The sequence below is a fragment of the Microtus pennsylvanicus genome, chromosome 3, assembly GCF_037038515.1.
Source record: "Microtus pennsylvanicus isolate mMicPen1 chromosome 3, mMicPen1.hap1, whole genome shotgun sequence".
Lineage (NCBI taxonomy): Eukaryota > Metazoa > Chordata > Mammalia > Rodentia > Cricetidae > Microtus > Microtus pennsylvanicus.
This window is the reverse complement of record NC_134581.1, coordinates 100,208,426-100,280,514: the sequence shown is the minus strand read 5'-3', so window position 1 is coordinate 100,280,514 and position 72,089 is coordinate 100,208,426. Positions and strand designations below refer to the sequence as shown.

Here is a 72,089-nt window from a genome sequence, read left to right as displayed (position 1 = left end):
TGTGAACAACCAACCCTCCACTTGTTCACTTCTTGGCCACCCAGACACCCGAAATAAGCACAATGAAACTGTATTCATTAAATCATTGTTTGGCCAATTACTTACGTGCATTTCTAGTTCTTACATCTAGAATGAATCTATCTCCATTATTCTATATTTTACTACAAGGCTCATGGCCTACTGGCAAGCTTTCAGCATCTGTCTCTGGCAGCATCTCCATCGCTTCTCTCTGACACTACCTCCTTTTTCCCAGCATTCAACCTACCTTTCCCCACCTAACTATTCTGTATCTTGCTATAGGCCTAGCCAGTTTCTTTATTCATTAACCAGTAAAAGCAACACATAGACAGAAGGACATCCCATACCATTTCCTTTTCTGACAAGAAGAAAAGTTTACTAATATATTTATGAGCATTACAAGCTTTTTTTCATGTATTTAGATATAAGTGACTGAATCTATTAGAAAACCCATCCACAGTGAATGAGGTTTCCCTTTGCTCATCATATACTTCAGTATTTGTTTTCAGTTTTGTTGATATTTGATCTTTACCATTCTCACTTGGATAAGATGAAATTTCAATGTTGCTTTGATTTATATTTTCCTAACTGCTAGAGATGATAAAATTTTCTGACAATATTTTTTCTTCTGATGAATTATTCTTCAGGTCTGAGGTAATTTGTTTTCTATGTTTTTTGATTACTTTAAATATCCTGGATATTAATACTTTCTCAAATATCCTGGATATTAATACTTTCTCAAATATATAGCTGGCAATGATTCTTTCATATATTTGGGGTTTTTTCTTCTCCCAATTTGTTGTTTGTTTATCTGTGCAGATTTTAAATTTTAAATTTTGGGAAATCCCACTTGTCAGTCTTAATTTTGGGTACAATGAAATCTTATTAAGAAAACTCTTTCCCAAATCTATATCATGTAGGGTTCTGCCTATGATTTCTTTTTTGACATCATTATAGTTTACTATTATGCTACTTCCATTCCTTTTATTTTTCATGACTTTGCATGTCATCCTTGCATAGGGGCCAGTCTAATCTTCTTTGTATCATTCCAATTTTAGTATATGTGCTGCTGAAGCAAGCACAATTTTTAATAATGTCTTTATTCATTTATTTTACATTCTAGCTGACAATATTTACTTCCTTCTCTCCTTCAAATCATTCTCCTCCATCTCTCCTCTGCTCCCTCCTCCCAATACACTCCTCCTAATTTTCTGTTCAGGAAAGTATACAGAAATCCCATGAGTATTAGCAAAACATGGCATATCAAGTTGCAGTAAGACTAAGCACTACTCATTGTATTATAAATGGGCAAGGCAAATTATTATGAGGAGTAGGATCCTAAAAATTTGAAAAAGAGATGGAGACAGTCTTTGTTCCCTCTGTTAGGAGTCTAACAAGAGGACCAAGCATCACAACTGTGACATATAGGTAGAGTGCCTAAATCAGTCCCATGAATGCTTTCTCATTGATGTTTTGTCTCTGTAAGCCCTATGAGCTCAGGTTTTTTTGACTCTTTGAGTTTCCTTTGATATTCTTGATGCCTTTGGATCTTACAATGTATTCTCTCCCTTTTCCTCTGGATTCCCAGACTTCTCCCTAATGTTTGACTGTGGGTGTGAATCTGTTTCCATCGGTTGTTGGATGATGCCTCTCTGATGATAATTACGCTAGTCACCAATCTGGTCACAGAAGCTGGCCAGCTCAGACTATGTGTCCCCTATTACTAGGAGTCTTAGCTGGGGTTAGCTAAGTATTCCTCTAGCAAGCTCAGTTTTCAGTTTTCATGTTTAGGTCTTTGATCCATTTGAGTAGGTTTTTGTGTAAGGTAGTATATATGAGTACAATTTCTTCTCCATGGGGATATTTACTTTATACAGAAGATGCTTTTTTTATCTTCAGCTTCTGCTATTAGGCCCTTTTACAAATACCAAATGGTCAAACGGATGTATAACTATTGTGTGCATGTCTGATTTTGGTCAGTACTACATTGTTTATACTCTATGAATTTATGTGATATCTTCAAATATGGTATGATATTCCCCCAAAGCATTGTTATTTTTGCATAAGTTTATTTTAACTATGACAAGAAAATATCTTCGTATCAAACCTTACCATTCCTTTATAAATGTTTGCAAATAAGAATTTCCTAGGTGAAACCCATAAAATTAAAAAAAGACAATAAAATCTCATCAAAATATTAGAAAAGTTTCAACAAGACACAAAGCAACCACTTAAGGAAACTAAGAAACGAGAAATGCAAAGAGAATGTATGCCTGATTGATGCTCAAGGAAAACAAACACAATTACCCAATAAAAGTACACAGGCTAACTGAATGAATGTGGAAACAGGATTCATCCTTCTGTAGCATATGAGAAACACATATCAACATCAAAGATAGATATTACCTCAGAGTAAAGAATTGAACATGAATTTTAAAGCAAATGGACCTAAGAGGACCTAAGAAACAAGCTGGTTTAGCCATTATAATATCTAAAAAATCAACATCTAGTCAAAACAAAATGAGATTAGGAATAATGTTGGAGCCCACGAGACTATACAGCAAATATACAGCTGAGAGATTCATAAAGACAGACCCACAAGCGTACAGCTTATGGAGCAACCTGTTTTTCAGAGTTGCAACATCACTTGCCTTTTGAAAAAGTTGCTGTCATATCTGTAAAAACCTTGTGAAGCCATGATAGACATCCAATTCTTAACCTTGAGGGGGTTCTGAGGCTGATACTCAAGGCGCCCAATAGAATAACATTCCCTACTCACCAAGGGAAAAATCCACAAAATAATGTTTCAATCATTAACATCCATTTCCCAAAGTCAATTGCACCCATATTTGTAAGAGACACATTATTAAAGCTTAAAAGATATATTGACCCTCAAACATTAATAGTGGGAGACTCTAATACCCCACTCTCACCAGTAGAAAGGTCATCCAGACAGAAACTAAACAGGAAAATAATAGAACTAAGAGACGTTATGACTCAAATGGACCTAACAGATAACTTCAGAAAATTACAACCAAGCACAAAATAATATAGCTCCTTCAAAACACTTCTTGGAATTTTCTCTAAAATTGGCCACATACTCTGTCACAAAGCAAGCTTCAACAAATATTAAAAGAATGAAATAACTTCCTGCATTCTATCAGACAACCATGAACTAAAGCTGGATTTTAACAACATCATCAACAACAACAACCATAGAATGCCTACAAAGTCATGGAAAGTGAACAATTATCTTTTGAATGACTACTGGGTCAAAGCAGAAATGAAGAAATTAAGAATTCCTAAAATTCAGTAAAAATGAATATACAACATGCCCAAATTGACGGGACAAAATAAAAGTGGAACTATCTGTAATTTCATACAGCTAAGTGCCTGTAGAAAGAAAATGGAGAGAGCACTTGCATCCTAACAGCACAGCTGAAAGATCTTGACAAAAAGAAGTAAGCATACCCAAGAGTAGTAGATAGCAGTAAGTCATTAAACCAAGGGTTGAAATAAATAAAATACAAAGAGAACAATAGAAAGAATCAATGAAACTAAGAGTTGGTTCTTTGAGAAAATAAACAAGATAAATAAACCATATCCAAACTAAAAGACACAGAGAGAATGTCCAAATTAACAAAATCAGGAAAAAAAAAGGTGACATAACAACAGAGACAGAGGAAATCCAAAGAATATTTAGGCCATACTTTATTTATTTTTTTTTTTATTTATTTATTTATTTATTTATTTATTTATTTATTTATTAAAGATTTCTGCCTCCTCCCCGCCACCGCCTCCCATTTCCTTCCCCCTCCACCAATCAAGTCCCCCTCCCTCGTCAGCCCAAAGAGTAATCAGGGTTCCCTGACCTGTGGGAAGTCCAAGGACCTCCCACCTCTATCCAGGTCTAGTAAGGTGAGCATCCAAACTGCCTAGGCTCCCACAAAGCCAGTACGTGCAGTAGGATCAAAACCCAGTGCCATGGTTCTTGAGTTCTCAGTAGTCCTCATTGTCCGCTATGTTCAGCGAGTCCGGTTTTATCCCATGCTTTTTCAGACCCAATAGCTAGAACCTGAAAACAACCTAGATGCCTTCAATGGAAGAATGGATGAAGAAAGTATGGAATATATACATTAGACTACGACTCAGCAGCAAAAAACAATGACTTCTTGAATTTTGCATGCAAATGGACGGAAATAGAAAACACTATCCTGAGTGAGGTAAGCCAGACCCAAAAAGAGGAACATGGGATGTACTCACTCATAATTGGTTTCTAGCCATAAATAAAGGACATTAAGCCTATAATTCGTGATCCTTGAGAAACTAAATAAGAAGGTGAACCCAAAGAAAAACATATAGTCATCCTCCTGGATAATACCTTCATCAGGCGATGAAAGGAGACAGAGACTGAGACCCACATTGGAGTACCGGACTGAAATCCCAAGGTCCAAATCAGGAGCAGAAGGAGAGAGAGCATGAGCAAGGAACTCAGGACCTTGAGGGGTGCACCCACACACTGAGACAATGGGGATGTTCTATAGGTCATACTTTAAAAGCCTATACTCTACCAAATTTGAAAATCTAAAAGAAATGCACAATTTTCTCAACAAATACCACTTACGAAAAATAAATCAAGATTAGATAATGGATTGAAATAAACCTATTACCCCTAAGAAAATAGAAGCAGCCATTAAAAGTCTCCATACCAAACAAAACACCAAGGACATGAATGTTTGAGCACATACTTTGACCAGGGTTTCAAGGATGATCTAATGTCAATATTCCTCAAATTTTTCTACAAAATAGAAATAGAAGGAATATTTCCAAATCAATTTTATGAGGCCAAAGTCACCCTGAGAGCCAAACCAAACCAAACAAAGATAGAGAATTATAGACCAATTTCTGTAATGAACATTGCTGTAAAAATAATCATAAAATACTCACAAATTTCCAAGAACACAAAAAAATATTCATCTACCACGATCAAATAGGCTTCATTCCAGATTCAGGGATTGTTCAATATAAAATAATTTGTCAAAGTTATCAACTGTATAAAAAATACCTGGGAAGAAAAATAAAACAAAACAACAACTAAAAATTATGATCATCATATTAGAACCTGAAAAAACCCAGTGACAAAATATAACAGCCCTTCCTGGTAATTATCTTGGAGACAGCAAGGCCACAAGGGACATACCTAAACCTAATAAAGGTAATTTACAGCAAACCAAGAACGAACGTCAAATTAAATAGAAAGATACTAGAAGCAACTCCATTAAAATCAAGAGCATGACAATGCTGTCCACTTTATATAAATTCAGGTATTACTTGAAGTTCTAACTATAGCAATAAGATAATTGAAGAAAATCAAGGAATACAAATAAGAAAGGAAGAAGTCAATTTATCTTTATTTGCAGGTGATACGATAGTGTACATAATTGGGAACAAAAATTCTACCAGGGACCTCTTACAGTTGATAATCACCTTCACTGAAGTGGCTGGACACAAGATTATTATTTTTTTTAAAAAATAATTAACCCTCCTATATACAAAGAACAAACAGACCATGAAAGAATGCCCTTCATAACAGCCACAAAAAATAATATGAAATTAGGCATTTTTTGTAAATTTTGATGTATCTCTAATCAAGCAAATGAAAGACTTGTATGATAAAACTTTAAGACTTTGAAGAAAGAAATTGAAGAAGATATCAGAAGATGGAAAGATCTTCCATGCATATGGATCAATAGAATTAACAGTAAAAATGGTCATCTTACCAAAAATAATCTACAGATTCAATGAATTCCACACACATCAAAATTTCAACATAATTCTTTGCTAATCTTGAAAGAACAATACTCAGCTTTATATGGAAAAAAACTAGGATAGCTAAAACAATTGTGTATAATAAAAGAATAACTGATAGTATCAAGAGCTCCAATTTCAAGCTATACTATACTCCTATGGTAATGAAAATCTCATGGCATTGGCATAAAAGCCTACAAATTGATCAACCCAATAGAATCAAACAGCATGACATAATCCCAGACACCTACAGACACCTGATTATTCATAAAGAAATTAGAAATAGATGATTGGAAAAAAAGAAGGCATCTTCAACCAGTTTTGCTGGTCTAATTGGATGCCTGCATGAAGAAAAATGACAATACATCCATACTTACTACACTGTGCAATACTCAACTCCAAGTGGATAAAATAAAACTTTAAGAATTAAAACAGGAACACTTCCTGATCAACCTACAGGGCTACACTGCCCGGTACCTCCTCGCTATTCCTATCCCATCCAGCTTACATCCAGATCCCCCAACCCCCTGTTTCTCTCCCCCCTCCCTTCCTTGGTGGCAGAGCACCTCCCTGCTCGGCCTGCTTGGGCGCTGGGTCCTAACCCAAAGCGTAGGGCAAAGGGGAGCTCGGGGGCTTCTTTGTCCCCAGAGCCCACCTGCAGCAAACAGGGTGGGCCCTTTGTCTGCGAGCGAACCAAGCAGCACGGAGTTGCGATCAGGGCACCTAGTGAGACATCATTGTGGTGAGTGAGTGCTGCGGCACCAGAGAACAGCCCGCCTACACTTCCTGATCAACCTACAGGGCTACACTGCCCGGTACCTCCTCGCTATTCCTATCCCATCCAGCTTACATCCAGATCCCCCTACCCCCTGTCGCCCTCCATCCCTCCCTTCTTGGGGCAGAGCGCCTCCATGCTCAGCCTGCCTGGGCGCTGGGACTGAACCCGAAGGTGAGTGCAAAGGGGAAGGTGGTAGCTCCTTTGTCTCCATAACCTGCCTGCAGCAAGCAGGGTGGGCCCTTTGTTTGCGAGCTAACCAAGCAGCAAGGAGATCCGAACTGGACTCCAGGAGAAACATCACGGGGGAGTGACATCACTGGGAAGGTACATCAGTTGGCAAGAAGACCTGATCCTGTAAAAGAAGATCCATAGGAGAATATTGGGAGGAAGAGATGGGGAGACGCCAATGCAAGAATTCACCCAACAATCTGAAAAACAACACAAAACCACCAGAAGCCAGCAACCTCACAACAGGAGGACATGAACACCTTAATCAAGAAGAAGGAGAAAAAGCTGACTTCATGACAGGGATTGACACCCTTAAACAGCATATAAAAAACGCCCTTATAGAAATGGAGGAGAAGTATAACAGAAAGTTCGAGGAATTGAGTAAATCAGTGAATGATACCCTAAGAAAGCAAGGAAAAACAATCAAGCAGATAATGGAAACAGTTCATGATTTGAAAAATGAAATGGAGGCAAAGAAGAAAACACAAACAGAGGGCCGGCTGGACATGGAAAATCTAGGTAAACGAATAGAGACTACAGAAACAAGCATAACCAGCAGAATACAAGAGATAGAAGAAAGAATCTCAGAGTCTGAGGATAACATAGAGAAAATAAACGCACTGATCAAAGAAAACAGCAAGTCCAACAAACTCTCATCACAAAACATTCAGGAAATATGGGACACAATAAAAAGACCAAACCTAAGAATAATTGGAGTAGAAGAAGGAGAAGTGCAGCTCAACGGTCCAGAAAATATACTTAACAAAATTATAGAAGAAAACTTTCCCAACCTGAAGATGGATGTACCTATGAAGGTTCAAGAGGCATACAGAACCCCAAATAGGCTGGATCAAAAAAAATCATCCCCTCGCCATATAATAATCAAAACACAAAATATACAGAATAAAGAAAGAATATTAAGAGCCGCAAAGGAAAAAGGCCAACTTACTTATAAAGGTAAACCTATCAGACTTACACCTGACTTCTCTATGGAAACCATGAAAGCCAGAAGGTCCTGGATAGATGTACTTCAGAAACTAAGAGACCATGGATGCAAGCCCAGACTACTATATCCAGCCAAGCTTTTGTTCACCATAAATGGAGAAAACAAAATTTTCCACGATAAAAACAAATTTAAGCAATACGTAGCCACAAATCCAGCCTTACAGAAAATAATAGAAGGAAAATCACTAACCAAGGAGTCCAACAAAGACCTCAATAACTCAGACATCTAGAGACCATTCACCAGCGCAACTCAAAGAAGGGAAACACACAAACCCTACTACTAAAAAAGTGACCGGAGTTAACAACCACTGGTCATTAATATCACTTAATGTCAATGGGCTCAACTCACCTATAAAAAGGCACAGGCTAAGAGACTGGATACGAAAACAGGATCCAACATTCTGCTGTCTACAAGAAACACACCTCAGCCACAAAGACAGGCACCTACTCAGAGTAAAGGGCTGGGAAAAGGCTTATCAAGCAAATGGACCTAAGAAACAAGCAGGTGTGGCCATACTAATTTCTAACAAAGTTGACTTCAAACTTAAATCAATCAGAAGAGATGGAAAGGGACATTTTATACTCATAACAGGAAAAATTAATCAGGAAGAAGTCTCAATCCTGAATATCTATGCCCCTAATATAAAAGCACCCACGTATGTAAAAGAAACATTGCTAAAATTCAAGGCAGCCATCAAACCGCACACACTAATAGTAGGAGACTTCAACACTCCTCTCTCACCAATGGACAGGTCAATCAGACAGAAACCTAACAGAGAAATTAGAGAATTGATGGAGGTAATGAAGCAAATGGACTTAACAGACATCTATAGAATATTCCACCCAAAGAGGAAAGAATATACCTTTTTCTCTGCAGCTCATGGAACCTTCTCGAAAATTGACCACATACTAAGTAACAAAGCTAACTTACACAGCTACAAAAAAATATTACTAACCACCTGTGTCTTATCAGACCACCATGGATTAAAGTTAGAATTCAACAACAATGCTACCCCCAGAAAGCCTACAAACTCATGGAAACTGAACAGTCAACTACTGAACCATACCTGGATTAAGGAAGAAATAAAGAAAGAAATTAAAGTCTTCCTTGAATTCAATGAAAATAAGGAAACAACATACTCGAACTTATGGGACATTATGAAAGCAGTCCTAAGAGGAAAGTTCATAGCACTAAGTGCCCACTTAAAGAAAACAGAGAAAGCACATATTGGAGACTTAACAGCCCACCTGAAAGCTCTAGAAAAAAAAGAAGCAGACTCACCTAGGAGGAGTAGGAGACTGGAAATAATCAAACTGAGGGCTGAAATCAACAAAATAGAAACACAGAAAACAATCCAAAGAATCAATGAATCAAGAAGCTGGTTCCTGGAGAAAATCAACAAGATTGACAAACCCCTATCCAAACTAGTCAAATGGCAGAGAGAAAATTTGCAAATTAATAAGATCAGAAATGAAAAGGGGGACATAACCACAAACACAGAGGAAATTCAGAGAGTCATTAGATCTTACTACAAAAGCTTGTATGCCACTAAACTGGAAAATGTAAAAGAAATGGACGCTTTTTTAGATAAATACGATTTACCAAAATTAAATCAGGACCAGGTGAACAATCTAAACAGACCTGTCAGTCGCGAAGAACTAGAAGTTGTTATCAAAAACCTCCCTACCAAAAAAAGCCCTGGGCCAGATGGTTTCAATGCGGAATTCTACCAGAACTTCCAAGAAGACCTAATACCTATACTCCTCAATGTATTCCACAATATAGAAACAGAAGGGTCATTACCAAATTCCTTTTATGAAGCTACAGTTACTCTGATACCAAAACCACACAAAGACTCAACCAGGAAAGAGAATTACAGGCCGATCTCACTCATGAATATCGACGCAAAAATCCTCAACAAAATACTGGCAAACCGAATCCAAGAACACATCCGAAAAATTATCCACTATGATCAAGTAGGCTTCATTCCTGAGATGCAGGGCTGGTTCAACATACGAAAATCTATCAATGTAATCCATCATATAAATAAACTGAAAGAAAAAAACCATATGATCATTTCATTAGATGCTGAAAAAGCATTTGACAAAATTCAACATCCATTTATGTTAAAAGTCTTGGAGAGATTAGGGATACAAGGGTCATACCTAAATATAATAAAAGCTATATACAGCAAGCCGACAGCTAACATCAAATTAAACGGAGAGAAACTCAAAGCCATCCCGCTTAACTCAGGAACACGACAAGGCTGCCCACTTTCGCCATACCTCTTCAATATAGTGCTGGAAGTTCTAGCAATAGCAATAAGACAGCATAATGGGATCAAGGGGATTCGAATTGGAAAGGAAGAAGTTAAACTTTTGTTATTCGCAGATGATATGATAGTGTACATAAGCGACCCCCAAAATTCCACCATTAACTTTTACAGCTGATAAACAGTTTAGTAATGTGGCAGGATACAAGATCAACTCCAAAAAATCAGTCGCCCTCCTATACTCAAAGGATATGGAAGCAGAGAGGGAAATCAGAGAAGCTTCTCCATTCACGATAGCCACAAACAGCATAAAATATCTTGGGGTAAATCTAACCAAGGAAGTGAAAGATCTATTTGACAAGAACTTTAAGGCACTGAAGAAAGAAATTGAGGAGGATACCAAAAAATGGATGGACATCCCTTGCTCTTGGATTGGGAGGATCAACATAGTAAAAATGGCAATTCTACCAAAGGCAATTTATAGATTCAATGCAATCCCCATCAAGATCCCATCAAAATTCTTCACAGATCTGGAGAGGACAATAATCAACTTTATATGGAAAAACAAAAAACCCAGGATAGCCAAAACAATCCTATACAATAAAGGATCTTCTGGAGGCATTACCATCCCTGACTTCAAACTCTATTACAGAGCTACAGTAATGAAAACAGGGTGGTACTGGCATAAAAACAGAGAAGTCGACCAATGGAATCGTATAGAAGACCCGGACTTTATCCCACAAACCTATGAACACCTCATTTTCGATAAAGGAGCTAAAAGTATACATTGGAAGAAAGAAAGCATCTTCAACAAATGGTGCTGGCACAACTGGATGTCAACCTGTAGAAGAATGAAAATAGACCCATATCTATCACCGTGCACAAAACTCAAGTCCAAATGGATTAAAGACCTCAATATCAGCCCGAAAACACTGAATCTGATAGAAGAGAAAGTGGGCAATACCCTACAACAGATGGGCACAGGCGATCGCTTCTTAGGTATAACCCCAGATGCACAGACATTAAGGGCAACATTGAATAAATGTGACCTACTAAAACTGAGAAGCTTCTGTAAAGCAAAGGACACTGTCACTAAGACACAAAGGCAACCTACTGACTGGGAGAAGATCTTCACTAACCCCGCAACAGACAAAGGTCTGATCTCCAAAATATATAGAGAACTCAAGAAACTAGACTTTTAAATGCTAATTAACCCAATTAAAAAATGGGGCGCTGAACTGAACAGAGAATTCTCAACAGAAGAAGTTCAAATGGCCAAAAGACACTTAAGGTCATGCTCAACCTCCTTAGCGATCAGAGAAATGCAAATCAAAACAACTTTGAGATATCATCTTACACCTGTAAGATTGGCTAAAGTCAAAAACACCAAGGATAGCCTTTGCTGGAGAGGCTGTGGAGGAAGGGGTACCCTCATCCATTGCTGGTGGGAATGCAATCTTGTGCAACCACTATGGAAGTCAGTGTTTCGGTTTCTCAGGAAATTCGGGATCAACCTACCCCTGGACCCAGCAATACCACTCTTGGGAATTTACCCAAGAGATGTTCTATCACAGGTCAAAAGCATTTGTTCAACTATGTTCATAGCAGTATTATTTGTAATAGCCAGAACCTGGAAACAACCTAGATGCCCTTCAATGGAAGAATGGATGAAGAAAGTATGAAATATATACACACTAGAGTACTACGCTGCGGTAAAAAACAATGACTTCTCGAATTTTGCATGCAAATGGATGGAAATAGAAAACACTATCCTGAGTGAGGTATCCCAGACCCAAAAAGATGAACATGGGATGTACTCACTCATAATTGGTTTCTAGCCATAAATAGGGCTCACGGAGTCTACTATAGGCGAATCTAAAGAAGCTAAGTAAGAAGGTGAACCCAAGGAAAAACATATAGTTATCCTCTTGGATAAGGGAAGTAGACAAAATTGCCGGGGAGATAAGTGGGATCTTGGGGGTGGGGTGGGATGAGGGTTAGGGGAGATGGGGAGAGAAAAGGTAGAAGGGAAGGAGGGGGGACTTGGGGTAACAGGAGGATCAGGATAAAGGAAGGTTGGATAGGGGAGCACGGAACCACAATTCTTAGTTTAGGGACCCACTTTAGGGTGGGCAGGAGACTTGACTCTAGAGGGGCTCCCAGGTGCCCAAGCTGAGGTCCCCAGTTAGTTCCCTGGGCAGCTGAGGATAGGGAACCTGAAATGACCCTACCCTAGAGCAATACTGACGAATATATTGCATATCATCCTAGAACTCGCATCTGGCGATGGATGGAGATAGAGACAGAGACCCACACTGGAGCACTGGACTGAGCTCCCAAGGTCCCAATGAGGAGCAGTAAGAGTGAGAACATGAGCAAAGATGTCGGGACCACGAGGAGTGCACCCACCCACTGAGACAGTGGAGATGATCTACTGGGAGCTCACCAAGGCCAGCTGGACTGTTACCAGAAAAAGCATGGGATAAAACTAGACTCTCGGAACATGGCGAACAATGAGGGCTGATGAGACGCCAAGGACATTGGCATGCGGTTTTGATCCTACGCAATGTGCTGGCTTGGTGGGAGCCTAGCCAGTCTGGATGTTCACCTTCCTAGATATGGATGGAGGGGGGAGGACCTAGGACTTACCACAGGGCAGGGAACCCTGACAGCTCTTTGGACTGGAAAGGGAGGGGGAAAGGAGTGGGGGGAAGGGGAGAGGGGTGGGAGGAGGGGGAGAAGAGTGGGAGGAGGGGGAGAAGAGTGGGAGGAGGGGGAGGGAAATGGGAGGCTGGTGGGAGGAGGTGGAAATTTGTTTTTTTTTTCTTTTCTTTATCCTCCTTTTATCAATAAAAAAAAGAAAAAAAAAGAATTAAAACAGGAAATACAGAGGCAAATTTCACCATCAGAGTAAAATAATTAGAAGAGACAGAGGATCTGTTAAATATTGTAAGAATGTGTATCATAGTAAGTTCAGCATATATACCTATCAAAATCTCATGAAAATGACAACATAAATCTGAGCAAAACAAGGAAAATGATAAAATGTATGTTTAAATGAACAGAGGGGAGCCCATAGGTCCTGAACTCTACAATGCAGGGCAGAAGCCTTACAGCTCAGAGAGAAAGATATCCTAAAAGATTGGAGACAAGGAATATCACAAAACCATACCACACAGCAAATCTCACACAAGAGATTTATTGGGAGGAAAAAGCAGGAGAATGCCTACCTCTGCTCCAGTAAGTATCAGTAGAGAACTGTGCAGAAGGCATGGCTTATATAGAGTTTGTCAGGGTGAAGCTTTCTAGGATAGAGATTGGTGGGATTTCAGGTACAGAGATTGACCTTTTTACACTGGCTCACGCAATCAAGATATCTCTTTTCTTCCTCTCCCTCTCTCTCCTCCACCCATCTCAAACATCCTGTTTCTCGTGTTCTCCTCCTCCCACTCCTTCTCTTCTTCCTCTCCCATTCTGTCCTCAGTTTCCCCACACACACATACTCCCAATATCCTCAGGATATCTTGTCTCTTAGAGTTCTCCTTGCTACTCAGCTTTTCTGGGCTCATAAACTATAGGCTAGTTATATTTTACTTTATGTCTAATATCCACTTATGAGTGAGTGCATGCCATAATTTTCTTTCTGGATCTGGGTTACCTCAGTCAGGATGTTTTATTTTTCAAATTCTATGCATTTGCATGCAAATTTCAAGATGTTTCTTTTTTTTAACTACTGAGTAGTACTCCATTGTTTAAACAGACCACATTTTGTTTATCCATTCTTCAGCTGAGGGGAATCTAGGTTGTTTCTAGATTCTTGCTATGAGAAACAGTGCTGTTGTGAACACTTGTGGTATGAGTGTGGATCTTTTGGGAATTTTATGCCCAAGAGTGCTATTACTGGGACTTGAGGTAGATTGATTCCCAATTTTTTGAGAAACCACCATATTGATTTCCAAAGTAGCTGTATAAATTTACACCCCCACCAACCATAGATGAGTGTTCCCATTACTCTGCATCCGCTCCAGCATAAGTAGTCATTGGTGTTGTCAAAGTTATCCATTCTGACAGTTTTAACATGGTATCTCAAAGTGGTTTTTATTTACATTTCTCTGATGACTAAGGATATTGAGAAATTTCTGAAGTGTTTTTCAGTCATTTGCAATTTTCCTGCTGAGAATTCTCTATTTAGATCTGTATCCAATTTTTTATGGAATTGTTTGGTATTTTGATGTCAAGTTTTTTGATTTCTTTACATATTTTAGGAATTGGTCCTGTCCTGTGACTGATGTGGCTGATGTGGAGTTAGTGAAGACCTATCCTATTCTTTAGGCTTCTGTTTGTCTTGCTAACTGTGTTTTTCTAAGTTTCTTAGTTTCTGAGTTTCAGGATGTCCCATTTATTAATTGTTGCTCTCAGTGTCTGTGCTACTGTGATTATATTAAGAAAGTTGTCTTCTCCTGGATGGAGGTGGGGGTTTCTTGGACTTCCCACAGGGCAGGGAACCCTGATTGCTCTTCGGGCTGATGATGGGAGGGGACCTAATTGGGGGAGGGGGAGGGAAATGGGAGGCTGTGGGGGGGAAGAGACAGAAATCTTTAATAAATAAATAAATTTAAAAAAAAATCCCAACAACAAGCAGGCCCCGTTCGTGTTACAGGTTACCTTGCTCAGGATGATGCTTTCTAATTCCATCAAATTCCATGCAAAATTTAAAAAAAAAAGTTGCCTTCTGTGTCAATAGTAGAGCTTGAAGTCAGGGATGGTGATGCCTCTGGAGGTTCTTTGTTATACAAGATTGCTTTGACTTTCCTAGGTATTTTGTTTTTCCATATGAAGCTGATTGTTGTTCTTTCAAGGTCTGTGAAAAATTATGTTGAGATTTTGACAGGAATGGCATTGAATCTGTAGATTGCTTTTGGTAAGGCTGCCAATCTTATTACGTTGATCCTACCTATCCAAGAACATGGAAGATCTCTCCATTTTCTGATATCTTCCAAAGTAGTTACACAGGTTTGCATTCCCGCCAGCAATGGATGAGTGTTCCCCTTACTCCACATCCTCTCCAGCAAAGGCTATCATTGGTGTTTTTGATTTTAGACATTCTGACACGTGTAATATGGTATCTCAAAGTTGTTTTGATTTGCATTTCCCTGATCGCTAAGGAGGTTGAGCATGACCTTAAGTGTCTTTTGGCCATTTGAACTTCTGTTGAGAATTCAGTGCCCCATTTTTTAATTGGGTTAATTAGCATTTTAAAGTCTAGTTTCTTGAGTTCTTTATATATTTTGGAGATCAGACCTTTGTCTGTTGCGGGGTTAGTGAAGATCTTCTCCCAGTCAGTAGGTTGCCTTTTTGTCTTAATGACAGTGTCCTTTGCTTTACAAAAGTTTCTCAGTTTTAGGAGGTCCCATTTATTCAATGTTGCCCTGATTGTCTGTGATACTGGGGTTCTATGTAAGAAATGGTCTCCTGTGCCCATGTGCTGCAGACTACTTCCCATTTTCTCTTCTATCAGGTTCAGTGTGTTCAGATTAATATTGAGGTCTTTAATCCATTTGGACTTGAGTGTTGTGCATGGTGATAGATATGGATCTATTTTCATTCTACAGGTTGACAACCAGTTATGCCAGCACCATTTGTTGAAGATGCTTTCTTTCTTCAATTGTATAATTTTAGCTTCTTTGTCAAAAATCAGATGTTCATAGGTTTGTGGGTTAATATCCAAGTCTTCTATTCGATTCCATTGATCGACTTCTCTGTTTTTATGCCAATACCAAGCTGTTTTCAATACTGTAGCTCTGTAATAGAGTTTGAAATCAGGGATGGTAATGCCTCCAGAAGTTCCCTTATTGTATAGGATTGTTTTGGCTATCCTGGGTTTTATGTTTTTCCATATAAAGTTGATTATTGTTCTCTCAATGTCTGTGAAGAATTTTGTTGGAATTTTAATGCGGATTGCACTGAATCTATAGATTGCCTTTGGTAGAATTACCATTTTTTGTATGTTGATTCTACCCATCCAAGAGCATGGGAGATCCTTCCATTTTCTGGTATCCTCTTCAATTTCTTTCTTCAATGCCTTAAAGTTCTTGTCAAATAGATCTTTCATTTCCTTGGTTAGAGTTACCCCAAGATACTTTATGCTATTTGTGGCTTTTGTAAAAGTGAAGTTTCTCTGAATTTCCTCTCTGCTTCTCTATTCTTTGTGTATAGGAGGGCTACTGATTTTTTTTTAGTTGATCTTCAGTTTCTTTTTTTAAAAAAAGATTTAAAGTTCTTTCATACAGGTCTTTCACTTCTTTGGTTAGCATTACCCTAAGATATTTTATGTTATTTGTTGCTATTTAAAGGGTGATGTTTCTCTTATTTATATCTTAGTCCTTTTATCATTTGTATATAGAAGGGCTACTGATTCTTTTGAGTTGTTCTTGTACCCTGCCACATTAATAAAAGTGTTTATCAACTTTAGGGGTTACCTCATAGAACTTTGGGGTTACTTATGTATACTATCATAAGAGTCCAATCTTTTAGCATGTAAAATATATTCTTGGAATATGACACTACCTCAGGATTCCATGAATTTGAAAAGGAGAAATAAAAGTTGTCTGGGAAGATTTGGAGAGAGCAAATTAAAGAGGAAAATAATGTAATTATAAAACGTAAGAATAATAATTTATAAATAACCCATATTGAAAAAGTCTGGACAGAAAGTTTCTTCAATAAGATACAACCTTTCATAAGATAACCCTGACAAATTTATAAATCATATTGATTTTAAAATAATATACTAGCATATCTATTAAATCTGACCTACTAAAGGAATAACATAAAATATTAATATATTATTTAAGTGCAACTATCTGTAATACACTTCTGATCTAAAAGTGAATAAAAACCTTTTATGTAGTTTTAAAATGCTTGAACAACTCAGAGTCTCATGATTTGCTTAGAAGTATGTCTTCACTGAACCCAAATCAAAAACCTTTGCATGTTAAGGAGTATCATATTTTCATCAATATGAGACAGTTCTAAATATAATCTTTATTGTTAAAATTGTATTTATGTGTTACTGATCACATTGTTGCCACATATAACTTGCACGGGTTACTTAATTCTTTACAATATTTCCATACGTGCGTACATTACACATCATAATTATAGTGTTCTACATTTTCACTATCTTCTTTCCTTTTCCCTAATACTACAGTATGTAATAGTTACATAGTAATGAAACCAAAACTATTAAAAATATTTAAAACAAAATATATCTTGGAGTAACTCTAACAAAACAAGTGAAAGACAGAAAACAGGAGGTGATGTGAGTGGTGACATAGGCTGTGGATATGTTTTATTGCCATTTGTTAATAAAGAAGTTGCTTTGGTCGATGGCTTAAAAGATTAAAGCCAGGCTGGGAAAGATATAGAGAGAGTCAAGGAGAAGCAATGTAGCTGCCACAAGAGACAGACCCCAGATGCTAGACAGAACCTTATCATTAAGCCACGACCACATGGCAACACACAGATTAATAGAAATGGGTTAATTTAAGACATAAGTGCTGGAGAGAAATACACATAAGCTATTGGCCAAACCGTATTACAATTAATATAGTTTCTGAGTGATTATTTAAGGTCTGGGCACCTGGAAACAAATGAGAAGCCTTCCTCTACAGATTGGCTTGCCAACATGTCCCAGTTAAATCCACATAAAGTACAAGAGAGCTCATAAAAAATTCTAGACACACAAAAAAACAAAGTTTGGCCAATTGTTTTTATATGTTATGTTTGATGATGACAAGCAGGGATTTTTTTTTTTGCTGCTAATGCTGAATCAAGACAGAACAGTGGTTTATTGATACAGTGGTTTATTGATACAAATTTAACATAAATTTTGCTATATGTATATTTATGCTCTTGATTAAGTTATTGTGTTTGTGCACCTCATTTAAAAATGCAATGTATAATTAAGAAATACTGGTTAAAAGACAGTCATCTATAATATTCAAGTTTGAAGTCATGTTATTTAGGTTTTCTAGATATATATAGATATATATTTCAGTTAGATAATCTTCAAACCTTTCATAAAGCCTATGGAATAAGGCATATAAGATGTTTTTAAAACTCAAGACTTTTCATGTCAATGAAATACAACATCTCCTGGCAGCACATATTACCTCAAGAGGATGATGGGCATTGAAGAGATTCCTCATAAGCGTTGGTCAGCCATTGAGCAAGAAACTGCTCTTGCCTGGACTGCTTGATGTTATGCTGTAGGAAGTGGACATGCAAAACCCACATAAAAATGGCTGCTAATCATGCTTAAAGGTGAGACCACCCTTTGGGGTTTTTGCTTCATGAAAGAGTCTGCCAGACATTCAGCAGGACACAGAATAAAGCAACTGATAATCTTTGCCAATAAAAGGCATAAGAAATATTCAAATTTCCTTCTTCATGAAAACAGTCTACTAGGTACTATGGACCTGTAGACTGAAGAGGGATGCCTCTATGTTATAGAAGACCATTGGATGTCTCTCCAGGCAGTGAGATATCTCTGTAATTTCTAGAATTTTGGGATTTGCTTGCAATGCACTTTCTGTTAACTTAGATAATATTATATCCTTCTGGGGTATTTAATGGAGTTGAAGAATAGATCGTTATAATTATAGTTTTCCTTAGTTATTACCAAAGATAAAGTAGATATAAAGTTGTAACTATAATTTTGCTTGATACCTGCTTTGTTATATGTAATTTTAGTACATAAAGTTAAAACCTTCCTGTTCGTTTAAGCAGAAAGGGGGAAATAGTGTGTGAAGTCCTTCTGTCCATCTGTTGCTTTTATTGGTTAATGAATAAAGAAACTGCTTTAGCCTGTAATAGGGAAGAATAGAGTTAGGCAGGAAAACTAAACTGAATGCTGGGAGAAAGGAGGTGGACTCAGTGACAGCCATGTAGCCACCAGAGGATAAAGATGTGAGACAACAGCTGAAACCTTGCCACTAGGCCACAAGTCTTTGATAAAATATGAAATAATAAAAATGGGTTAATTTAAGATGTAAGAGCTAGCTAGAAATACGCCTAATCTATTTTCAAACAGTATTGCATATGATACAGTTATCTGAGTGATTATTTTGGATCTGGGAAGCCAGGAATAAATGATCAGCCTCTGCCAATAACATGAACTTTAAATCTTTGAAGGAAGAAGTTTAAGACATCAGAAAATGGAAAGACTTCCCGTGCTCCTGGGTAGGTATAAGTAACATAGTAAAAATGGCAAACTTATAAAAGCAATCTACAGATTCAATGCAATTCCCAGAAAAATTCTTCACAAACTTCAGGAGAACAATACTCAGTTTCATATGGTAAAAACTATAGTAGCCAAAGCAATACTATATAATAATCAAAGTTCTGGAAGCATGACATTCCCTGACTTCAAACTCTACTAGAGAACTACAGTAATAAAAATAGCCTGGTATTAAAGCAGACAGGAGGAACTGATGTAATTGAATCAAAGCATGGATATCAATCCAAACATTATGAACACCTGATTTTTGACAAAGTAACTAAAAATATAAAATGGAAGAAAAAAGAAATCATGTTCAGCAAATTGTGCTGGCATGCCTGGATATCAGCATGTAGAAAAATGCAAATAGTTACTTATCTATTGCCATGCACAAAACTCAGGTCAAAATGGGTCAAAGACATCAACATAAAGCCACCTGAATCTCATAGAAGAAAAATTGGGAATGCTTTGGCACAGAAGACCACTTCCTAAATATAACCCCAGTAGCACAGACACTAAAAGAAAAATTTAATAACTGCGACCTCCTGAAACTGAGAAGCTTCTGTAACGAAAAGCACATGATCAACAAGAAAAAAATAGGAGCATACAAAATGGAAAAATATCTTCACATGTCTCACTTCAGACAGAGGACTAAAACTTGACATCAAAAGAAGAAATAATCCAGTAAAAATTGGGGTACAGACCTGAACAGAGAAGTTTCAACAGATGAATATCAAATTACTGGGGAAAAAAACTTAAGGAAATACTAAACATCCTTAGCCATCAGTAAAACACAGGTCAAAACAACTCTAACATTCTATCTTAAACCTGTCAAAATAACCAAGACCAAAAATGTTGATGACAGTCTATACTAGAGAGGAAGGAAGTAAAGGGAACATTCCTCCATTGCTGGTGGGAGTGCAGCTCCTTTGGAAACTAGTATGGTGATTTCTTAGAAAATTAGGAAACAACCTCCCTCAAGACAGAGCAATACTACTTTTGGGTACATACCCAGAGGATACTCAGCTGTATCACAAGAACATGTGCTCAACTATGTACACAGCAGCATTATTCATAATAGAAACTGAAAACAACAATAAATGCTTCTCAACTGACAAATGAGTAATTAAAATGTAGTACATTTACACACTGGAGTACTACATAATGGAAAAAATGATGACTTGTTGAAATTTGCAGGCAAATGGATAGATATAGAAAAAAACCATATTGAGTAAGGTAACCCAGAAACAAATACAATATGTACTCACTAATAAGAGGCTTTTAGACATAAAGCAAAGAAAAGCCAGCCAAAGGGCCACCACCCCAGAGAATCTAGACAACAAAGAGGACCCTAAGAGAGACTTACAAGGACATACAAAGGAAAGAGAAAAAAAGATCTCATGAATAAATTGGGATCATGGGGAAAATAGGAAAGAGTTAGATGGGGAGAGGGGAGAGAGAGAGGGGAGGCAGAGAAAAACGTATATCTCAATAAAAATAATAAAAATATTTAAACTAAAAAAAAATAAGAAAGAAAAATATTCTTGATGGTAGTTGTGTCCAGAAATTGGTAAAATAATGGTTGCATGCTAGTTTGGGAACTCTCCTGAGGAAATGATTCTAAGAATTAATTGGAACAGACATCACTGTGAAAAATCTTGATATTTCTGAGAGTACAAACTTTAAATGCAGTTTGTATATGCATATTTTCTTCATTATTTATACTTTCAATTAAAAACTTTAATTCTTGCATACAATACTCTCTAATTACATAGAGATTCTAACAATTTTTTTAAAAAAAACTTTTCATTTTCTGGAATCTATATATTAGAAGGAGTAATCCAGATGTAATGATTGAAATAGGAAGAGAAAATAAAAATTTATCATGGGTAATAAATGAGAAGGCATTGACAAGAGTTAAATGCCTGGTAAATGTCTGTGAACTGTGTCAATAGTTCTACTCAGAACAATAAACTCTATTAAAACAGTAATCAACTAAATTAACTTTTGAATCAACTTGTATATAAGAATCTGATACTAAGTGTCATTATTTACTCTAAAGCAGGAATTGTGCTGTTTCTTTCCAATAGCAATTGCACAGTACAATTAAGTGCAACAGTAATCATGTATTATAGGAATAGTTTCCATATGCCCAAAATAATCACCAGAGTATTTATTCTGACATCACCTTTGATCTTTATGGATTTCACAAATGCATGTTTCTACAGAGACCATGGGCAATTCACGGGCTACACAATGGTCATGAGTCATATGGATGCTGTTAATTGACTAATGATAACCTCATCTATCTCACCAGAAATTCATTTATAAATGAGTACATACCAGATTCTGGATTACAATATATGAAAGGGTGATTTTTGGATGATCTTGAAAGAACATCATTTCTATTAATATAGAATTTTGATAAACAGTACTCAAGAAAGATATAATATCTGTTATACCAGCAATAGACCACGTATCAGCAGGGTAAAACAGCCTTTGGAAGAAAATAACCAAATGACAATGATATATCTCAAACATGCCTTCCTTGATTTTAATTTACTCTAAATGACTACTGTAATTCAGTAACATTATAACATGTATTTTTGAAAATATTACATATAAATATTATGTTTACACCATTTCCCCTTCTTCTTGACAGTCCTGTCTGTCTCCACTACCCCTTTTCAAATTCATGTCATTTCATTGCTTAATTATTGTTAATGTGTGCTGTACATGTGTATGTCTGTGTTTGTGTCTATTGTTTTCATTTATGTTGTTCATATATATATATATATATATATATATATATATATATATATATATATTGGGACTGACTCCTTGAGAAGAATGATGTTCCCTCTCTCAGATGAAAATTTCCTGTAGCTGTAATACTTCATATAGGGATTGTATCTTTTGAGATTTCTGTCATCTATATTGGCATGTTAATATTGTTAGCATTTTCCATGTCTCCTCTAGGTGATAACATTAACAGTATTTCATGGGTGGAACTCCTCTGTCATATAGGAACCACTATCTTACAGCAGATTTCCTATTTATCTGCCTCTTACAAATATACTCCTCCCTTTTCTGTGATTTTTCCTGACTCTTCATGTAGGAGTTGTACTTTTTATGTATTGAGATTTGCTACCACATAGCCAGTTGTTCTTTTCATTTTGAGCAGTTGTGTCTTTCTTTGATTGTCTTAATCTGCTGCAAAAAGAAGTTTCCTGAATAAGAGGTGAGTGTTACACTTACATGTAGGTATAAGGATAAATATTCAATTTAGAAATTGTACTGGATTAGAGAAGATGCAGTAGGAGGTTCTTCTCTAGGGTCTTCAGATAAGTCCTTCTGCTCCCCATTTGTCCTATTTTTGCCTTTATAGAATCTGTAAGTTGTTGTTATCTTTGCAAAAAAAAACTCAAAACTTTATAATAAATGGAATTCATAATATAGAATAATTTCATGAATAGGGAATAAAAAAGTATTGCTGTAATAGAGATAACAGCCACTAAGGAAACCTCAGCTTCAGCACTGTCTCTTCCATTTTTTTTCAATTCAACAGAAGCTTCTACATATAATATATCATTGTAGCTCCAGTGAAAAATATTCAAATTAATTTGGGTGTTAAAATTATTACAATAAATTCATAAAGTCATATAATATTACAATATCCATGAGTATGTAGTAGGCTCAGTCTATTAAAATATGCACTTAACTAACTTGGTAGTGTTTAACATAATACTGTAAATAATATAATGAGTTACCTACCCCCAGATACTTATATACAGAGTCCTTTGTTCAGAGTTTGCTTCTGTGGATACTGTTCAAGAAATTAGTCTCAAAATTACTATAGTACTTCAAAATTTCCACAAACCAAAGAAGAGCAACATAAACCTTCATGTAAAATAATAACAATCCTTAGATATTATTATATTTAGTCAGTATTCTAAGAAACAAATGGTTGATGGGTTGCCATTTAGCTATCGCATTCTTCCCTGAGTCAGCTCAGAAGGCCAAATTCAAAGCTACAATGCAATGTTAAGAAAATATATGTTTGGCTAGGGGATAGGGTCATTTCAGGTTCCCTATCCTCACCTGCCCCAGGAACTAACTGGGGACATCACCCTGGGCACCTGGGAGCCCCTCTAGGTCCAAGTCTCTTGCCAACGCTAAGATGGCTCCCTTAAATAAGATATGTGCTTCCCTGCTCCCCTATCCAACCTTCCTTTATCCCAATCATCCCGTTTCCCCAAGTTCCCCCCATCCTCCCCTTCTCCCTTTTCTATCCCCATCTCCCCTTACCCCCCTCCCACCCCACCCCCAAGATCCTAATTTTTTGTCCGGCAATCTTGTCTACTTCCCATAACCAGGAGGATAGCTATATGTTTTTCTTTGGGTTCACCTTCTTATTTAGCTTCTTTAGGATATCAAATTATAGACTCACTGACCTTTATTTATGGCTAGAACCCAATTATGAGTGAGTACATCCCATGTTCATCTTTTTGGGTCTGGGTTACCTCACTCAGGATAGTATTTTCTATTTCCATCCATTTGCATGCAAAATTCGAGAAGTCATTGTTTTTTAACGCTGAGTAGTACTCTAATGTGTATATATTCCACACTTTCTTCATCCATTCTTCCATTGAAGGACATCTAGGTTGTTTCCAGGTTCTGGCTATTACAAATAATGCTGCTATGAACATAGTTAAACAAATGAATATCTTGCATATCACCATAGAACCTTCATCTGGCGATGGATGGAGATAGAGACAGAGACCCACACTGAAGTACCGGACTGAGCTCCCAATGTCCCAATGAGGAGCAGAAGGAGGGAGAACATGAGCAAAGAAGTCAGGACAACAAGGGGTGCACCCACCCACGGAGACAGTGGGACTGATCTATTGGGAGCTCACCAAGGCCAGCTGGACTGTGACTGAAAAAGCATGGGAAAAAACCGGACTCTCTGAATATGGCAAACAATGAGGGCTGATGAGAAGCCAAGGACAATGGCACTGGGTTTTGATTCTACTTCATGTTCCAGCTTTGTGGGAGCCTAGCCAGTTTGGATATTCACCTTCCTAGACATGGACGGAGGGGGGAGGACCTTGGACTTTCCACAGGGCAGGGAACCCTGACTGCTCTTCGGACTGGAGAGGGAGGGGGAGAGGAGTGGGGGGAGTGAGAGAGGAGTGGGGGGACAGGGAGAGGAGTGGGAGACTGGGAGGAGGCAGAAATTTTTTTTCAATAAAAAAAATAAAAAATTAACAAAAAGAAACTATGTTTAAAAAAAGAAAATACATGTCTAGATGATTTTCCTCAAAGCTTTCTTTATATCTCTGTTTCTCAGACTGTAGATAAATGGGTTCAACATTGGAGTGAGCACAGTATACATCAGCGCTGCTACAGAAGTCTTCCTGTACGATTCTGTAAATGCAGAACTAATATATACCCCAAAAGCTGTCCCATAGAACAAAGAAACAACTGACAGATGAGACCCACATGTTGAGAACGCTTTATACCTACCTCCTGGTGATGGCATTCTCAGGATGGAAGACATAATTTTAAAATAAGAGAAAATAATCCCTAGTAGGGGCACACCACCTAATGCACTAGTCACTGCGTATACCAGAATGTTATTGATGAGAGTGTCAGAACAAGCAAGCTTAATGACCTGATCAAGTTCACAAAAGAAGTGGGGAATTTCAAGATGTGTACAAAAAGATAGCTGCAAAATCATTAACCCATGCAGAAGGGCATCCATAATGCTGAGGCACAAAGAGAATAAAATCATCAGAAAACACAGGTGGAATTTCATGATGGCTGCATAGTGAAGTGGAGTACAGATAGCCACATAACGGTCATAAGCCATTGCTGCAAGGAGAAAGTTTTCCATTCCAGCAAAAAGTAAGATAAAGCTAAGCTGGGTAATACAGCCTGTGTAACTGATGGCTTTGCTCTGTCTCTGAAGGTTTACCAGCATCTTAGGAACAGTGGTGGTGCTGAAGCAGATATCAGTGAAGGACAGGTTAGAGAGGAAGAAGTACATTGGAGTGTGGAGGCGGGAGTCAGAGACAATGACCAGGATGATGAGCAGGTTCCCCAAAACTGTCACAAGATACATAAGTAGAAACAGTCCAAAGAGAACGGGCTGAAGCTCTGGATCTTCTGAGAGTCCCAAGAGAAAGAATTCTATTACACCTGTCTGGTTTTCTAATTCCATAATTTCCTTAGAGTCTGAGGGGGAAAATACAGGTGATTGATCACAAAAGCAAATTACAAACTCATGGAATTTTGCTCACATTCCTTACCCCCACACTTTACTTTTTCCATCTTTGTATCCTCTTTACTAAATTACTTTATTGTACTAAAACCCTTTTTATATTATGGAACAAAATAAGAATAAAGGGGAATATATATAGTTTTTAAAATGAAAATTATCCAAAACTTAAAAATATAAAAATCATACTAAATCTCAGCAAAATATAGACTTAGTTGGTATTTTATGTTAGATACATCTAGTCTGACTTCAGTATCTAGTTTATAAACTTGAGAAAAGCTTTCATTGTGTCAGATGTTTTCATTCTATCATTCATATAAAAGAAAACAATTATAAAATCTTAATTTAATGTTGAAAAGACAGGGTGAGAAAACAAAATGAAAATCTTTAATAGCAGTATTTGACATGTAATAGTCATTATAGTCATTTAGCATGTCTACTGTGATTTACTAATGCCATGAACATAATCAGGCCACTTTTAACAAGTAAATGAACAGGAGAAGTGATTAGTTTAATAAGACAAGATATAAAAGAAACCATACACAAAAAATTATTGATAATTGAGGAAAGCTGGCAGTGATAGAAGTGGTCTTCTCCCTCGAAGAGAACACCTATTAGTTTATCACTGCCAAAGTCATTCCTGAAAAATATCTAAAAGTGATAGAGGTGGTCTTCTCCCTTGAAGAGAATACCTATTAGTTTATCAGTGCCAAAAGTCATTCCTGAAAAATATCTAAAAGTAACATTATAAGAACTGAACATATTATATTTAGGAATATCTATGTATTTAAATGTACATAGATTTGTGAAATAGCAATTAGTTTAAAAAGAGGCCATCAAATTTAAGGAGAACAGGGAAAGTATATTGCAGAATTTGGAAGGATAAGGTGGAAAGGATACATGTTTTAGTTATATTGTGATCTCTAAAATATAAATTAAAAAGCATTAAAAATTAGATCATCTTTAAAATAATATCAAACTTAAGTAAAGAATCATGTCTTAAAATGCAATTGAGAATATCACATATAGAGAAGCAAGAAAAGTACTCAACTCAATAAATCACACTGATGCTAGTATTTTCATATGTATCTTTAGTGATAATTATAAAAAATATAGTTGCCATATAAACATAAAATTGCCATAAGAATACATAATTCTTGTAAGAGACCTAAAATATAGTGAACTTGTAAAATACTTTAAATAATATAATTATAATATTTTATAAAATATTTAAACTATTCCTGAAGACTATTGAAAACAATAAAATTATCATCAAGAGCTATTAAATTAAAGTAAGTTGAATATTATTGCTAAGTACTAAAAATGAAATGACACACAGTTATCTCTCTAATTCATGTGTGGATTATGCATTTTTGTTTCTTCAAGGGTATAAAAGTTGATATTTACTGTTTTCCTAAGATTTTTGGTTCATATAAATTTTTAGAACTGTGAAGTGTCTTTGTTTTTGTTTTAAATTCATCTGCTGTATATGCCTATTCTCATTAGTTTCAACAATATATTATGTTTTCGTTATGTCAATATTAATTTGAATTATTTCAGTGCTTTATGTACATAATAATCCATTTATCTTGTTTCTCCAAAAGAAGAACATTTATATGATGCTATTAACATGTTTACACTCAAACAAATGTGAAATCTGGAGGATTTTTAAGAATAATATCTAAGAATTATTAAATTATGCTATCTATTTCTCCCTGTGAATGTAAAAAATGTGAGTGGAAGGTAAAGTATACATTAAATTATTAGATTTGGTTTTTATAGAAAAATTAGGTCTGGTGGCAAAAATATCAAAATTGGTTTATTTATTATGGACATTCATAAATATGATTGTCTTATCTATAGTCAGAGTTACTTTTTCTTTTAAATATGAATCTCTGATGAATACCAAAATGTTCCATTAATATATAATCTTGCAATCACCTTTTATTTATAACACAAAACTACATTGCTAGTCACAATCTTGTCTAAATTTTTTCTGAGTCAATGAATAAAAACTTATATATCATTATGTAACTTTGGCCATTGCCAAATGATTAAAATTATGTTAATCCCGAAAGATCCTTTACAAACTAGAAATAGTAAATTAGCATTGAGATTTAAACTTAGAGTAAGAAAATTAACGCAATGGAAGCTGCCCAAATATTGGTATATAAATACAGACAACCATGAGAAGGTGACTGAAAATTGTGTAGATTTTCAGTGTGGCTTTCCCTTATCCCACACATTTCTGAATGGACCTATAGATTATGACCTCTCAGTACTACTGAGGACAATGAAAGCAATTTCAGATTACCTGAGTTTCAAGATTAAAAAATGACAGTCAGTTCTTCCCTAGATTTCAAGAGAAAATATGTTTTTGAGGAACACAAAAAGATGGGGAAGCACTGTGACCCTGTGGAGAAATGTGGTCACAAAGAACAGACTCAGGAAAGCACCTACTACCTGTATAACGCTAATAAGTAGACAGTCACCAGCAGTCTCCATGTAGTCTCCATGGAGTTTAATATCCAGAGTTCCTCATTAGTCAGACACTTCCATTCCCATGTTATTAGAGGGCAGCACAAATGTTTATGGAATAACCAAAACTGAATAAAGGTAAAACATTGCTTTGGTGGATTCTTTGGGACACAAAAGTCAAGTGGATACTTCATCCCTCCTACCTATTTTTCTTATTTATTTATTTATTTGTTTGTTTATTTGTTTTTCCGTTTCAAAAATTTACACTTCCTCCCCTCCTCCCATTCCCTTGGAACCCTAGTCTATTTGGACTCAAAGCTTCCTATTTTTCATCACAAGAAATTCAATTACCCTTTATAAATATCAGATAATCTTTCCTTGTCACTGAACTACCTATTTTATTACCCTATCCTGACAACAATATAAGAACTACAGAAAATATAGTTACTCTTGTAAAGAAGATATATATGTATATATGTACACATATATGTTAAATATAAGCAATAGAGAGATGTGTGAACTTTTCATTTTTTCATTTTTAATTAAAAATGTAATTATACTGCTTACCTTCCTTCTTCCTTCAAACCCCCTCCAATGTAACCCCAATAGAAGAAAGCTGCTTATGCGGGCTCTATCTTTGAACTTCCAAAATTAATCAATAAATATCACCAAGGAAACATACACAGTCAATCTAATGGAGGAATTTTTTTCAAGAAATTCCTTCTTTCCAGACTATTCTATATTGTGTAAAGTTGACAAAACTAATCGGAACAAAACTTGCATAAAAGTCTTGAATTTGATTAATTTGACTCTAATGTAGAGTTGTAGGGTAAATAACTAGGTATTTAAAATATCACACAGGCTGGATTTGTGGCTACGTATTGTTTAAATTTGTTTTTTATGCTGGAAAATTTTGTTTTCTCCATTTATAGTGAACGAAAGCTTGGCTGGGTATAGTAGTCTGGGCTTGCATCCATGGTCTCTTAGTTTCTGAAGTACATCTATCCAGGACCTTCTGGCTTTCATGGTTTCCATAGAGAAGTCAGGTGTAAGTCTGATAGGTTTACCCTTATAAGTAACTTGACCCTTTTCCTTTGCAGCTCTTAATATTCTTTCTTTATTCTGTATGTTTTGTGTTTTGATTATTATATGGCGAGGAGATGTTTTTTTTTTTTTTTTTGGTCCAGTCTATTCGGTGTTCTGTATGCTTCTTGAACCTTAAAAGGAATATCTTTCTTTAGGTTGGGAAAGTTTTCTTCTATAATTTTATTAAATATATTTTCTGTACCGTTGAGCTGTACTTCTTCTCCGTCTTCTATCCCAATTATTCTTAGGTTTGGTCTTTTTATTGTGTCCCAGATTTCTTGAATGTTTTGTGATGAGAATTTGTTGGTTTTGCTGTTTTCTTTGATCAGTGTGTTTATTTTCTCTATGGTATCGTCAGTGTCTGACATTCTTTCTTCTATCTCTTGTAATCTGTTGTTAGTACTTGTCTCTGTAGTTCCTGTTCGTTTACCCAGATTTTCCATCTCCATTCTTCCCTCGGATTGTGTTTTCTTCATTGCTTCCATTTCATTCTTCATGTCTTGAACCGCTCCCTTACTATAGCAATACTGACGAATATCTTGCATACCACCATAGAACCTTCATCTGGTGATGGATGGAGATGGGGACAGGGACCCACACTGGAGCACTGGGCTGAGCTCCCAAGGTCCCAATGAGGAGCGGAAGGAGGGAGAAGATGAGCAAGGAAGTCAGGACCACAAGGGGCGCACCCACCCACTGAGACAAGGGGGCTGATCTAGTGGGAGCTCACCAAGGCCAGCTGGACTGTGACTGAAAAAGCATGGGATAAAACCGGACTCTCTGAACATGGCGAACAATGAGGGCTAATGAGAAGCCAAGGACATTGGCAGGGGGTTTTGACCCTACTTCATGTTCTGGCTTTGTGGGAGCCTAGCCAGTCTGGTTGTTCACCTTCCTAGACATGGACGGAGTGGGGCGGACCTTGGACTTTCCACAGGGCAGGGAAACCTGACTGCTCTATGGACTGGAGAGGGAGGGGGAGAGGAGTTTGGGGGAGGGGAGGAGGGGGGAGAGGAGGGGGAGGGAAAGGGGAGGCTGGGAGGAAGCAGATACTTTTTTTCCTTTTCTCAATAAAAAAAATGTGAAATAAATAAGATGATTAACAAAAAAATATCACACAGGGCCCTTTTGGAGTACAGATTTAGGGTAATTTTAAATATATTCATTCTACAATCACTCACAAAAACAATAAATAATCTATTAAAACATTTCAGTGGTGCAGAAAGAAAAAAATCTAAACATTTTCTAAGAAAACATCATTACACTTGCAATGAAATAGAATAGAGGCAGAACAATGACATCAAAACAAATACACTATAGATCAATTTCTTTACTGAACATAGACAAAATAATTCACAAGAAAATAGTTGCAACCTGAATCAGAAACATCAAAATAAGCATATATTATGAAGAAATTGGCTTCATCCTAGGAATAAGTGATGTTTCAAGATAGGCAAATTAATCAATGCAATGCACCACATAAATAGCCTCAAGATCAAAAATCATAGTGTCATCTTAATGGATGTAAAAATGTCTTTGAGCAATTCAACACTCCTTCCTGGTTGTGGTGATTCATTTTTTCTTATACTCTTGCCTTTGTAGAGAATAAATTTTTGTCTGATGTTACACTCATGTTAATATTATGTTTTGAGATCATTTGATACTATAGAGTTATCCTACTGCCTTGTGTACTCAGCCTATTGAAGTTTAAACTAGGTAAAAATTAAGTACTCCAGCTGACCTAAGAGAACATAGCAATAAAATGACTCTTTTATTTTTATTTTTTTTTTTAGTTGTTGAAAAAAAATTTCCACCTCCTCCCCTTATCACCTTAGAACCGTCATCTGGAGATGGATCAAGATAAAATGACTCTTAAATACATTCTACTGTACTCAGACTACTACCTCCCTTTTGTAGTAAATGACATTGAATACATAGAAGCCCCCTAATAAAATGCAGAAAGTGAGAGACCTTGGAACACTCAATCCTAAACTTGATATCCCCATAGATCCTTCCCTTAAGAGCTCAGGGAACCCTGCAGAAGAAGAAGCAGAAAGATTCTAAGAACCAGAGAGATGAAAGACAATAAGATAATGTGGAATTACCCTCCTTATGGTGTGAATACTATTGATTTCTAATACATGAACTGGCTTTGTGGGAGCCTAGCCTGTTTGAATGCTCACCTTCCTGGTCCTGGATAGAAGTGGGAGGACCTTGGACTTCCTGCAGGGCAGGGAATCTGGACTGCCCTTCATTCTCGAGAGGGAGGGGGAATGGAGTGGGGGGGGAGAGGGGTAGGGGAGTGAGGGGAGGGGACGATGTGTGCAAGGAGGGGAAGGGAAATGGGGAGGAGGAGGAAAATTTTTTTTGCAACAACTAAAAAAATAAAATAAAATAAGGAAAAAAAGAATCTTCGATGGGCCTACTGCATCACAGAATAGGGGAAGGCAGTAATTCCAAGCAGATAGAGAAGGAAAGAGTAGGTGGAGTCAAGGAAGGAGCCATGCAGCTGCTGCAGGACACAGATGCCCAACAAAAAGCAGAAAGCAGTTTGGAGAGAATTATGCCCAAATTTCCTAAATGTTCATTTATAAACATTTGTTTACAGTTAAAGAATATGCTACAGAGAACAATATTTATATTTATATTTAAAGGATATACTATTGAGAACAATACTGTCTCATGTCTGCTCCCTGGGTGGTTTTTCCCTTGGACCTGATCCTGTGGAGGTCGCTGCCTCAGACCTGCTATGGTAGAGATAGCAGGCTCAAACCTGATCTACTGGAGGTCACTGGCTCAGGTCTGTTCCCACAGGTGTCCCTGGCTTGGGTCCACTCCCACTGAAATCCATGGCTTGGTCTAGGTACTGCATAAGTCTCTGAGTCAGAACTGATCCCTTGGAAGTCCCTTACTCGCCCCTGGTCCTGCAAAGGTCTCTGCCTTGGACCTGTTCCCTCAGCAGTCACTCCCTTGTGCCTGCTTCTGTGAAGGTCACTGCCTCAGGCCTTGATGGTTTGGGAGTTCCTATGGGGCCACTTTGATCAAAAACTCAATTATATGTAACCTATTCCTCAAACACGAAATGTCATTTGATGACAAGAAGTGACAAGTTGGTACTCTACCTTCCCCATTTTGGGCAATTCATTTAAACCGCCTATGTATATGTATATATTTTAGGAAACTCCTGCTGTATGAGGCTTTTTTTTCTTTTCTTTTTTCTTTTTTTTATTGAGAAAATGAGAAAAAAAACAAGTTTCCACCTCCTCCCAGCCTCCCATTTCCCTCCCCCTCCTCCCACCCTTCTCCCCTCCCCCCACTCCTTTCCCCCTCCCTCTCCAGCCCAAAGAGCTGTCAGGGTTCCCTGCCCTGTGGTAAGTCCTAGGTCCTCCCCCCTCCGTCCATATCTAGGAAGGTGAACATCCAAACTGGGTAGGCTCCCACAAAGCCAGCACATTACGTAGGATCAAAACCCCTTGCCATTGTCCTTGGCGTCTCATCAGCTCTCATTGTTCGCCATGTTCAGAGAGTCCAGTTTTATCCCATGCTTTTTCAGTCACAGTCCAGCTGGCCTTGGTGAGCTCCCAATACATCAGCTCCGCTGTCTCAGTGGGTGATAGGGAACCTGAAATGACCCTATCCTATAGCAATACTGACGAATATCTTGCATATCATCATAGAACCTTCATCTGGTGATGGATGGAGATAGAGACAGAGACCCACACTGGAGCACTGGACTGAGCTCCCAAGTTCCCAATGAGGAGCAGAAGGAGGGAGAACAAGAGCAAAGAAGTCGGGACCACGAGGGGTGTATGAGGCTTTTATACTACACATAAAATAACCAATAATTTTGGCTGTCTCTCCCCATCTTCATCCTCTTCATTCCCACTCACCATTGGATCCTTCCATCTCACCCTCCTATAACGATGTAGTCTGTCTCTTTCCTACTAAGATCTGTCTGTCTCCCTTAGTCTCTTATTCTATACCCAACCTCTGTGGTTTTACCAGTCATAACTTGTTTATCATTGACTTTACAGCTAATATCTATAATAAACAAATACAGGACATATTTCTCTTTCAGGGTCTGGCATACCTTACTCAGTATGATTGTTTTTTCTAACTCCATCCATTTACTTATGGATTTCATGATATCATTTTTAAGAGCTGAATAATACTCCAATCCACAGATATACATCTTCTTCAAATATTCTTATATTGAGGGACATCTAAGTTGTTTTAAATACCTAACTATTATGATTAGAACAGCAGTGAACATGGTTGAACAAATGTCTCGGTGATATGATGAAGCGTCCTTTGGGTGTATGTCCAACTGCATCTTGGGTTGGGTCCTGAGAAATTGTCACACTGATTTCTGAAGTAGATGTAAAAGTTTGAACTTTCATTTGCAATGGAGGAGTGAACCACTTGCTCTATATTTTTGATAGCATTAGCTGACAGTTGTGTTACTGCTCTTAGCCATTCTGACTGGTATAAGATGGAATCTCACAGTAGTTTTGATTTACAAATTCTCAATGACTAAAGATGTTTAACATCTCTTGTATTCTATTAGTAAGGCTGACCTTTGAGACTTGTGTTAGAGTTTCTAAAGTTTTTTTATTTCCAATTTTTCTCAGTTTGGGGTTTGTTCAGTAATTTTTTCACTGTTAGGTTTGAACTCTTTTCTTCATTTCCTTCTACTGTTTGTGTTTTCATAGATATATAAAATAAATAAGGGAATTATTCATTTCATCTTATGACCCCTTTCATATTCATATATATTATCTTAAGGCCCTTTTCTTGTTCTTCATCTATGCTGTAACACCCAGGACTCTATCTGTAGTGGGGTTGCTAGCCTCTGGTGAAGACTTCTTTTCCTGACTCTTATTGATAGTGTTTTTACCCTGGTGTCTAGACATATTGGTTTGGGAAAACTGTAATACTATTTTATATGATGATATTTCTTCTTTTCTTTCTTCTTGTCTTTGTTGGGTATGTATCTTGTTTATTTGTTTCTGTTGTCCTCTCTGGTTCTTAGAAGTGTGGGACAGCTATATATTTTCTGGTAGGAAATTATTCTGGGATCCTGTTACTTATGGCCACTGAGAATTACAGGTAACATTTGTTTCTAAGCATAAACATTAGTTTCTAAAAGATAACACTTACGGATGTATATAGACTATGAAGGAGGTTCCTGAGGGGATCCTCAAGAGGGAGGAAAGCAGGATGTTCCACAAGGATCTATGTAGTACACTGGGAATGTGGATGGAGCATGAGTTGCCTGAGGAGGTGGTCTGCTACAGAAGTGGAAATGAGACTGGAGATATAGTCTTGGAGAAATGGATGGAATGGTGAATTTCTACAGTTAGCCTACCTGTTTCCCTGGCTGGAGTGGCCTGTGGGTTTCCAGAGAGTTCCTGCTTAAGTTGTGGGCTTGAAAAAACTATGTGAGGAGAGGGAAGGTGGGATAAGAAGATCTGTATGATTCACTGAAAGTGTGATTAGAGATGGATAGTGACATCAGCAGGTGTCTATTGAGGAGATAGTGATAAGACTGTAGGATTAGATTATTAGGAGAGGAGGAGAAATTATCTTACCTGTTGACATGGTTATAGAGGGCTATTGATTTCCAGACAGTGCCCTCTGAGTTTGAGGGCTGGAATAAATCAATGAATGGGGTGAGAGAAGTTTGGAAGGAAAGATCTGTGTCTTTTATTGGAGTTGAGGGCAGAGAACAAAGAAAGACTGTAGCAGGTAGTCTCCTATGGACCTAGGAATGAAAATGGAGGACTGAATTTTGAGGAGCAAAAGGAGAGTGAAGATCTGCTGTTAGCCTACCTACTTCTTAGTGAAAAAATTCCATTAAAAATAAACCAGGAGCACTGGGCACAAAGAAAGAACTATAAAAACATATTGACAAGTGTGGACATCAATTTGCTTCACAAAGCTTCCCTACTATGAAAAATACATTAGAATACTCTGAAACTTGCTAAGAAGTTTTTCTTGTACAAACGTTTGAAAATGTTTTATTTTTAGTGAAAAATAAAATTCCATACACATTTTAAAAATGTTTAAAATATTTTTTTAAATAATTTTAGTTCTATTTTTCAAAGAGAAAGAGAGAAATAAACAAACAAAAAAGAAAAGAAACAAAGAATGCAAGATATTCATTGTTCTAGTGCCTTATATTTTCCACATAAGCAGTTTTTACAATCTAAGCAAATAGTTTCTTTTATATTACATACTCTTCTTTTTTCTTGACCTAGAATAGTGTATGTAAGCATTGTGGTATTTGCTAACATCAACCAACAGATTGAACAAAACCTTAAACAAAACAAATATCCCATAAATATTTAAAGCAATGGGTGGCTAAAGGTTTATAGCATCTATATGCAATTTTGAGTACTATTCTGTATCAGTTGAGACAAGAAATATGATTTTTTTTCTATATTAAAATTGAGTTAATAATTACTTTTTCATGCACTGTTTTATGTGCTGTTCAATAAATATATAGTGAAACCTTTTGTGAGGAACAGGTAACACAGACAGATTAGACACATAAAACAGACAGCAGTTAGGCCAGTAACTACAAACTACAGAGAGATGTAAGACTCTGCGAGAGAAATGCAGAATTCCAATTTTGGCTCACTCTCGGTTTAACTATTTCAAGGGGATATTTTTGTTTCATTCTTTAAGGTAATATCAGAACACATAATTAAACAAGGGGATAATTAGGAATGGAGAAAGAAATGTCTCAAAATAGTAAATGCCATATATAACAAATTGTGCTGAATAGTTTAATGTCAGCTTGACACAAGCAAAAGTCATTTGAGAAGAGGAGCCTAAATTTATGACATTTCTTTTTTTTATATATATGTGTGTGTGTGTGTGTGTGTGTATATATATATATATATATATATATATATATATATATATATACATAATCACTTGTAACTATCCAGTACACACACAGATAGATAGATAGATAGATAGATAGATAGATAGATAGATAGATAGATAGATAGATAGATAGATGATACACACACAACCTATTAACTGTGTTATTTAGCATTGCCTATATGCATGTCTTCAGGGCTTACCACTTGAGGTAAGACATCCTATGTAGGTGATTCTCAGTCTCTCCATAATATATTTTTTCATTTTTATTAGTTGTTTGATAATTTCATAGAATGTATTTTGATCATATTTATTACTTTACTCCAACTCCACCAAGATCCATTACTACTCCTTACCTACTTAACTCTGTGCCCGATCTTTTGACACTCCGAGAACCACATGTTCTGCCCATGTGTTCTAAGATGTATGGCCTTCACTGGAGGATGGCCAACCCATCAGGGAGTGGACCTTAAAGAAAAGCAACTCACCCACTTTCAGTAGTTACCAACAGACAGGAGCTGATTTTATAGGAATGACACTTTGGTTCTATGTCTCCTCTCCATATTGGAATTTTGTTCTTACTGTCTCAACAGCTGTGAACTCACATGTGCAGCTACCCTTCTGTAAACACAAAGCCTACTGATTTTTGCAGTCATCCACAGCCTAGAATTCTGACATTCTTAGGTTCTATGAGCCTTAAAAATTATCTGGCCCCTCTGCTTTTTTTCAGAGTTATAGGGAATACTACTACCAGATACTTTTACTATAATGAACTGAGGAACTCACATTCCATTCCTTATCATAACATATGAAAAGTTCCTGAAATTTAGTCAAAATAAACCTTTCTTCCTCTAGGTTGCTTTGTTCATTCATTATTGACTAGAGACATAATAGAGATGAATATACTCACTTCTACTTTCATATTTTTCTTCTTTTCTTTTAAACTAGATTCTACATATGACATAAACCACAGAATACTTGTGTTATGCATTTGGCTTATTTTGCTTTATATGATGATATCCAGTTACATGAATTTCCTGAAAATTACATAATTTAATTTTAAAATGTAATAACACTAATATAATCAGTAAAATATATAATGAAATTTAATTATGTAACATTCCAAGTCAGAGAAGCTGAACACCTCAAGGCTGAGACTATGAAGGGATGCATACCAAAGGCTAAAAAGTGACCAGAATGATGGGGAAACAGAATCAAGAATTGTGGTTCCTGTGTAGACCAGTACATCCCAAATGATCAGACAGTAGTCATAGACCAATTCTGTAAGGGGATATTTTTAAGCAAGTTAAGCAACTAGTAAAAATAATATTTAAAAAAATATGTCAATTGTTTTTACATTAATTTATCAAGTACAATACTCTGTGTGTCTAGTAATGTTTAATAATATGCACAGGTCAGTAAGATGGCATTGCAAGATTTTTTAAGGGGATATAAGAACAATACCTATCCACACTAAATAGAATAATCAAATATTCCAGAGAGTCCAGCTTTAAAACATAGATACTATTTTATTATAGCTACTTACAGTACCAAAATTCAAAAGCTCTGTTCACCAAGTTCTTAATTTGTATGGCTCTAGGCAGCATTTGTTGCAAACATAAAAGTGACTATAGGCTCAGGCACCTTGATGTCTTGATAAAATTAAACCAGAGGGAAATTACATGGTTTGGAGTGCTTCATCTGGGCTTTCACTGCTCTTGGAAATATGGTAATCATGAAAAAAAATGAACTGTTTCCATATAGACTGGCATAACCACACGTTAAGTGAATTTTGCTGTGGAATGGAGTCTAATTCTGTGATGGTAAATACAGTTCCTTGTGTTGTGAAGACCCCCAACCATAAGATTATTTCTTACTACTTCATAAGAATAATTTTGCTACTGTTATGGGTCTCAATATAAGTATCTGATATGCCAGGTTTTTGACATGCAAACTCAGTGAAATATTTATGTAGCCTACAAAGGAGTTGCAACCCACAGGTTGAGAATCTTTGACTTTGAGGCATCATCCCACTATACTTAATCTCTTTTCCTATCTTTCTGTTACAACATCTCCACCTTCTTGCTTTTATTTGGATCTTCCATGAAATGGCATATTGTTATTTACTCCTGAGTAGAGTAGAATGTTGAATATTAGAACAATAACAGGGGTCCCGGAAATAGATAATTCAATTTAGAATAATATACAAACTCATACAGACCATGACGCTTCAATTTCCAGATGAAAGTCTATTATGTTGACCATCACAACAATCTACAGGACCTAGATATTGAAAATTCTTCTTTAACCTGTTGAAACTATCTGTAGTGTTGGTTTTGTTATCTGCAGTAAACGCACAGCAACTAATGCCAATAATCCCTTAGTAGTTAGCTAGCCTCTATGGGAAAAATTTAATGTTTGCCTAGAAAATCTTTTGCATAATGTCACTTTCTTCATTTGTATTGTCTCTTGATTTAGGATGAGTATGCTTTAATGGGTATATTTTAATGTCTTGCTGTAAAACTGACATGAAACTTAGGTTAAACAAATACTAACACATCCACAACCTCCTGACTTGATCATCAGCAGGGCCAGGGTGTAAATGAAACATGGCATTCTGCAGATTGGTATCTCCAGAAAATGATAAAGCTTTAGCAACTTAAGATTTTCAGAACTGATATGCAATATCAAATTAAATGGAGAAAAAATCAAAGCAATTCCACTAAAATCAGGAACAAGACAAGGATGTCCACTTTCTCCATTTTTCTTCAACACAGTGTTTGAAGTTCTAGCAATTGCAATAAGACAACATAAGAGGATCAGGTGATTCAAATTGGAAAGAAAGAAGTCAAACTTTCATTATTTAAAGATGATATAATAGTGTACATAAGTGACTAGAAAAAAATTCTAACAGAGAACTCCTACAGCTGATAAATACCTTCAGTGATGGGGCAGGATATGAGAGCAACTCAAAAAACTCAGTAGTCCTCCAGTACACAAAGGATAAAGAAGCTGAGAGGGAAATCAGAGAAACATCACCTTTCACAAGAGCCAGAAATAGCATAAAGTATATTGAGGTAACACTAACTAAGGAAGTAAAAGACCTATTTAATAAGAATTTTAAGCCTTTGAAGAAGGAAATTGAAGAAAATACCAGAAATTGGAAGAATCTCCCATGCTCTTGGATTGGTAGGATCAATATAGTAAAAATGGCAATTCTACCAAAAGCAATCTATAGATTCAATGCAATTCCCATCAAAATTCCAACACAATTCTTCACAGATTTTGAGAGAACAATAATCAACTTTATATGAAAAAACAAAAAACCCAGGATAGCCAAAACAATCCTATACAATAAAGAAACTTCCAGATGTATTACCATCCCTGCCATCAAGCTCTATTACAGAGCAACAGTAATGAAAACAGCTTGGTATTGGCATAAAAACAAAGATATTAACCAATGGAATCAAATTGATATTAGTTCACATACCTATGAATACCTGATTTTTGACAAAAAAGCTAAAATTATACAATGGATAAAAGAAAGCATCTTTTTTCTTGGTGCTGGAATAACTGTATGTCAACCTATAGAAGAATGAAAATAGATCCATATCTATAATCATGCACAAAACTCAAGTTGAAATGGATTAAATAGATTATAAATCTGACCACAGTGGACTTGATAGAGGAGAAAGTGGGAAGTAACACTCAATGCATGGGCAGAGAAGACCTCTTCCTAAGTATAACTCCAGTAGCACAGATAATAAGAGCAACAATGAATAAATGGGACCTCCTGAAACTAAGGAGCTTCTATAAAACAAAGGACACAGTCAATAAGACAAAAAGGCAACCTACTGAATGGGAGAAGATCTTCATCAACCTCACATCAGACAAAGGACTGATCTCCAAAATATATAAATAACTCAAAAAATTAAATATTAAAATTCTAAATAACCCAATTAAAAAACAGGTTACTGAACTAAACAGAGAATTCTCAATGATATGGTCAAAAGATAATTAAGGACATATTCAACTTCCTTAGGTATCAGGGAAATGCAAATCAAAACAACTTTGAGATACCATCTTACACCTGTCAGAATGGTTAAAATCAAAAGCACTAATAATAGCATACGCTGGAGAGGATGTGGAATAAGGGAAACACTCATACGTTGCTGGTGGGCATACAAACTTGTTCAACCACTTTGGAAATCAGTGAGATGGTTTCTCAGAAAATTGTGAGTCAATGTACCTCGGGATCCATCAATATTACTCTTGTGAATATACCCAAAAGATGCTCAGTCATACTAAAAAAGCATTCATTCAACTATGTTCATAGCACCATTATTTGTAATATCCAGAACCAAGAAAAAACCTAGATGCCCTTCAATGAAAGAATGGATAAAGAAAGTGTAGCAATCTACATATTACAGTACTACTCAGAGGTTAAAAAAAAAGAAAAAATTGAAAACTTTTATTTTGCATGCAAATGGATGGAATTAGAAAACACTGTCATGAGTGAGGTAACCCAGACCACAAAATATGAGTATGGTATGTTATCATTCATTAGTGGATACTATCCATAAACAAATGACATTGAGCATATCGTTCAAGATACTACAGAAGCCAAGTAATCTGGTGAACTCAAAGAAAAACATATATAGGCCCACCTGGAAACTGGAAGAAGGCAAGATTGCCTGACAAATATGGGAGCATGGTGGCAGGTTGTTGAAGGAAGGGGGGAGAAGAAGACGAAGGGAGAAGGGGAGGATTGGGTAGAGCTTGAGGGAAGGGATATTTGAGATGGAGGAAGGACAGATATGAGAGCAAGGAAAGAGATATCTTGATGAGAGAGCCATTTTGGGATTAGCAAGAAATCTGGCTCTAGAAAAATTTCCAGAAATCCATAAGAATGAACCCAGCTAAGACCCTAAGCAATAGAGAAGGGGGTGCCTGAACTAGCCTTGACCTGTAGTCAGACTGATGATTATCTTAAATATCACCTTACAACCTTCATCGAACAACAGATGGAAACAGAGGCAGAGACCCACATGGGAGCACTGGACTGAGCTCCCAAGGTCCAGTTGAAGAGTTGAAGGAGGGAGAGTATGGGCAAGGAAGTCAAGACCATGAAGGGTTCACCCACTGAGACAATGTGCCTGAGCTAATGGAAGCTCACCAACTCCAACTGGACTGGGAATGAACAAGCATGGGATCAAACTAAGCCCTCTGAATGTGGTTGACAGTTGGGGCAGACTGAGGGGCCAACGATAATGTCACTGGGATTTGTCTCTACTGCATGTACTGGCATTTGGGGATCATATTCTCTTTGGATGTGTTCCTTGTTCAATCTGTATGTAGTGGGGAGGGCATTGGACTTTCCACAGAACAGGGTGCCTTGTCCTCTCTTAAGATTGGAGGGGAAGGGGGGGGTGTGGAGGGAATGGGAGGGGAGTGGGAGGAGGGGAGGAAGTTGGGATTTGGATTGGTATATTCTTAAGTATTAAAATAAAATAATAATAATAAAAATCAGACATAAGCAATACATTAAAATATATATTCAAATATGAAATTCAAATAGATCTCATAACTAAATATATTGATATAGTTAAAATAAAATAGGGTATTTGAATTTACAAAAATTCTAGTGTGCTCTGTTTGCCAGGTGTATGAAATGGTGGTGATCAGAAAATATAATGAAAGGTAAATAAGGCAATTATGGCCTCATGGGTCAGGATACCAGGCACTCAGAATTTCTCCTATCTACAAAGCTGGTCTTTAAGGACCTACACTCTTGGGATCTTACGGAAATTATTATTTACTGTCTAATAAGAAGCTTTGGCTTTTAAACTGTCAGGGATCTTGAGACTATAGGTGTCAGCCACTGAAATCTCCAGTTAAAAATTCTGGAAGTTAAAAGTTATGTCAGAAAAGAATTGTCTCACCTTGCTCTATGGATTGTCTTTCTTCCAGGAGCTTCTGATTCTGCCCTGTGTGAGCAAGGGCTGTGCGCTGTTTTCTTTCCTATTGTGTGGGATGCTGAAGATCATTCTTCATGAAGCCATCCAAGTAATGCAGAGTGCTGTATTTAATGATTTTTACATGGGAGCAGGCCTTATATACCAGATCTATATAAGGGAGTCAGATAGGAAACTGTATGTGAAAGGCTTTGAGAGGCAGGTCTACTGTGAGACCTGTGTGACAATTTTGTTTAATCATTGTCATTTTTTTCTGTGACAAATATTCAGCTATCTCTCATTCTACTAGATATATATTACCTGACTTCAGAGGATCCAGGCCATGTTCTGCCAAAAGAGAAATATGTTACTTCTCAAATACGATAGCTGCCTTAAAGAATTTTTATGGGTAAATTATTCATAATCTTTTTCCAACATTTCTGAAATTTTGACTATGATTATCAACAGAATCAGCCAAGTGTATTCCAGAATAGTTTATCATTTACATATAGATGGGATGTTCTTTGTGTATATACATGTGGTCTTTCCTATTTCTGTCACTGTGGCAATTATCCTTGTAAGATCATATTTTATGTTGTATTGGAACATGAACTCTTGGCCAGATTTTTCATAATTGTCTTTGCCCTTGTGTGATCATAGTCTGAAGGACTAAGGATAAAACATGTACCAAATAAAATATGGGATAAACATGACTCTTTCCCAAACAATTAAAATCATCTTACACTGGGTTGCCATGTACTTGTGAGGACATGTGAGGAACCTGTGAAGAAAATGGAAAACGTAGAAAGACTTGATTGTCATTTTTACAGTGCCAATTTTGACTCTAGCTGTGAAAAATATTTTAAACAAGAATCACAGAGAGGTCCTATGCATGGAACATGGTCAAAAGCATTTAGAACATAGGTGGGATAATATCAAAATCAGTATAAAAGCTGGAAAAGAAAGTGCAAGCATGTATAATCCTAGTATAGAAAATAGGAAACAGGAAAAAGATGCATGAAATGCTCCTGGTCCAGATAGCCTGTGGTGCTGTATCATAAAAACAGAAGAGAATTTATCTCAAGCAATTAGAAGCAAAATCGTACACCTGAGACTTTCCTCTGATTTGAAAAAAATGCATGATTTTAATACCATGCATGTGAAATTCCTCCCATGTGCTCAGAAGTTTTAACACTTGCTTTCCTGCTACTGGCAGTGTTTAGGAAAAGTGTGAAACTTTTAGGTGGTAAATGAAGTTGGTCTGTATGGTGGACATTAAAAATGTATAGCCAAGACCCAATTTCATCTGTAGCCCAACTAGTGAATAAACTGGGCTTACAAACCATGGACGCACAGCCCTGGTTAAACTGAGTCATCAAACAAAAACAAGACATGAACAAGGAACAAGAACAGAATGGAAAGAGGGTGAGTGAGTGACAGGGTGGAAGGGAGGTATGGTGAGGTAAGAGTAACCAGAACACATTATATAGATGAATAAAATTGTCAAAGATCAAATTTAATCAATAAAATAAGAAATATAAAAATATTATTAAGAAATCTGTTAAAATATTAACTATTCATTTTCATCAACAACTGACATTCAGGAAGAGAATAGTGATTGACACAATTTTAATTTTTATTCAGGTGCACTGTGACACTGTTTTTCTTCATTAATAATAAATTAATTGAATTTCAATTTTGCCCCATTTCTCCTCAAAGATTGGCAAGCAACACGGAGTCCAAAAACCTAACATTTGTGTTACAATTCCTTCTTCTGGGATTTACAGATGACCCAGAACTCCAGTCGCTCATCTTCAGTCTCTTCTTGTTCATATACTTGATCACCATCCTGGGAAACCTGCTCATAATTCTAGTTATAAGCTTCGAGTCCCACCTCCATACACCCATGTACTTCTTCCTCTCTAACTTGTCCTTTAATGACATCTGTTGCAGCACAGTCACAGTCATCAAGATGCTGGTGAACATCCAAGCAAATGATCAGAGCATCACCTACACAGCCTGCCTCACACAGCTCTTCTTTGCACTTGTTTTTGCATACTTTGAGAATTTTCTCCTTGTGGTGATGGCCTATGACCGCTACATAGCTATTTGTTACCCCTTGAGGTATAATATTATTATGAAACCTAGCTTATGTGTTCTGCTCTCACTGATTTCTCTGTTCATTAGTATTATTGGTGCCTTGATGCACACTTTGATGGTGCAGAGGCTGTCCTTCTGCACAAACCTGGAAATCCCCCACTTCTTCTGTGAACTTGTTCAGGTCATCAAGCTGTCCTGTTCTGACACCCTCATTGATCACATCATGCTCTTTGTTGCAACTTGTGTACTTGGTGGTGTTCCTCTTTGTGGAATCATTTATTCTTATTATCACATTGTGTCTACAGTCTTGAGAATAGCATCACTGGAGGGAAAGTGCAAAGCCTTTTCTACCTGTGGGACTCACTTGACAGTGGTTTCCTTATTTTATGGGGCTGGTTCTATTTTATCTATCAGCTCTGCACTGAGTGCCTTACCAAGAAAATCTGCAGTGGCTTCAGTGATGTATTCTGTGTTTCCTCAAATGATAAACCCCTTTATCTACAGTTTAAGGAACAAAGACATGAAAGTTGCCATTAGAAATCTTTTAACTTCGATCATTTCACTTGCATAATGTATCCTTTGTTTAGGGTTTGTGTGTATAGAATTAGTAGAAATGACTAGATTTCTGATAAAGTACATATCTTAAACTGCTGTTACTATACTTTACTGAATAATACTTCGACAAATTGATCATATGTTTTAGTATAAATCTGGATTTCCTTTGTGTCAACATTTGTAAAATTTAGAACAAGGTATTACCTCTTTAACAACATTTTCATTCTTCAGATTTTTTGAGCATAATGCAAAAGAAAAAAAATCCCAAAGTAGGCACATTTATTCTTGTGTAATCTCAGAAAATGTAAAAATATAGAAATATTAATGTAGAAATTGTTTTCAGAACAGTTTCCTACCATATATAAAATGGTACCTGAACCAGTAACTCGCTCAGTATGCAAACCCACTTTCCTCCAAGTCTAGAACCTCATTTGTATCCCTGAAAAATCACATTGTGTAAGGAAGGAACTGACTCCTGCAAGTTATTCTCTAAGATCCACGTGCACATTATGATTGTGCATTTACCAAACACATATGTTGCATGCATTCATACATGTACACAAAAATAAATAAAAATATATAGTAATTTTTAGATATTTTATTGATTTTGGCTGTTCTGAATCATATAAAATGAAATTTCAAAGGAGTTCTCATTTTCATTTTCCGGATGACTAAGAATGTAGAACATTTTTAAAGATATCTCAGTCATTTCCATTTCATCTTTTGAGAATTCTCTGCTTGGTCCTCCACATCATTTTTAAAACGGTTGCTTCTTTTTTGATGACCAGTTTTTAGTACTTCTTTATATGTTTTGTACACTAAACCTCTATTAGATGTATAATTGTTAATGATCAAACCACCATAATCTTTCCCTAGTTTCCCTTTGTATTTTCATAATAACATATTATATTTCCTTCCTAGAAGATCATCTCCCACACTCCAGCAACTTCTTAGGTACCTAACTTTTGTGGTTATTCTGATTGTATCATTCCTAATGAAAGTTTAAAGCTAATATCTACATAAAGAAAAATGTTCCATGTTTTTGGGGGTATTAGATTAAATCACTGGGAAATTTTTTCTAACTCTATCATTTACATATATTTTTCATAATTTAATTTTTCTTAACATATGAATTATATATACACAATGTTTTTATTATCCATTCAATAATTTTTGGGCATCTAGGTTGTTTCCAATTCCTAGTTATTGCAAATAGACCAGCAATGAACATGATGAGCAGCTATCTCTGTATTAGAATTTCAAGTCCTTTGGGAATATGCCCAAGAAGCTATAACTTGATCTTGAGATATATTGATTCCTAGCTTCCAGAGAAAACTCTTCTCTGATTTTCACAATGGCTGCACCAATTTTCACTCCCACTAGCAATGATTTCATGTTCCCTATTTCATTGCATCCTCACTAACATGTTTTATTGATCTTGGCTATTCTAACTGGAAAATGTGAAATCTCAAAGTAGTTTTAACTTCCATTTCCCAGGTGGCTAAGGTGGCTAAAGATGTTGGAGATTTCTTTCTAAAATTTCAGTCATACATTATTCATCTTCTAAAATCCCTCTGCTCAGTTCTCAACTCACTTTTTAACTGGATTACATCTTTTCTTGAAAATCAGTTTATTTCTTTATATATTATACATAATGGCCCTTTATGGGGTGGTAAGTGTTAAAGATCTTTTCTCACCTAATAGTGTGCTACTTTATTTAAATTATGCTGCAATTTTCTGTACAGAGTTTTTAGGATTCATGAGGAAACACTAATTGTTTGTTGCACTATACATCCTTTCTATAAGTTTCCTGTTTAGAAAAGCCCTTCCTTGTGCCAATGAAGTAAAAACTGTTCTGTACTTTCTCTTCTGTAAAATTCATTGCATATAATTATGGTAAAAACTATGCTCCTTTTGCACTGATGTTTTTACAAGGTAATACATATGAATCTATTCTCATTCATCTACATGCAGTGATCTGGTTTGAAGAGCATTGTTTGTTGAAGATATTATCTTTTTCTCAAGTATGTATATTTTACTTTCCTATCAAAAATCAGTTGTTTATAGATGTGTGGAATTGTCTTAGTGTTTAATTATATTTCATTAATCAACTTACCTGTTTTCATGCCAATACCATACTGATTTTATTAACACAGCTCTGTAATATAACTTGAAATTGTGTAGAGTGATGTCTTCAAACTTTTCTGGGTTTTGTGTGTCTGTGTATGTGCATGTCTCCATAAAATTGAATTTTTTTCAGCTTGTGTAAACTTCTTTTGAAATTTTGAAATGGATTCCATGTATTCTTCAGATTGATTTCAGTAGGATGTTAATTTAATATTAATCTTATGAATCTATGATCATGAAAGATTTTTTCAACTTCTTGTAGCTTTTTATTTCATCAGTGTCTTAATATTTTTTATTGTGACAATCTTTCTTTTGCTATGTTAACAGTTATTGCAAGATATTAGAGGGGAATTTGTAAAAGTTGCTATTTTCCTTGTTTCTTTCTTCATCTGTTTGCAACTAGTATCTAAGAAGGCTACTGAATTTTTTGTTATAACTTCTTAAGAAAAGAAAACAAACTATCTTTTTTTCATTTTACATAATAATCCCAGTTCCCATTCCCTCCCCTCTTCCCATTTCCTCTAACTACACTCCCACCCAAAACTCCATCCACTCCTCAGAGAGGGTAAGGCACATTGCTTTAGGGAAAGTACAAGGCCCTCCCTACTATCTAGGCTGAGCAAGGTATCCTTCCAAAGAGAATAGCTTCCTAAAATGCCAGTGGAAGAGTAGAGATAAATCATGCTGCATTTCCAGTGGCCCTGCAGTCTGCCCAGCCATACAACTGTCACCCATATTCTGAGGGACTAGTTTGGACTTATGTTAGTTAATTCCTTCTTTGACTGGCTGGAGTTGGTGAGATCCAATTAGCTCAGGTAAATTTTTTCAGTGGGTGAACCCATCATATTCTTGACTTCAATGCTCATATTCTCAATCCTCCCACTCTTCAACTGGACTTTGGGAACTCAGCTCAAGGCTCTGCTGTAGGTCTCTCTCTCTGTTTCCAACAGTTGCTAGATGAAGTTTCTTTGATGACATTTAAGAGGGAAAACATGAGCAAGGAAGTCAAGACTGCAAGTGGTGCTCCCACCCACTGAGACAGTGGGGCTGATCTAATGGAAGCTCACCTGAACATGGCGGACAAGGAGGACTGACTGAGAAGCCAAGGACAATGGAACTGGGTTTTGATCCTGCTGCATGTACTGGCTTTGTGGGAGCCTAGTCTGTTTGGATGCTCACCTTCCTAGACCTGGATGGAGCTGGGAGGACCTTGGACTTCCCACAGGGCAGGGAACCCTGACTGCTCTTTGAACTGGAGAGGGGGGAGGAGGGGGAGAGAGGGGGACAGAAATGAGAGGAGGGGAGGAAGTAGAAATTTTTAATTAAAAATAAATTTTTAAACATATTCACCAATAGACTACAAGGCAAATTCAGGCACCCTCTCCTCTATTGCTTAGGGTCTTAGCTGAGGTCATCCTTGTGGGATTTTGGGAATTTCTCTAGTGCCAGATTTCTTGCTAGCCCCATATCTCTTCCCTTGTTCTAATCTCTATTCTTCTTCCATCTCAAATATCCCTTTCCCTCAAGATCTCCTCCCCTCTCTTATTCAACACTTCACTACCCTTTTTACCCTTTCTACTTCCCCCAGCCCCATGCTCCCAATTTTGTCAGGCGATCTTGACTATTTCCCCTTTCCAGGTAGAACTATGTAGGTTTTTCTTAGTGTTTACCTTGTTACTTATCTTCTCTAGGATCATGAACTATAGGGTCAATATCCTTTCTTTTACAGCCAGTATTCTAGTATGACTGAGTACATATCATGTTCATCTTTCTGGATCAGAGTTAACTCACTCAGAATTGTTTCTTCTAGTTCCATCCACTTGCATGCAAATTTCATGTTAACATGTGTTTTTACCACTGAATAGTACTTCATTATGTAAATATGCCACATTTTCTTTAACCATTCTTTGGTTGAGGGGCATCTAGGTTATTTTCAGGTCCTGGCTATTATGAATGATGCTGCTATGAACACAGTTGAACAAATGACTTTGTAGTATGATAGAGAAACTTTGAGGTATATACCCAAGAGCGGTATTGCTAGGTCCTGAGGTAGGTTGATTCCAAATTTTCTGAGAAACTGCCTTAGTAATTTCTATAGTCTCTGTTTGCATTCCCAATAGCATTGAATGAATGTTCCACTTACTCCACATCCTCTGCAACATAAGCTATCATTTGTGTTTTAGATCTTAGCCATTCTGACATGTGTAAGATGGTATCTTAGAGTTGTTTTGATTTGCATTTCCCTGATGGTTAAGGATGTTGAACATTTCCTTTTAGCCATTTGTGATTCTTTTGTTGATAATTCTCTGTTTAGTTCTGTACTCCATTGTTTGATTCAGTTATTTGAAATGTTGATGTCTTATTTCTTCAGTTCTTTATATATTTTAGAGATAAGTCCTCTGTCTCATGTGGTGAAGATCTTTTCCCATTCGGTGGGCTGTATTTTTGTTGTATTGACTACGTCCTTTGCTTTAGAGAAGTGTCTCTGTTTCAGGAGGTCCCATTTATTTATTGTTTCTCTCAGGGTCTGTGATACTGGTATTATATTTAGGAAGTGGTCTTCTGTGCCCATGAATTGAAAACTACTTCCCATTTTCTCTTCTATAACATTCAGTGTGGTCAGATTTATATTGAGGTCTTTAATCCATTTGGACTTGCATTTTGTGCATGGTGATATGGATCTATTTGCATTCCTCTAAAGATTGACATTCAGTTATGACAGCACCATTTGTTGAAGATTGAAGAAAGATGATTAAAAGAAATCCTACACCAGCTCAGACCCAAGAATAATAGACCGTCATTTATTTAGAGGTAGACTCACAAATCAGAATCCTCTGTTGGAACAGAGAACAGAAACTGAATCCCGCAGCTGGAAAACAGAGCAGACACATGCTTTACATTGGCATAAATAGTATAAGAGGCCATGCCCCAGTAAGCAGGTAACTTGAAGGCTACTGGCTATAGGATTTTCCTACAGCACCTCCCACTTTTGTTTAAATAAGAGAGTTTTAAGCCTAATACAAAATTATATACGATAAGAACAACTATATTCAATTATTATCCTATTCTAATGAGTTTAAGTCTTGTACAATAAATAACTTGGCCAAGCCATGAGAGGAAAATAACTAGTCTTCAAACTCATTGAAGATCCCAGAAGGAAAATAATATTACTTGAGTAAGAAGGAAGTGCAATCAAGCAACTTTGAAAATGTGCAACAAATGACAGAGACAACTGCCTACCTGGGAAATCACCCAAAGTCTCACTTGCAATGTTGAAGGCTAAAAGTAACTTACAGAACATTTTCAGAGGCAGGAAAATTTTCAAAACCATCTACCCTGTCTTGCCAAGATTTGACAATCCAGCTTATTTCCAGGTACCAAGAGCCTTATCAATGGTTGAGGCATGAGAAGTTCCTTGCCCAAAGGCAAGTTTTGTCAAGTGGAGTATTTTCGGTGGTCAACATTCTCTTGGGAATAGATTGGTGCTACCAGGATCAATCATGTCTCCCTTCAGCAGAATGCTAAGTTATTTAAATGATATTCTACAGATCTTTGAAGTGGTTGAAGATTACCTATCTATGCAAAATACAATCTCTATGTATTTAAAGAACGTTATTAGTCTAACTATAAGTATGACAAACATAGTTGACTATTAATTTATAGTTCTTAATACCTATATTACTTAAAGACTAAGACTTCATATTAAAATATTATACAATAAACAACTATGCAACAAATGAGGACAATGACCTCAAAGTGTAAACAATGCATAATATCTTGATCAGAGGTAGAAATGTACATTGCAATATGATGAACATATGCTAGATGTATCAATATACAAAAATGTTTTAAACAAAGATAGAAGCATGCATGCCTACAATAGGAAAAAATAATTTTGCCTAGGTATACAAATGTGGTGGATGAAAATAGGAATATATTCAATATAATTTAAGTTTGTATCAATATACAAGAATCTATACCAATGTAAATTGCCTATAAATAATATCTCACAAGTATTCACTCTCTTACTCATTATTAGTATTAGTGTAAATAAGCTCACACTAATCTATTATCCCATCCAATTTTTGCTCTTTTTTTCAAAGATATCCCTGAGCTTACAAAAATTCTCCCCCAACCCCCAACCCTATATCAATTATAATTAACCCCTAAATGATATCCCTAACCTTAAGGACAGACTTTGCTGGGAGAGGGAATCTTGTCTTCTAGAAATACTTCCAGCTGTCACAGGGGCAATGTTCTTTCTATGAAAGTAAAATGATGGTTAAGTTCCAAGATTACTGTCCAGTATAATTGCAAATAGTATCTGAGTATTTGATAGGGTTTTTCTGAGGCTCTTATTTGTAGTTCTGGCCAGAACACTGTAAAAAAAAGTGCACTATTTTAGCTAATCACGTTGGATCCATCTTGAGAAGCTCGTATCCAAAACAGGTCTTATAGTAGTGCTATCAGCACCATGACTTCATATCAACCAAGTGAAGTTTTTGTTGTGGGGCTCCATTTTCTTCCTGGAAACTTCAAGATTACTGCAGTAAGATTCATTGTTCATTTTGGAAAACTTAAACATTATTTAAATAGACATATATATTCAATGAAAGGTACGATAAAGGCAAAAATAGATATTAAGAAAAGTAAAATTTTGTGTACATTCTTTTTTCTTTCTTTCTCATACCAGCTGGCTCTTGACATGAGACAGAAACTCTAAATATTCCTTTTAACAAAGGAGAGCTGACTGAGAAGCCAAGGACAATGGCATTGGGTTTTGATCCTACTGCATGTACTGGCTTTGTGGGGGCCTAGTCTGTTTGGATGCTCACCTTTCTAGTCCTGGATGGAGCTGGGAGGACCTTGGACTTGCCACAGGGCAGGGAACCCTGACTGCTCTTTGGACTGGAAAGGGAGGGGTAAGGGGATGGGGCAGGGGTTGGGGGGAAGGGGAGGGAAATGGGAGGAAGGGGGGTGGAAATTTTATTTTTAAGTAAAAATAAAAAATAAACAAAAATAAGAAAATAAAAAAAATTTAAAAACTTAGGACTTTTCATGACAGTGAGACACATCTGCTGTTGGCAGCACCAATTACTTCAAGAGGAAAATGGGCATTGAAGAGGCTCCTTGTGGAGTTTGCTAGCCATTTGGGCAAGAAACTGCTCTTACCTGGACTGCTTGATGGTACACTGTGTGAACTGGACATGTAGGACCCACAGAGAGATGACTGCTGAACTTGCCTAAAGGTGAGATGGTCCTTTGGGGTTCCTGCTTCATGAAAGAGTCTGCCAGACATTCTGCAGGATACAGGAGAAAGTGACTGACAATATAGGCTAAACTGTCTTTGAAATTTCCTGCTTTGTGGAAAAGTCTGCTAGACACTGTGTGACAGTAGGCTGAAGATGGATGCCCCAACATTACAGAAGAACTTTGGGTGACTGTCCAGGCAGCAAGAAGTTTCTGTCAATTTTAGAGTTTTGGAAGTTGCTTATAATGGGCTTCCTGTTTACATAGGTAATATTATATCCTTCTGGAGTCTTTGATGGAGTTGAAAAATTTATAGTTATAGTTTTCCTTAATTATGATACAAGATAAAGTAGATATAAATATTGTGCTATAATTCTTGTTTGGTGCCTGTTTTGTTATATATAATTTTACTGTGCTAAAGTTAAAACCTTCTTTTTTGTTTAAATAGAAAAGGGGTAATGGTGTGGGAGGCCCTTCTGTCTATGTGTTGCTTTTTTGGTTAATGAATAAAGAAACTGGCTTGGCCTATAAAAAAAATGAATGATGCTTTGGTTCTGTTTCCTCTCCATATTGGAATTTTGTATAGGCTATGTCTGCACAGGTCTTGTTCTTACTGACTCAACCACTGTGAATTCACCTGTGCAACCATACTTCTGTATACACAAAGCCTACTGATTCTTATAGTCATCCGCAGCTTTCTTCGGTTCTGTGAGCCTTTAAAACATAGAGGACAATGAGGAATACTGAGAACTCAAGAACAATCGCAGTGGGTTTTTGATCCTACTGCACGTACTGGCTTTGGGGGAGCCTAGGCAGTTTGGATGCTCACCTTACTAAACCTGGATGGAGGTGGGCTGTCCTTGGGCTTCCCACAGGTCAGGGAACCCTGATTGCTCTTCGAGCAGATGAGGGAGGGTGACTTGATCGGGGGAGGGGGAGGGAAATGGGAGGCCGTTGCGGGGAGGAGGCAGAAATCCTTAATAAATAAATAAATTAAAAAAAAACAAGCCATATGCATGCTAATGGCACACGTGTGCATCTCTGCAATAGTAAATATTTATCTGTGTGACTATTAATTTTCTTTCATAAAGAAAATGTCATGTGATAAGTATCATTTAAAAAATGCTTATATGACATGCTAACCGTGATGATCTTTGGGGGGGTTGAATCATGTGCTATTCATTCTTTCTGTATTTCTAAAATTTCTGTAACAACATGTACTACTTTGGTAACCAGGAAAAGATACCGTAAGGTACCTTGACTGCATTAAAATAAAAATCTTCTGTTCATCTGAAAAAAAAAAAGTTGTCTGGCTTCTAATTAAATAGCCCCTCTTCTTTTGTTTCACAGTTATATGGAGCACTTCTGCCAGATACTTCTACTATAATGGACTGAGAAACTCATATTGCCTTTCTTATCACAACATATGGAAAGATCCTAAAATTTAGTCAAAATAAGCCTTTCCTCCTCTAGGTTTCTTTGTCCATGCATTATTGGATAGAGACATAAGAGAGATGAATATACTCCCTTCTACTTTCATATTTTTCTTTTTTTCTTTTAAACTAGATTATACTTATGACTAAAACTACAAAATACTTGTTATTACACCTTTGGCTTTTTTTGTTTTTGCTTTATATGATGATGTCCAGTTACATGAGATTTCTAAAAACTGCATAATTTAATTTTAAAGCATAAAAACACCAATTTAATCAGTAATATATACAATAAAATTAATTGTGTTACATTCCAAGTCATAGAAGCTGAACACCTCAAGGCTAAGACTGTGAAAGGATGCATACCAAAGGCAAATGTAAAGAGTGACTGGAATATCAGGAAACAGAATCAAGGTCTTGTGGTTTCTGTGTACACTAGTATATGCCAGATGATCAAACAGTAGTCATAGACCAATTCTGTAAGGGGATATTTTTTTTATTGAGAAAAAAAATTTCCGCCTCCTCCCAGCCTCCCACTCCTCTCTTCCTCCCCCCACTCCTCTCCCCCTCCCTCTCCAGTCTGAAGAGCAGTTAGGGTTCCCTGCCCTGTGGAAAGTCCAAAGTTGTCCCCCCTCCATCCTGGTATTTTTAAACAAGTTAAGCAACTAATAAAAAGATGTAGGCAATTCAAAGGATACTTATACAAATTACTCCCACACCCAGGGCTCAGTGAACATTGCAGAAAAGGGGGAAGAAAATTTATGAATCATAGAACCAAGAAGTTTGCTGGGAGATTGTGTCTTCTAGTAATGTCAGAAGCTACACCCATAAAGTCTCATCAACATGACTACAATAATATTTAAGAACATACATGTAGATTCATGTATGTATATATATATACATACATATATAAATTTAGCAACAGTTACTGTAAAAAGAGGCAATGGGTTTGAAATATATTAAAGAGGCATAAAAGAGAGTTTGCAGGGGAAACAGAAAGAGTAATTATATAATTATATTATGATACCAAAAATAAAAGAAGTCATAATAAATATCTTGGAAACTCTACTTAGTGGCTCTTATTGCATGCATAATATCCAGAGAAAATCAAGTCAGAGAAATTCCTAGGATGGATGGGGAGATGATTCATTAAATACCATCTTTAGCTATGGTAGTTGCTAGGGGAAGAAAGTACCTTAACTTTGGAGATGAAGTCCCTATTGGGCTTTCAATGTTCCAATAGATGGTACTACATAATCATGTTGACATCAGTAAGTGGATGTGATTAAAATAAACAAACAAAATAACTAACGGAAATGAAAATAAGACGTGTTTGGAGAGAAAGGGAAGAAATTCGAGGAGAAGATATAGAAGTAGAATTTCTACAAACACATTATAGACATGTACCAAATTCTCAATTTAAAATTCTTTTAAGATCTAGGTGAGGCATCCTAGAAAATGATGATCTAATCTTGTGGTTTTTACTCATTTGATCTTGGATATTTTACTTATTTTATCTTGAGTATTCACTCATTTTTCTGGAAGAGATTAAATTAACAAGTAGAAGATTTTGGAAATTAATGCAGAGGCAACAAACAAATCACACAGCCAGAATGGTAGTAAGTATATTACTCCTAGTGTAAAAAACAAGTATCTAGGTAGAAACAGACACCCAAAAAAGGGTGTTTATTTTTAGATGATCTGTCCCTCAGAAAGGAATACTGCAATAGCTGTTTGGTTTCTGAATTCCACAGTTTCACACTATTTCTTGAACCTAATGGAAGAGTGGAGATTAAGAAAAATAAGCATCAAGCTGCACATTCTCTAGTTCCGCAGAAGTAATAGAATTATCTAAGGACTTGTAAGAATATCAGTTTTTGGACCCCAAACTACAACCAAATGAAAATCAGCTCAAAAATAAACATCAACAATCCCGCAATTTCTATGATCTACCAAATCCTCCAATACATTTTAAAATTTAGGAATTTCTTCATTAGAAAATATTTTATATTTAGAATAAGTTAGAAATAAATTAGAAAATAAGTTAGAAAATGTTTTATTTTAATTTTCTATGCCTCCATTCTTGATCTTCAACATCTTCCCTGTAATTTACCCTCTCAGTCCAATTTTCATTGAGTACTAACCTATTTACAAATTGTGCCAAGTGCTAAGAATAAAATCAAATAGCATGCTTTATATCTTCATAATTATTTTCTACTTTCTAACACATAACTGGCAAAGCAAAATCATGAAATGCATATTATTCTTTGGGAAGTACTTTTCCAAAACTCTTTTATGTCATGTAACTAGAAAGCAAAAGAATAACATTAAGAGGAAAAGTGTAGGGTATAGGCCCATAAAACACATATGAAAAAAGTAACAGTCCCTTACTTCTCAGAAGATACAATCATAAGTAAAATTATAGCTACATTAATTTTCTTAGGATAAATTATTCTACAAAAATTGGTCTTCTTATTTCTGAAAGACATTCATTTGCTCATAACACCATAAATTATATAGAGTATCATTACTCTCACAAGATTCAGTTAAATTATGTCTTCAGACTTGTATTTTATTGTAGTGTGTTTGCAGTGGTATGTATAGGCACACACGTACAAGGCATCTGTGTAGCAGTCAAAGAACAACTTGCATGAGGAAGTTCTATCCCTCTACCAGTAAGACAAGAATTGTTTACATCACATTTATTTATTTAATTATTTATTTCTGTGTCTGTGTATTTGTATACACCCGCATGTCATGAGTTGTAAATGGAACCTAGAGAACAAATTATAGGAGTTCTCTCTTTCCATAATATGGAACCTAGGGGGTAAATAAGGTCATTGGGTATAGCAGTAAGCACATCTGTCAACTGAGACATCTCACTGTCCTGAAATCGGTTAATATTTTAAGGACTAGCATTCAATCTACTAATGGTATTAAGTCTAGTTGAAATACAGGAAAGTCATTTAATAGGCCCGAGGAAGGACACTTAATGTTCTGTCTCTTCTAACTTGACCAGAAATTGCCCTTGAATTTGTACACTGTTCCTCATATCTGGAATAAAAGAAGTTTTATGAAGGACTTATGAAACCCCAAGTTTCTTCAAACATATTCTCCTCCATAAAAATACGTATAATGAAAAACAACTCCATTCATTGTTCTGTCGCATTGATATTAGGACCTCTGTGCTGTTAGGTCTGAAGAAACCATCACTGATGAGTGATAACTTTCTCACAATCATCCCAAACAACAAATATTATACCAATATGTCAAATATCTATATGATGGTATCATATCTGCTGAGTGATATTTACCTCATGGACATATGCACTGTGACAAATATGTCACAGTAACAGTTTGACAGGAAATGAATGTCCAACTCATTGCTTCACATTGTACTAAGAGTTAGATGTGGTCTTCATGGACCCAGTTATGCAGTTTGGTAAAAACTACTGTCCACATTTAAATTACATATTAATATTGTTTAATAGTTTCCTAACTATTTCATCTCCTGTACATCCAATACTGTGACTACCCTACAGCAAAATTTCCTTAAACAACAATCTCTGGTTCAGATTCTTCTTTTGTGAAACTCAGGAATATAAACTATGTAAAACACCTAAAATCATGTAATTTACCCACAGAAAATAGCATAATTGTGAAGTTCTGACACAATTAATACATAATGTTTACGTTGTACTATTAGAAGCAGACAGTATGAGAAGATTAGGTATTCTAATTCACTAGATATTGCATCAATTCACTTACTCTAGAAGTTGAAGTCCAAATAAGTGAAATATCATAATAAAGAAGTCATCCTGTGAAAGAATTTCCTCAAGGCTTCCTTCATATCCCTGTTCCTTAGACTATAAATAAAGGGGTTCAGCATCTGAGGGACCACAGAATACATCACAGAAGCCACTGCAGTCTTCCTGGATGAGTCCATAATAGCAGATGTAATATATACCCCAAAGCCTGTCCCATAGAACAAGGACACAACCAACAAATGAGACCCACAGGTAGAAAAGGCTTTATACTTTCCTTCTGATGATGACATTCTCAAAACAGAGGAAATAATGTGAACATAAGAAAAAATGATTCCAGAGATAGGAACACCAACAAATAAGCAGGATGAAATATAAATCAGGATATTATCAATGAGAGTATCAGAACAGGCCAGCTTGAGGATCTTGGGAAGTTCACAGAAGAAACTTGGTATTTCCAGGTGTATGCAGAATGACAATCGTAGCACCATCAGGCTATGCATCAAAGAATCCACAACAGTAATTAGCAGGGACAATATAACCAGAAGAACACATAACCAGGGCTCCATGATGACTGTGTACCTCAGGGGGTGACAAATAGCCATATAGCGGTCATAAGCCATTACTGCAAGGAGACAGTTTTCCATGCCACCAAAAATTAAAACAAAGCTCATTTGAGTGAGGCAGCTTCTGTATGTGATGTTCTGACTATTTTCTTGTATGTTTACCAGCATCTTTGGGATTGTGCTTGTGCTAAAACAGATGTCATTTAAAGACAGGTTGGAGAGAAATAAGTACATGGGGGTGTGAAGATGTGAGTCTAATCTGGAAATCAAGATTATGAGTAGGTTTCCGAGGACAGTGACCAGGTACATGAAAAAGAACAAGCAGACCACGACAGGCTGCAGTCCTGGGTCATCTGTCAATCCCAGAAGAAGGAATCCTGGAAATGCTGTTTGATTTCTCTTTTGCATGATATTAATTAATCTGATGGAGGTGGTGATTGGTGAGAAAAGTTTGCATTAGAAACAGCAGTCACACTTAAAATGTCACTAGAATACTACCCCTGAAGTTTGGAGACAGTTGCAATGTTTAAAGCACTTGTTGCACAAGCATGAGTCCCAAAGTTCAGACCTCCAGAACCCCACTTTCAGTGAAATAGTCAACCTGTAATCCAGTTTCAGATGTCTCTGAGTGTGTGTCCTTGGGAAATGAAAATCAGCTTTATGAGCAAAGTCCTGATCATGAAGAATTTGTACCTCATCATGCTTTACATAAGAGATCATCACAGACTGCCTCCTACCATGTCCCTGGGCAATTTAAAATTCAAAGCACTTCATTAGACAGATATTTGTTCTAATATTTTCACCCCATGAGTGCACATCCTCAGAGAATGTATGAGAGTGAAATTAGTATTACCTACTTTATGATTCCAAAAGCCTGCCTTCCGGTATTCAAAAGTCACTTTTACACTTCCTTCCATGTCACATGCTTTGAGCATGTAATACATGACCTTTATATTAATTTTCAATCTTACTATCTTTCTATATGTTTGCTTCATAACATTAGTCTGACATAATTTGTACACTATGAAGTGTATCCAACATATATGACTGTAACAAATATATGTGTGTGATATAAAAATGTAAAAGCCCAGTAATTTATCTATTCAAGTTTCATCAATGTTTCCAGAATTTTTACTGTAGTTTTTATATTGTTCATAGAAGATTAAGATATAAGATACCTTAATATTGATTGCTAAAAACATATAAACATTGTAACTTGTTGGGAAATTTACTAATATCATCTCCAGTTTTATTATAATGTATTTAATTTTAATTATTTATTACAATAGTGGGATGTATCTAAAATATTATAATCATTTGAGATTTTGATTGAATTACAAAATTAATCAAAAGTAGTAGATTTGGTTATAATTCCCCCTTAATTGAATAGATTTGTTCAATTCTCCATATCACTAATATTAAAAAGAACATTTAAGAATTTTGATATTCTTTAAATCCATTTTAACATTTTGTACCAATACATCCTCTCAAATTTTTAAGAAAGAATTTGAAGAAGATTTCAAAAAATGGAAAGATCTCCAATGATCTTAGATTGGTAGGATCAACATAGTAAAAATAGCAATCTTCCCTAAAGCAATCTACAGATTCATTGAAATCCCCATCAAAATCTCAATACAATTATTCAGGGACCTCAAAAGAACAATACTCAACTTCATATGGGAAAAAAAGCAGTATAGCCTAAACAATTCTGCACAATAAGGAAATTTCCGAAGCTATCACCATCCCTGACTTCAAGCTTTACTGTAAAGCTACTGTAGTAAAAATAGCTTGGTATTTGCTTAAAAACAGACATGGGGATTTATAGAATCAAATTGGAGATAATGATATTTTGAATTTTGCATGCAAATGGATAGAAATAGAAAACACTATCCTGAGATAACCCAGACCCATAAAGATGAATATGGTATGTACTCACTCATTAGTGGACTCTAGCCATAAACAAAAGACCTTAAATCTATAGTTCGCAAGCCTAGAGAAGCCAAATAACAAGGTGAACCCAAAGAAAAACATATATATATCCTCCTGGAAATTGGAAGCAAACAAGATTGCAGGGCAAAAGTTGGGAGCACGGGGGTGGGGGAAGAAGTGGGGGTAGATTTTGGGGAAGGGGAGAGGGAGAAAGAGAAGGGAGAAAGGAAAGACTGGAGAGAGCTTGGGGTAGTGGGAGGGTGGAGATCGAGGAAGGGCTGAGAAGCAGGGAAGAAGATATCTACATTAAGGGAGCCATTTTACGGTTGGCAAGAGACTTGGTTCTAGGGGGGATCCGGTGTCCATGGGGATGTCCCCAGCTAGATCCTTGGACGGCAGAGCAGAGGGTGCCTGAACTGGCCTTGCCCCACTATCACACTGATGAGTATCTCGAATGTACTGAGCTCCAAAGTTCCAGTTGAAGAGCAGAAGGAGGGAGCAGATGAGCAAGGAAGTCTGGACTGCAAGGGGTTTGTCCACCCACTGAGACAGTGTGCCTGTTCTAATGGGAGCTCATCAAATCCAGCAGGACCCAGACTAAATGAGCATGCGATCAAACTGGACTCTCTGAATGTGGCTGACAATGGGGGCTGACTGAGAAGCCATTGATAAAGGCACTGGGACTTGTTTCTACTGCATGTACTGGCTTTTGGAGACCCTAGTATATTTGGATGCAAAGCTTCCTAGGCCTGGATGTAGGGGGTAGGACCTTGGACTTCCCACAGGGCAGGATTCCCTGCCCTCTCTAAAGGAGGAAGGAGGAGGGAGGAGGGAGAGTGGGGGAGCAAGAGGGAACTGGGAGGAGGGGAGGAAGTGTAAATTTTTTAATGGAAAAAAATTAAAAATTAAAAAAAAGAACCAGATTTACCAGGAGGAGTAGACAACAGAAAATAATCAAACTTAGGTCCGAAATCACTAAAATAGAAACCAAAAGAACAGTACAGAGAACCAATGAAACAAAGAGCTGGTTCTTTGAGAAAATCAACAAGATACATAAAACTTATCCAGACTAACCAAAGGACATAGAGGGAATATCCAAATTATCAAAGTCAGAAATGAAAAGGGGGACATAAAAACAGACACAGAAAATGCAGAGATTTGTCAGGTTGTACTTCAAAATCTTTAATCTAAAAGAAATGGACAATTTTCTGGATAGGTATCATATACCAAATTTAAATCAAGAGCAGACAATTATTTTCTTAGTGGCTACAGTAGACTTTATTGATGTTATTCAAGAGTGTACAGCTCCCTAAGTCCCTCCTGTTATTCTGGAGGTTTGGGATGGAAATTTTGAGGGAGACACTCAGGAATAGAAGTTGAGTTAGGACAATGACTGCTCAGCATCCAAAGGCTTCTCTCTTGTTCTGTATCCTTGCTGATATGGGTAGTCCAGGATTGGCTTCTTACTACTTTGAGGCCATGTAGACCATGAGGTCCACCCCATGTTGCTGTTGCTGAAATCATCATACCAGGAAATGAGATTTACAAAGTTGTCATTGAGAACTATTCCAGCCCCAGCATCAAAGATGGAAGAGTGGGCATCACTGTTAACGTCACAGGAGACAACCGGTACTCAGTGTAGCCCAGGATGCCCTTTAGTGAGCTTTCAGATGCCTGTTTTACCACCTTATTGATGTCTTTATACTTGGCAGCTTTTTCCAGAAGGTGTGTCAGATCTACAATGGACACATTGGGGGTAGAAACATGGAAGGCCTTGCCTGGAGCTTCCCATTCAGCTCTGAGATCATTTTGTACACAGGCTTGGCAGCACCACTTTATGCAGCGATGATGTTCTGGGCAGTCTAACAGCCATCACACCACAGCTACCCAGAAGGGCTATCCACAATCTTCAGTGTGGCAGTGGTGATGTGGACTGTGGTCATGAGTCCTTTCACAATGCCAAAATTGTCATGGATGACCTTGGCCAAGGGGCTAAGTATTTATGTGTATGTATGGGAGGTGACATGAGTTAATGGGTACCAAGTGTATGCAGATGTATGCAGGTGCCCATAATGGCTAAGAGATGGCTGATCCCCTGGAGTTATTAACTTTGTAAGCCTTTTGATGTGGGTACTGGGAACTGAATCTGGATCTGCTGCAAAAGCAATATAGAATTATATCCTCACCTACCTCTCTAGCTTCTAATAATGATCTCTAATCCCTGAGAAACTCACTTCCAAGTGTCACTGTAAATGATCATAGGGAGAAAGAAAATAAGATAGGAACTGATGTTTTATTAGACTACTTTTACTCTACAATTTTCCTTCCTAGGCTTTGTTCCAGTCATATTTTTTTCTAATTATATCAGGAACAAAAATGTGAAACCCAGAAAAAAAAACAGAAAGAACTGTTTTGTATTTATTTTTGTGATTCACAGTGACATTCTTCGACAACACTAACAGATATTGATGTCTGCCACTTTATCATCATCCCAGGACTTGTTTTTGTTGCTGTTTATCTTTTTTCTTCCAATTAAGGGACCCAGCACTCATGACGCTTTGCATTTGCTAAACATGTGCTCTGCTGCTGGGATTCCTTTTTGTCCTGTTTTCATTATGTTGATGGCTTTCCTTGAATTATGCCAGAACACTAAATATTTGAAGTAACAAGTGACAGTAGAGGGATGGGAAGTCGTCTTTGAAAGATTGCAGGTCACTCCAAACTAAAGAAAACTGAGATGATTGAAATGGATTAGAAAATTCATGGGCAATTGTTTCACAAAATGTTTTATATATGTACTTTCTAAGATTGGCATACCTTCCAGAGGGAGGCCTTCCAAAAATATAATAATAGAACACGCTGGTTAGATTTTGTCAGCTTGACACAAACTATAGCCACCTTAAAAGAAAAAAAAACTTAACTAAAGAATTGCCTCCATCAGACTGATCTGTAGGCAAGTCTGTGAAGCATTGCTTGATGAATCACATGGAAGCGCAGTCTATCATGAGTAGTGCTACTCCTGGGCAAGTCATCATGGGATATACAAGAAAGCAGGATGAGCAAGTCACTGGGAGAAATTTAGTAAGCAACACCCTGGGAGATACTGCTCCAGATCCTGCCTCCAGTTTCCTGCCTTGAGTTCCTACCCTGAATTCTCTCAGTGATGAATTGTAATCCACAAGCTAAATAAACCCTATCCTCTCAAGAGAAAAAAAAAAATAAGTGACCATCTTCTCACAAATCTGAAATTTACATAAAAAATAGTGATTTTGAAAAAAAAAACCTATGTGTTTAAAAATTTACAATAAAACCTTTGGCTCGTCGGCCATCAGTGAGGCAGCATGGGTCATCAGCAGCTCTACTGGAGTCACCCGCGGAAGTTCAGCCAGGGATCCCGCTCCTGCTGAATCTGCTCAAACCGCCAAGGTCTGATCCGGAAATACAGGCTGAACATGTGCCGCCAGTATTCCCGGCAGTACGCAAAGGACATCGGCTTCATTAAGTTGGACTAAGCGACCATGAATGGATTCTTCAAGACTCTACCCAGTGGAAAAGGTCAATGCCAGTCTTTGTACATAAGATTTAAAAAAAAAAAAAAGTGAAGACCTTCAAAAAAATTTACAATAAAATACTAAACTTTTATAATCATTCTTCACACTTATATATGCAAGACCCACATTTTAGAGCACAATTCAGAACCAGTTTTTTCTGGAATTATTGTTTAGATAGTAAATTCTTTGCAGCTACAAAGTATAACTTTAATTTATCTAGACATATGTCTACCACCATCACCATCTTTGGAAACTTACTCATGATTCTGGCTACTAGTGATGACTCATCTCCATACTCCTACATATTTTTTTCTCTCTAATCTTTTACTGATAGACATCGATATAAGCTCAACCACCATTCAAAAGATGCTAGTAAACTGTGATGCAGACACAGGATAAGAGCATCACTTACGCAGGTTGTCTCAATCAGTCTGCTTTATTTTGGAATTTGCTTCCTTAGAAAACACTTTTGCTGTGATAGCCTATGACTGATATGCAGTCATTTGTCACCTTATAAGCTACAGTCATCTTAAACCTTTCCTTTACAAACTGGTTAATTTAATTACTCCTGCTCCTTCGCCTTGTGTGCTGGCTAGTTTTATGTCAACTTAAAAAGAAGGATAATCAGTTTGGAAAATGCCTCCATTTCAACTTCAAAATACGGAAAAAAAGAAAAGAAAATGCCTTCATAACATCTGGTAGTAGGGCATTTTCTTAACTAGTGATTGACAGGGGAGGGCCTGACCCATTATGAATCATACCATCCTGGAGTTGGTGGTCCTGTATTCTGTAAAAAGCAGCTTGATTGAGTATCCTTTGGATATATGTACAAAAGTGGTAGAGTTGAGTCTTGAGGTAGATCAATTCCAATTTTCTGAGAAAGCACCATATTTGATTTCGAAAGTGACTGACAACTCTGTGTTCCCACCAGCTGTGGGGCAGTGTTCACCTGGTTCCACATTCTCTTCAGCATAAACCGTCATTTGTGGTTTTCGTCTTAGCCATTCTGCCAGGTGAAAGATGAAATCCAGAGTTATTTTGATTTGCATTTCCCTGATGACTAAGTATGTTGAACATTTCTTTAAGTGTATCTCTGCCACTTTAAATTCTTCTGTTGAGAATTCTCTGTTTAGATTTTAGTATCTGTGCTACTAGTGTTCTATGCAGAAAGTTGCTTCTGTGCCAATGAAGCAACTGTTGCTTCTGCGCCAATCAAGGCTATTTCCCACTTTCTCTTCTGTTAGGTTCAGTGTAAATTAATCTATGTTGAAGTCCTTGATCCACTTGGACTTGAGTGTTGTACAGTGTGATAGATATGGATATATTTATATGGTAACACCCAGCTATGCAGCACCATTTATTGAAAATGCTTTCTTTTTCTATTGTATACTTTTTGTTTCTTTTAAAAAAATCAGGTGTCCATAGATGTGTGGATTTATGTCTGAAACTTCAGTTCTATTTTATTGATCCTCTCTTGTTTGTTTTTATGCCAGTACCATGCTGTATTTATTGTTATACATCTATAGTAGAATTTGAAATTAAGGATGGTAATACCTCCAGATTATTAGTCTAGTCCAAAACCCATATCATAAGAGTGAGCCAACTCCTGGTACTGCCAGGAGTGCCAGAACCTAAAACCTGAATGGTGAGAGACCTAGTATAGAACAAAACACAACTGAGAAAAATTTCAGTGTATTGATACCTAATGATAGTCTGCTATCTCCATAGATTGGTGAGTACACTAATTGTTATCAGAGAGTCTTCATCCAGTAACTGATAGAAACAGATTCAGAGACCAACAGTCATGCATTGGACTGAGCTTGAAAAATCCTGCTGAAGAGAGGGAGGAAGGATAGTATGATCCAATGAGGGTCAATGACATCACAAGGAAACCCAGAGAAACAATTAACATGGGCTCAAAGGAGCACACAGAGAATGAATGGACAGCTAGGAAGCCTGTGTGGGACCAACCTAGTCCCTCTACATATGGGTGACATTTGTGTAGCTTGGTCTACCCTGTGGAACTCCTATTAGACAGAGCAGGTGCTGTCCCTAATGTTTTGACTGACCTTTGGGAACCTATTCCTCCTACTGGGTTACCTTGCTCAGATTTACAACAAGGGGAGGATATGAGTCCTACTGTTAGGTGCTATGACATGCTTTTTTGGTACCCATGGGAAGCTTGCCCTGTTCTGAACAGAAACAGATGAGGAATTGATTGGGTAGGCACTGCTTCAATCTGCATCCTCGAACATTTCCTCCTAAAAAAGCAGAAAAAAATCAAAGTATTATTTATTTTTATCTTTACTTTGTTACCTTATTTGGATTTTATGTTCAGGTTCCTGATATTCGATAAGTTGGTTTAGAAATGAAGATAATTTTTTCTCAATTTACAGAAGCAGAGCATGAGCTAGTGGCTTGAGATTAATTGAATTTTAAAATATAAAAATGCAATTTAATTTCAAATGGTTTTTACATTAAGTTATTAAGTACAATACCCTGTGTGTCTAATAATGTTTAATAATATGCACAGGTCAGTAAGATAGCATGTTAAGACTTTTCTAAGTGGACATAAAAACAATATCAATCCACACTAAGTAGAGAAATCAATATTCCAGAAAGTCCAGATTTACAACATACATGCTATTTTATTACAGTTACTTACAGGACCAAAATTCAACAGCTGTTCATCACATTTCTAATTTGTATGGCTCTAGGCAGCATTGGTGTAAACATAGAAGTGACTATAGGCTGAAGCATCTTCAGGTCTTTATAAAATTAAACCAGAGGGAAATGTATGGTTTTGGGTGCTTCATCTGGACTTTCACCGTTCTTGGGAAACACTGTAGTCATTAAAAAATGAACTGTTTCCATATAGGCTGGCTTAGAGAACACGTAAGGGGCATCATGCTATAGAATGGAGTCTAATTCTGTGATGTTTAATACAGTTTCTCATGTTGTGATGACCTCCAACCATAAAATTATTTTCATTGCTACTCCATAAGAGTAATTTTGCTACTGTTATGAATAGTAATATAAATATCTGATATACTGGATTTTTTACATGCTAAGTCAGTGAAATAGTTGTCTAGCCCACAAAGGAGTTGCAACCCACAGGTTGATAATGTTTGATTTTTGAGACATCATCCCACTATACTTAACCACTTTTTTATCTGTTTGAGCTCCTTCTTTCTTGTTTCCTGAATCTCCCATGGAATGGCTGTTGGGAGAGGCCACTTATTCATTCCCCAGCCAACCAGACCACGAAATAATCACACAGAAACTATAATATTTAAATTACTGTTTGGCCAATAACTTAAGTATAATGCTAGATAGCTCATATATCTTAAATTAACCTATTTCTTTTCATCTTTGTATTGCCACGTGGCTGTGTCTTACTGGCAAGGTTCCAATGTGTATGTCCCAGGCAGTGACATGGCTTTTCCTGACTCCACCTTCTTTCTCCCAGCATTTAGTTTAGTTTTCTCACCTAGGTCTACTCTGCCCTATCACAGGCCAAAGTGGTTTCTTTATTTATTAACCAATAAAAGCAGCACATATACAGAAGGATTTCCCACATCAAATGTCATGTTGTCATTTACTCTAGAATAGAGGAGAATGTTGAATATTAGAACAATAACACAGGTCACAGCAACTGATACTTCAATTTAGAATGATATAGAAACTCATCCAGACAGTGTGTCCTCTATTTTCAGATGGAAGTCCATTATGTTAATCATCAAAACAACCTATATGACCTAAATAATGATAATCCTTCTTTAACCCGTTGAAACTGTCTGTTGGTTTTGTTATCTGCACAGCACCTAATGCCAATAATCCCTTAGTAGTTAGCTATCCTCCATGGAAAAAAAATTAATGTTTACCTAGAAAATCTTTTGTATAATGTCACTTTCTTCCTTTGTACTGTCAGTTCAGCATTAGCATGCTGTCATGTGTATATTTTAATGTCTTGGCTGTAAAACTGACAAGAAACTTAAGTTAAACAAATATTAATACATCCAACAACCTCCTGCCTTGATCATCAGCAGGGCCAGGGTGTACATGAAACATGGCATTCTGGGGATTGGTATCTCCAGAAAAAAATTAAGACTTTAGCAATTTAAGATTTTCAGAATTGATATGCAATGTGTTAGTGGTGTTGATGGCCAGAAAGATCAAACTGAGTAAAAACTTAATTGTCTAGTTATTTGGTATATATAAGCTAAAATGATTTCCACATAAGGATGTCCTTCCTATTGCTGAATAGTAGGTCCAGTGTCTTTAATAGACATTTTTTTCAGTTTATTTAGTTTATCTTATCAGATTTGTGGTAACAGCCTCTGCACCAATAAGACAAGTTCCGCCTCATGTCTATAATAATTCAGTTAAAAGAGACAAGTTAATAATTGAAGAAGAAAAAGAATATTTCTTCAATAAATTCATAATGGAAAGAGTGGAGTTACAAAGAGCCCCAGTAACCCCTAAGTCATCTTCTGGGTCCTACAATGAGGTTGCAGTCTAAATATAATCTAAGAAATAAGTATAACTGAGTAGTTGGTTAAGATGCATTCCCTTGCCCATCATCAATGTGTCAGCTTCAGATTCCTCCTACAAAGTTATCTGCTGTTAGTTTTTCATTTGCCAACCAAAACAGAAACACTGCAATAATGCATTCTGTGGTTTATCCAAAAGAGGCATACATTTTATATTTTTGAAATTATAATATATAATTCCTCCTCTTCTCTTTCTTCCCTTTTATTCCTCCCATATATTCTTTGGCTCTCTCAAACAATGCAGAGCTTCTAGCATAGACTAAAATCTATATGCAACTAGAAGAATGTTGAAGCAGGGGAAACAGTCTTAGCCAGGCAACATCACAAGGTTTAGTCGGTCCTAAAAATATACATAAAATATCGTACAAACTGATCAAAGTAGAACACTGCTCTGCAATCTTAGTGAGACGGACGTGAAAGTGACATAAGCATCACATTAAAATATAGATTCAAATATGAAATTCAAATAGGTCTCAAATAGGGTGTTTGAATTAACTAAAATTTTAGTTTTTTATGTTTGTCAGGTCTATGAAATCAAAGTGACAGAAAATATAATGAAGGTAAATAAGGCCTCATGGGTCAGGATACCAGGTACACGGAATTTCTTCCATCTACAAAGTTGGTCTTTAAGGACCTACACTCTTGGGATCTTACTGAAATTATTATTTACTGCCTATTAAAAAGCTTTGGCTATTAAACTGTCATGGATCTTGAGACTATAGGTATCAGTCAGTGAAATTTCCCCTTAAAAGTTCTGCAAAGTCAAAGAAGAATAGTCTCACTTTCCTCTACAGATTTTATTTCTTCCAGGAGCCCCTGATTCTTTCCTGTGTGAGCAAGATATAAGTGCTGTTTGTTTTTCCTATTGTGTGGGATGCTGAAGATCATTCTTCATGAAGCCATCCAAGTAATGCAGAGTGCCATATTTAATGATTTGACATACGATCAGGTCTTTTATACCAAATCTATCTCAGGGAATCAGTGAAGAAATAGTATGTGAAAGACTTTGAGAGGCAGGTCTACTGTGAGGATCCTGACATTTTATTGATACAGTGTCATTTTTTAATGTGACAAATATTCACCTTTCTTCCATTCTACTAGATATATATTACCTGTCTTCAAAGAATCCAGGCCATTTTCTGACAAAAAAGAAATATGTTCCTTCTCAAATATGATAGCTGTCCTAAATAATTTTTATTGTTAATATCTTTGATAATAAAAGCAAAAGTTTGGGCTACTTAGTATGCTAGCTTTCAAAACTTTCTATAGTAAAGTATCACATATTGGGTAAGTTAGTCATAATTTTTTTCCAAAATTTCTGAAATGTTGGATATGTTCATCAACAGAATCAGCCAAATCTACGCCCAGAATAGTTTGTCATTCGGGTATAGATGGGTATGGGTATGTTCTTTGTGTATATACATGTGGCCTTTCCGACTTCTGTCACTGTGATAATTTTATATCCTTGTAAGATCATATATTATGCTGTATTGGAACATGAACTGTTGGCCAGATTCTTCATAATTGGTTTTGCCATTGTATGATCATAGTTTGAAATACTGAGCATAAATCAAGTAACAAGTAAAATATGGGGTAAACATGACACTTTCAAAAAGATTACAGTGTTCTTACTCTGTATGGCCTGTACTTACCTTTGTGAAGACATATGGGGGATCTGGGCAGAAAACTGAAAAGTTAGAAAGCCATAGTTGTGATCTTCTAACTGTCGATTTTGTATCTAGCTGTGAAAAATATTTTAAACTAGAATCACAGAGAAGTCCTATGCATAGAACAGGGTCAAAAGCATTTAGAACATAGGTGGGATAATATCAAACCCAGTATAAAAGCTGGAAAAAGAAGTGCAAACATGTATAATCCTAGGACAGAAAATAGGAGACAGAAGGTAGAACATGAAATGCTCCCATAAAGTCATGGTCCAGATATCTTGTAGTGCTGTATCATAAAAACAGAAGAGAATTTATCTCAAGGATTTAGAAGCAAAACACACACACCTGAGACTTTCCTCTGATTTTAATAAATGCGCCATACCATGCAGATGGAATGCCTCCCATATGCTCAAAAATTTTAAACTTGATTTCCTGTGATAGCAGTGTTTAGGAGGATTGTGAAACCTTTAGGTAGTGAATCAAGTGAGTCTGTAGGGTGGACATTGAAATTTTATAGCCAAGACCCAATTTCATCTGTAGCCCAACTGGTGAACTCACTGGGTTTACAAACCGAGGGCACACAGATGGCTTTGGTTAAACTCGGTGGCTCATCAAACAAACAAACAAACAAAAAGACATGAACATGGAACAGGGACAGAGTGGAATGAGTCAGTGTGTGACAGGATAGGAGGGAGGTATAGTGGGGTAAAAGTAACCAGAATACATTATATAGATGAATAAAGTTGTCAAAGAAAAAATTTAATCAACAAAAATGAAATATAAAACATTTGTTAAGATATCTGTTAAAATGCTAACTATTCATTCTCATCAACAACTGACATTCAGGAAGAGAATGGTGATTGACACAATTTTTATTTTTCTTCAGGTACACTGTAATATTGTTTTTCCTTATTAAAAATTAATTAATTAGAATTTAATTTGTCCCATTTTTCCTCAAAGTTTGACAAGCAACATGGAGCCCAAAAACCTAACATTTGTGTTACAATTCCTTCTTCTGGGATTTACAGATGACCCCGAACTCCAGTCGCTCATCTTCAGCCTCTTCTTGTTCATAATCTTGGTCACCATCCTGGGAAACCTGCTCATAATTTTAGTTATAAGCTTCGAGTCCCACCTCCATACACCCATGTACTTCTTCCTCTCTAACTTGTCCTTTAATGACATCTGTTGCAGCACAGTCACAGTCATCAAGATGCTGGTGAACATCCAAGCAAATGACCAGAGCATCACCTACACAGCCTGCCTCACACAGCTCTTCTTTGCACTTGTTTTTACATACTTTGAGAATTTTCTCCTTGCGGCAATGGCCTATGACCGCTATGTAGCTATTTGTCATCCCTTGAGGTATAATATTATTATGAAACCTAGCTTATGTGTTCTGCTCTCACTGATTTCTCTGTTCATTAGTATTATTGGTGCCTTGATGCACACTTTGATGGTGCAGAGGCTGTCCTTCTGCACGAATCTGGAAATCCCCCACTTCTTCTGTGAACTTGTTCAGGTCATCAAGCTGTCCTGTTCTGACACCCTCATTGATCACATCATGCTCTTGGTTGCAATTTGTATATTTGGTGGTGTTCCTCTTTGTGGAATCATTTATTCTTATTATCACATTGTGTCTACAGTCTTGAGAATAGCATCACTGGAGGGAAAGTGCAAAGCCTTTTCTACCTGTGGGACTCACTTGTCAGTGGTTTCCTTATTTTATGGGGCTGGTTCTATGGTATGTATCAGCTCTACAACGAGTGCCTTACCAAGAAAATCTGCAGTGGCTTCAGTGATGTATTCTGTGTTTCCTCAAATGATAAACCCCTTTATCTACAGTTTAAGGAACAAAGACATGAAAGTTGCCATTAGAAATCTTTTAACTTCGATCATTTCACTTGCATAATGTATCTTTTGTTTATGGTTTGCAAATATAGAATTAGTCAAGATGACTATATTTTTCTAAAGTAAATATCTGAGACTTCTGTTACTATACTTTTCTGACATCATACTTCAACAAATTGAACATATGTTTTAATTTGTCTGAATTCTGGATTTTCCTTGTGTCAACAATAATAATAATACAAGGTTTTACTTTTTTAATAACATTTTTATTGTTCAGATTTTGCAGAGCATAGTGCAAAGAAAAGAAATTCCAAATCAGCACATTTTATTCTTGTATAATCTCAGAAAATGTAAAAATTTAGAAATATTAATGTAGACATTGTTTTCAGTTTCCTCACATGCATAGAATAGTATCTGGACCAATAAATAGCTCTCTATGCAAACCCACTTATCTCCAAGTCTAGGACCTCACTTAAAACCCTGACCACAAGGTAAAAAGAAAGGAATGACTTCTGCAAGATATTCTCTAAGATTCACATACACATTATGATTGTGCATGTACCAAACACATATGTTTCATGCATTCATACATGTACACAAAAATAGATAAAAATATATAATATTTTTTAAATATTTTGTTGATCTTGGCTGTTCTAAATCA

The 72,089-nt window shown here is 36.6% G+C and overlaps 4 protein-coding genes, 1 non-coding gene and 1 pseudogene across 5 annotated transcripts; 3 read left to right on the top strand and 3 right to left on the bottom strand.

Moving 5' to 3' along the window:
- Window positions 1-993: 993 nt before the first annotated feature.
- On the bottom strand, window positions 994-1,100 carry LOC142847501 (U6 spliceosomal RNA). Its single transcript, XR_012910247.1, has one exon. It is a non-coding gene; the product is annotated as a U6 spliceosomal RNA (small nuclear RNA).
- A 23,598-nt stretch (window positions 1,101-24,698) lies between these two features.
- Window positions 24,699-25,616, bottom strand: LOC142847259 (olfactory receptor 7G2-like). The gene has a single exon (XM_075967976.1). It carries the CDS (start codon window positions 25,614-25,616, stop codon window positions 24,699-24,701), a length of 918 nt encoding a protein of 305 aa, XP_075824091.1.
- A 17,920-nt stretch (window positions 25,617-43,536) lies between these two features.
- Window positions 43,537-44,753, top strand: LOC142846833 (olfactory receptor 7G2-like). Its single transcript, XM_075967621.1, has 2 exons — window positions 43,537-43,544; window positions 43,802-44,753. The coding sequence occupies exons 1-2, from the start codon at window positions 43,537-43,539 to the stop codon at window positions 44,751-44,753; spliced, it is 960 nt and encodes a 319-aa protein (XP_075823736.1).
- A 12,593-nt stretch (window positions 44,754-57,346) lies between these two features.
- Window positions 57,347-58,285, bottom strand: LOC142847258 (olfactory receptor 7G2-like). The gene has a single exon (XM_075967975.1). The coding sequence runs from the start codon at window positions 58,283-58,285 to the stop codon at window positions 57,347-57,349; it is 939 nt and encodes a 312-aa protein (XP_075824090.1).
- Window positions 58,286-63,147: 4,862 nt separating this feature from the next.
- LOC142847257 (small ribosomal subunit protein uS14-like) lies at window positions 63,148-63,378 on the top strand (annotated as a pseudogene).
- A 7,172-nt stretch (window positions 63,379-70,550) lies between these two features.
- Window positions 70,551-71,489, top strand: LOC142846353 (olfactory receptor 7G2-like). The gene has a single exon (XM_075966759.1). The coding sequence runs from the start codon at window positions 70,551-70,553 to the stop codon at window positions 71,487-71,489; it is 939 nt and encodes a 312-aa protein (XP_075822874.1).
- Window positions 71,490-72,089: the final 600 nt, after the last annotated feature.

Excerpts from the sequence above, each read along its gene's own strand:
- LOC142847259 (XM_075967976.1), bottom strand. The coding sequence starts at position 25,616 with ATGGAATTAGAAAACCAGACAGGTGTAATAGAATTCTTTCTCTTGGGA.
- LOC142847258 (XM_075967975.1), bottom strand. The coding sequence starts at position 58,285 with ATGCAAAAGAGAAATCAAACAGCATTTCCAGGATTCCTTCTTCTGGGA.
- LOC142846353 (XM_075966759.1), top strand. The coding sequence starts at position 70,551 with ATGGAGCCCAAAAACCTAACATTTGTGTTACAATTCCTTCTTCTGGGA.